Genomic DNA, 71,114 nt, shown 5'->3' on the forward strand with positions numbered 1-71,114 from the left:
TCCGTCAGAACCCTGACAGTTGCCCTGCCCTACTCTTGGGTCTGGAAGTCAGCCTTCTCTCAGTTCTTCTCCATTACTTACTTTTAGTCGGGGTGGAAGAAACCAGTTTCTCCTTGGTTCCCACAATTTGAAAGGGAGGGAAAGGTCTTCCTCATCACACTACAGAGTTAATCCACATTAACTGTTTAGACAGAGACAGAACTGCAGACGAGAAGATCAAAGATTTCTTCACTTCTCTCTCCTTTCTCTCTCTCTCTCTCTCTCTCTTTCTTGCCACCTTTCCTGCTGATTTCCTGCCCTCTAAGATCTCTGCAGAGGCAGCACCAGAAATGTGTTTGTAGCACTTGTTTGACCACAAAAAGTTCTAAAGCAGTTCACAAACCCCAAAAGTTTCCTGCCAGCCTCAACCCCCTGCTTTTTGTAGTTCTATAGCTGAATCTTGCAGCTGGCCCCCTATGGATCTTCTGAGCCACAAGGTGTGCAGCCTTGACAAAGGCTTTGTGCCTTTTGAACTCTGGGAACCATTACACTGGGAAGAAGACAGAGACAGTACGGATTCAAAGGATGTTTCAGGAATGCTTCCAGACATTCATTTAAATGTCAGAGGGCTCCATGCTCCAGATTGGGTCCAAAGGGATCTCATATTCTCATTGCTTTCTCTTGGCTTGATTTTCCTCACAAAGAATCACTAGAGAGCTAGTGATTCTCCTTTCTCAACTAGCCAGGAAACAGTTTAAGGAATTGCTCTTCTACTGGACCTGGAAAAATGAGACATGCTGACATCAACCTGGAAAAATAATAATAACTTTATTGTCATTGTACGTATATACACAGTATACCCATACAACGAAATACACTTAACAGCCAAAGACCAGGCCCAACATACATAACAATCCCCAAACACCCCCCACCCACCCACCACAAGTTCCCCACCCCTAAACCACCCAAACATCCACACAACAAACCACATAATGCTGTCCAACAGCTTTCTGATGGTGGCCCTTGGACAATCTTTCTGTCCATGGAGTCGCAATGGGTTGGACACGACTTCATGACTAACAACAACTACTTTCAAGAAGGTGCCATGATTAAGGATAGTAGCTACGGATGGCCTGATTCTTCATGAATTTGTCCAATTCTTCTTTAGTTATGGATACGCCAAGGATGGTCACCATATCTGATGGCATAAATTAACTCTGCCTTGAATTTTGAAAAAATCTCTTCCTTTGAATAGTGGTGAATCTGCTGATGTTTCACTTTGATGGAGTACTAATATTGTGAAAAAGGAGGAAGAATGGCTTTTTCCATATTTTGCATTCCACACACGTTGTTCCAAGCCTCTATCCCCTCTCTTCTATTTGCCTACTCCAATTTCATCAATTTGGTTGCTCTTGCGTGAACTTTTTCCTTTTCAGGTCTAGTGACAAGAACAATGCCTGATGGCAACCTTGCAAAGCATTTCCTCCTTTTGGACATTAATCTTGAGATTATGGGCAATTTAGCTTGGTTTTGTATGGATGCATATAAAATAATCTTTATGATCATCACTAAGAGCAGCTGAACTCAGTTCTTCATGGTTAGCCAAACATGGCTTGTTCTCAACTTTAAGTTTTGGACGGATTTTTGTCTTAGTCTTTTCAGTGGAGTTTATGCTTTGTTTTCTGTGGATCCAGTTAATCAAACCCACAGAAACTGCTGGGTTTGTCAGAGGCTGATTTGTAAGTGAAATCTGCAGTCCTTAAATTTTTTTTTCTTGATTTCCCTCTGAATTTTTTGGTTTCATTTTTAAGGGGATTCTTGTTTTATTGTAACTCATTCATCTTAGCCTTTTCTGTTCCAAATATTCCTTTTAGTTGAAAGTTCTTCTATGTACTCTTTTTATTTATTTATTTTAAACCTATAGGTTTAACCCCTACTGGCTGGGGAATTATGGACATTGAAATTCACATGTCTTAAATTTCCAAAGTTGAAAAGCATTAATCCAGAGTTACATTTACCGCATGGTTACATTTGCTTCCTGCTGGTTAATAAACCATAATAAAGATTGCTAATAAAGAATATTGCCAAGGCAAGAAAAGTAGAAGTGAGCAGAGATTACAAAGAGCAACAGAATCATGATCTCTGGAGTTTCTTTTCATGTATTTTATTAATTGTGCCAAGCTTGCTAATGTAACCACAAGAGCACTGGTTGTACACTGTTAAAAATGGCAAGGGCAGGGCCGAGAAGGATGTGGTGTGTTGATGGAGGTATGTTAACATGTGCACATGCATCATGTTGGAAGAAAAGTCACTGAACAGAGGAAATACCCTTTACAGCAATGTTTCCCAAAGAAGAAATCACCCAAAATTGGATAAAAGTGGTTTTTCTTTGGATAATAATGTATGACCCCATTACCAACAGGAACATTTGAACTGTCTTAAAGATTCCTATAGGTACTAACTAATAAGCTCTGTGAAATTACCAATGATAATTTGTTGAAATAACAAAGAAATGTTCAATGATATTGATTTTATAATACAATATAAAATATTTTATAATAGAATTCTTTTTTTTATTGGCCAAGTGTGATTGGACACACAAGGAATTTGTCTTCGTGCATAAACTCTCAGTGTACCTAAAAGAAAAGATACGTTCATCAAGAATCATAAGGTACAACACTTAATGATAGTCATAGGGTACAAATAAGCAATCAGGAAACAATATCAATAGAAATCGTAAGGATACAAGCAAGAAAATTACAGTCATACAGTCATAAGTGGAAGGAGATGGGTGGTGGGAACAACAGCCTGGTGAGATTTGAACTTGCAGTAATTGCAGGCAGCTGGCAGCTAAGTGCTATTTAACAGCGCTTTAGTCCGCTGCTCCACCAAAAACTGGCAGTAATTTTCAGTTTTCAGCAAAATCATCATAAAGCGTGGTTGCTACGAACAGCTATAAATGGACAGTGTTGCCAAGTGCCTGAAGTGTGGTCACATGACTTCTAGGGTAGGGGGCAACCATGGGAACTTTGGAACTGGGTCATCACTGCCTTTTGGCAGGTAGGTCATAACTTTGAATGGTCGCTAAGGAACCAGTCATAAGTCAAGGCCTACCTGTACTCACATAGCATGAGACTCTTGGCTGTTGCAACGTACAGTCCCTGTACCCAAGGCATTAAAGCAGGGATGATTGTTGTGCTCCCTGGGACATGGACTGAGTGCCATTCTCACCCCCTAAAAAGAACAGCTTGCACAATTAGAATGCAATCAGAGAAAGATACAGCTGCTCTGAACTGGGGGCAGTTGGTGCTCATTTCTTGCTCCATTTTAGAATTTGTAAACAGAGAGGAAAGGGGAAAAGCTCTTGGAAAGCCCAACCGGTCTAAAGCTGAGGTGAAGCTGGGCTGAGGCAGAGTGCAAAGGTACACATTCATAAACAACACACAATGCTCAAGTGATGTGCCTTTTATTGCTTCTTTTTGAAGTGTTTAACTTATCGGAGCTTCTCAAAGCCTGACATGTAATAAAAATTAGCAAGCTTTTAAAACATAAGTGGGCAAAATAAATGAGGGGCAGCCAAAGAGTGATCAGCCTTCCAAGTAAAAGGGACACATCAACCAGCAAAAAAAAATTCCCTTGAGGTCATTGCCCCTCCTGCATCCTTGGCCAGGACCACAGGACAGTCCAGAAAGCCACAGCATAGAAGACCTTAAGGGAGAGGAGGCCAAAAAAGTCGAGATGCAGCTTGTGAACCCTGCCCCTTTTTTGCATGCATTGCTGGCTAAACTTTGGGCTGGCCCTTCTCTGAACCTGCAGTTTGTTCTCCGACAGACCCTGCTTAGGCCTGTGAATCACCAAAAGGGTACTCATTGTCCCTCTTGTTCCATATTGCTCCCTACTTTTCATCTCCTTTTTCTAAGTAACAAAACTTCCCTCCCTGAGAGGTGCTTCACCCGAAGAAAGGCTGCCCCAGGCAGTTCTCTAGACTTCCCTACCATGTTTCCCCGAAAATAAGACCCTGTCTTATATTTTTTTGAACCCTGAAATAAGCGCTTGGCCTTATTGCCATGTGCTCAAAAGTCCAATTGGGTTTATTATCAGGGGATGTCTTATTTTGGGGAAAACAGGGTACTTTCTACTAGGAGGATGTATTTTGTCTACCATCTCACCTCTCTGATTGCCAGTCCAGCAGGGGTGAAATGCTCCCGGTTCGGACCGGATCGCCTGATCCGGTAACGATGGAGGCGAGTGGTTCAGAGAACCGTTAGCAAAAATCCCTGCCCCCCCCATGCCAAGCTGAGCCACGTGATCATCAGAGGCTTTTTTTTTAATTTTTAAAAGCATTTTTTCCCTTCGGCCGAAAAAATGCTTTTAAAATCCTCTGATGAACGTGCGGCTTAGCTGGGATCATCAAAGGCTTTTAAAAGCATTTTTTCTACAACCTATTCAGACTTTTTTCTTTTAAAGCCTCTGACGATCGAAGCTGAGTTGCCTGATTGGCAGAGACTTTTTTTTCTTTTAAAAGCCTCTGACGATCCAAGCTGAGTTGCCTGATCGGCAGAGGCTTTTAAAAGAAAAAAAGCCTCTGCCAATCAGGCAACTCAGCTGGGATCGTCAGAGCCTTTTGAAAGCATTTTTTACAACCTCTTCACCGGCCATGGCCACCCAGTCACATTCCCCGCCCCTCAAGCCATGCCCACAGAACTAGTAGTAACAAATTTTAGATTTCACCACTGCAGTCCAGGTATGTTTGTGAGCCCAGAGCAGATCAGCCAGGCGAGACATGGGTTGCTCTACATGGGTGCAAAATCTATAAATGCAGGCAATGGGAGCCAAGATACTTCCTGGTTGCCAACAGCCACAAGCGCCGAGCAAGCATGCAATGGGTTGAAGGTCCATCAGCACAAGGAGAAGCGGCGTGAGTTTATATTCATGCGGGTGACTCCAATGTGCTTGAGAGGGGTAGACAAGAGAAAGGCCATCTTGGGGGGAATGTTGCAGAGCAGGTCCGAGTCCTCCTCACAGCCCTCCAGTTCAAAGGTGGCATCATCCAGCATCTCTTTGTGGCGATGGCACGCCTGCTCCACTTTCAGCTGATGGATCTGGGCCCGCAGCCGCATCAGCTGCCGTGCCAACTGGTGGTCCAGGGCCTGCATCTTCCTCTGAAACAAGAGAGAATTGGCCTGACATCAAATTTATTTATTCATTAGATTTTTATCCTGCCTTTATTATTTTTATAAATAAGGCAGAAAATTTACATAATACCCATGAATGAAGGCAAATCTACCAAATCTACCGGATCCCCTGCATGGATTGCCCTTGGGACTATGTAGAGCCTGAGTGGCGTAGGAGGCTAATGCCTCCTACTAAGGCAGCATTTAACATCCAGCTGCCTGCAATTACTGTAAGTTCAATTCTCACCAGGCTCAAGGTTGACTCAGCCTTCCATCCTTTCTAAGGTGGGTAAAATGAGGACCCAGTTTGTGGGGGCAATAAGCTGACTTTGTATAAAATATACAAAAGTATGAAGGCTATTGCTTAACGCATTGTAAGCCGCCCTGAGTCTCCGGAGAAAGGCGGCATATAAAAATAAATAAATAAATAATAATAAATAATAAATAGGACAGACGGGAAAGAACCAACCACCAGACTGCAAGAACACAAGCAATGGTCAGATGAGGAGACTTGAACATTGGTAGCCTCTCGTTGTAATGAACGAGGGCATACATTTAATTTCACAGCTACTAAGATTGTTGGCCGAGTACGTACAAAGATGGCCAGGGAAATGAAATTAAAGTAAGTTCGAATCTTGCCAGACTCAAGGTTGACTCAGCCTTCCATCCTTTCTAAGGTAGGTAAATTGAGGACCCAGTTTGTGGGGGCAATAAGCTGACTTTGTATATAATATACAAAAGTATGAAGGCTATTGCTCAACACACTGTAAGCCGCCCTGAGTCTCTGGAGAAGGGCAGCATATAAATCAAATTAAAAAAAAAAAGAAGCCCGTGAAATAGAACCCATATCAGTTAACAGGAGTGCTGATTTACCACCAGTTTATCAGCTACTTAGGAGCTAAAGACTTTGCAGCACAAGGAAACAATAGCCAATTGCCAGCCATCAACATACCAATCAAGTAACAGGAAGGGATCACATAAATATGACTCACAGAAAAGCCGAAAGCAAATATTCCAGTAGAGAGATGGAAGAGAGAAATTCCCTGGAGATGGGCTCCAGCATGAGTCCAAAAGCTTGGAAGAGTAAACCTCTGGATCCATTGACCAACTGTCAGACCTGCCCCAATCTGATCCCTTAGGAAAGAAAGACCCTCGACTCCATTAGGTTGAAGTAAAAGGTTCTTTTATTGAAGGAAGTTGATTGCGGTAAAGTCAGACTAGCTCTAAGGTTTCCCTGCATGAAAAAGATACAGAAAAGATTCCTGTCTCCGTTCCCCCTGTGACCAGTCTGTGTTTTGTCAATTGGAGCTTGCCAAAATGTTATGAGAACACTGAGATGTTGTGGGCAATTCACATTCCTTTCCCAGGGTGCATGGCCTTGGTGCCTCTGGTACAAACTGGTTCTGGGCTTCTCTGGGCTTCATCACCTGTCATTTCATACACCCAATCATATTGCCCATTTGTCACCTCCTCACCCACTCCAGCCTTTGATGGCAAGACCTGGCAGGACCCAACACTGACCCAGATTCAATTTTACATAATAATTTTTCATTTTTTTTTCATTTTATTAGATTTCTATACCGCCCTACTCCCAAAGGACTCAGGCCAGTGCACAGCCAAACAATAAAAACACATACAATACAAAATTTAAAAAATAGAATAAAATCAAATTAAATAATTTTGGCCCCGACAAATTTAAAACCCCAAACTTTTAAAACCAATTTAAAATTGAATATATAAATACTAAAAGATATTTAAAATTTTAAAAATCTTTATAAAAGAGGGGGAAAATTAGGCCAGGCCGGTCTGGTGAAATAGTAAGGTCTTTAAGGCACGGCGGAAGGTGCGCAGATCCGGGATCCTCCGTATCTCTGGGGGGAGCTCGTTCCAGATAGTAGGTGCCCCCACAATTTGTCCTCCTCCTATTTTCCCTGCAACAACAACCCTGTGAGGTGGGCTGGATTGTGAGTGTGTGACTGGCCCAAAGTCATGCAACCAGCTTTCATGCCTAAGGCAGGATGAGAACTCATGGTCTCCTAGTTTCCAGGTCAACACCTTAACCAGTACTCAAAATTGGGTCAGAATGTGTCTTAATTGAAGACAGAAGTATCCAACACTTCACTGATGAAAGAATTCTAACTTGTCTGGATCCTAGCACAGGGTTCTAGAAGGAGGAGACAGGAAAGCCAGTGACATTACACACATTGTGATGTCCTCCCACATATGATCAAATTCTACAACTGATATGATCTCACTTGTCTCCCCTGCAGACATCCAAGGGTGTTTCTGGGACTGCAAAGGAGAGCAAATAACACTGGCTGCAACGTGGTGTCATTGCACACAAATGGTTCACGTCACATTACTATGCTTCTATTGGACCCCTGTAGATTCAACAAATTAAAACAACTTGCAGTTCATTAATAGACTTTACAATTTGATTTAAAACAAAACGATGGAACCAACCGAATGGCTGATTTAATTATGTTGTTGCCGCCACGGGAGGTAGGTTAAGGTTTTTTATGAATTTTTATTATATGATGGATTTTTAAAAATTTTGTAAGCCTCCTGGAGTCATTTATGCATTGAGTTGGGCAGTTATATAAATAGACAGATGAGACAGATGAGACACAGAGAGATAGGTAGATAGAACAGGTAGGTAGATGAGGTGGAGAGGGAGGGAGGGAGAGGGAGGGAGAGAGAAATATGTTTTACTTCTATCCATTTAGCAGCTTAAAGTCAACTAGGCATAAGGCAGATAGGCCAATGAACAGCCAAACAGAGCCAAGGGTTACCAAGATAGCCTCTAAGGACAGGTAACAACCTGGTTTCTTGCTCTGAAGGAGGTTAACAAAATATCTCCAGACAGAAGGGTGAACAACTGCTAAGCCCACAAAGAGGGTATGGCCAGAAATGCCAAGGTAGTGGCTTTCACAACTGAAGTTTCACAATGCACATAAAAAAGAGGGAGAGAGTTTTCATTGCATTATTGCAGCTCCTATCTTCCCTTTCCTGACCCAGCAGACACACCTGTTCACAGAAGAGCAAACACAAATGTAATAAACACCCACCAGTTCAGCTGCTGACTTTGCTTTGAACAGTAGAATACTCAAAACAAAATTCACCCTTTCATTTTCACTGCAGCAGTGTTCCCAACCTTGGTCACTTTAAGACTTGAACTCCTAGAATCCTGGAACACATGTGAAAGCTGGCAGTGTTGAGAAACATGACTGTAGGTTAAGAAAATTACAGAGAACTATACATTTAATCCCTAGTGCCGCCTAACAGAGTGAGCTCCCATGACTTATCCCAGCTTCTGCCAACCTAGCAGTTCAAAAGCACATCAAAAATACAAGTAGAAAAATAGGGACCACCTTTGGTGGGAAGGTAATAGCATTCTGTGCGCCTTTGGCCTTTAGTCATGCCGGCCACATGGCCACAGAGATGTCTTTGGACAGCGCTAGCTCTTCAGCTTTGAACGTAGATGAGCACCACCCCCTAGAGTCGGGAACAACTAGCAAATATGTGCAAGGGGAACCTTTACCTTTATACATTTAATCACCAGGGGTTGATGTATAATCTCCAAGGAGAGTTGACTTTTTAAGACAGGGTGACTCTGCTCCCAGAAAGTGATTCCTGAGCTAAACTCTAGGAAAGGTCCCCACTTTCCTGTTATCAGCTCACAACAGATATATTGTCTCTGCTGCCAGCTACCTTACATAGCTAGAAACACCCAGCCATTGGAAAGCTTTCTCTATTGCCTGACACCATGCTCTCCCCTCTGTAGTCTTGTATAGTAAATATAAAAAGTACCATTGGCTGAAAGGCTTTGTGCCTATGATTCCAAAGACTTGGAAACTGCAGAAAATGTTCTTCTTCGTTGTTCCTTTTATGGAGCAGATTCTGAACCAGATTCTGTCTACCTATGATTAGTAGAGATCTTGTTCGCCCAATTTCAGTCTATGTCAAATCCTGCTGATAGATGAAGTATCCCTTATTACAGCACAAATAGGGAAGATCCAACGAGTTAGCCAAATGTAACTGTAATTCATCTAAATTCTAGATGTTAACACTTTTTTTGGAATTTTAAACAATATTACATGGAATATAATTTTAGTGTCTACATTATAATTTAATATAGACTGCATCATGGATCTCATTCAGAGGTGTTAGTTAGATTGTTTTAGAAAAGTATTTTAACTTTATCTTAAACTTTATTTTGTTTTTTATCCATTTATCTAGCTATCTTTGTCCCGAATGATATAGGGCAGGGGTGTCAAATTCATGTCATCATGGTGGCGTCACGTGACATATTGGGACTTTTTCCCCCTTCGCTAAACCGATCATGGGTATGGCCAGCACATGACGCATCCGACCCATGGGCTGGGAGTTTGACAGCCCTGATGTAGAGTCTCCTGCTTGAACAGGGGGTTGGACTAGAAGATCTCCAAGGTCCCTTCCAAATTACTCTACTCTACTCTATGGTAGGTTTTACATTCTAAATCTATTTATCTTCACAGAGCACTCTGCTTCTATTGGTCTAGAACTGTAATAAACTGAAATGTATAAACTGTCTAAATAAACTGGCTAAAATTGCTGGGGAAATGTCCTGGATGGCCACGGACTCCCCATTGCTCAAATATCTTGCTCCCCTTCTTTTTCTTAAAATATGGGACTGCAGTCTGACTACATACAGTATTGAGAGACAACTGATGAGTTTCACATTACTGCAATTTACTTACCCACTGAACATTGCCACATTTTAGAAAATTTATTTGGGTCTTTATGTGCTTATTTTTCTTTATTCATTTGTTTACTTGACCAGCAGATGTACCCAAAATACATCATAGTAAGATGCAACAGTAGCAAAGATTCAAGAGGGGACAAACAAACAAACAAACAAACAAAAAGATTTGAGCAAGATTTAAAATATTTAACAGTTTTAAAAGACCTCAGCAATGTTGGGTAATATTTGCTGCCACGTCCTCAGAGTTGCTAGGCAAAATTTAGCAATTTAGTCAACAATTTAGCAATTAGTCAACAATGGCCATACGATCTTCCAGAAGAAAAGACGTTGGTGGTGCCAACTAATAATTTACAAGCAGCCAGAGATTCTAATGTAGTGCTAAGCACACACTGTCTTCAACCTGGCAAGCCATTCCTTTGCTAGGACTATGATGGCAAAAAGCTGGAAGTAAAACTAAAAGAAATGATGTATATCTATCACGGTCACCATAGAATGGCTCAATCTCAAACACAGCACTTTAGTATTAGGATCTGTCCTCTCTATTCCTGAAAGTTTTCAGTTGTAAATGTCCAACCACTTGCCCCAACTTGTCTGGAGGGCACCAGGTAAGGAAACCAGTGCCAAATTGGACTTAATAGGTTTCAAAGCATTTCCCTGCCAAACACTTCCCACTTCTGATAATCAGAGGAGACCAAGCATGCCAATGATGTCACCTGTGGCATGGCATCATCATCATCACAGTGCAATGTTGTTGTGGCTTCAACTAGATGTTGGTCCTTCTCAGACAAGACTCTTAACTTCTCACTTACAGCTGGAGCAGAAGCAGAGAAGCACAGCTTGTAAAAAGCTCCTGGCTGGGAGGTGGTCCTTGAAAGATACTGACCTAAACAGTTTTTCTCCTCTGCCTATGTTCTCCAGAAGCCCACTGCCCAAAAAACAGCAGAGATTAAGTTAAAGGGATGAATAGCAGATGCTCCTGGCTGGAGATTGAAAAACCAGGATTTTGCTGCCCTGTCTTCCAGCAGATTTTATTGACATTAATTATAATGTAGCTTCCTGGTAGAACTATTTGAGTTTCTGACTCTTTTAGACCAACTTCTCCTGAGACCCAAAGAACTACTTACCAGTTCCATCCGAAGCCATTCAAAGGCCATACCAATGGTGGGGAATCCACAAACAGACTTCAAGGGTCCCTGGGCCTGATTCTCTTCTTCTACTGCCTCTTCACCCTGCTTCTCCAGGTGGGTCTTCAGAGCTCCAGCCTGCAGCCCATTTCTCCAGGAGGGACTTTGCACATGGGCCTTCCACTCCAGATAAGATGGGCGCCGTGTCTGTAGCTTCAACTTTGTTGTCAAGGCCTTGACACTGTCTAGGTTCTCCTCTTCTAAGTTCAATTCATCTTCCCCCAGTTCCTTGAACCTCACCAGGGCCATGGCAGAGGTGCCAAGCACAGAGTGTGTCTCCACAGAGAACAAAATAACAAACTCACTCTCCTCGGTGCACACGCTGCATATACGTATGTGTATATAGACAAAAGCTGTTTATTCTTGAAACAATCAAGTCCTTGGAAATATAAAAAAGAGCAGGAACTTTAATTATCCAGAGGTGAATAGCAGAGGGGTTTTTTTTTAAAGTATACTATTATTGTCTCCAGCTGGGAGGAGACACTCTATTCTTTGAAAGGAAGTTTCAATAGGAACATAAGTCAGCAAGAGTGTAAAGTAATTTATCCTGCCCGGGCACTGCTTCCTTTTCTTATCATCAGCCAAGAAAAGTCATGGATCCTCCACCCAGGTCTGAAATGACTTGGAAAGATGAAAGGGCAAAGTGCAATTTTTTTAACGAGCTAGTTAAAGTGGTGGGATGCGGTGGCTCAGTGGCCTAGATGCTGAGCTTGTCAATCAAAAAGTCGGCAGTTCAGCGGTTTGAATCCCTAGTGCTGCGTAACGGGGTGAGCTCCTATTACTTGTCCCAGCTTCTGCCAACCTAACAGTTTGAAAGCACGTAAAAAAAATGCAAGTAGAAAAATAGGGGCCACCTTTGGTGGGAAGGTCAGATAGTTCTACCAGGAAGAACTTGGGGGGGGGCGAAAGCCCTACTAAGCAGGTATATACAAAAAGTATAAAGGCTATTGCTTAACACATTGTAAGTCGCCCTGAGTCTCTGGAGAAGGGCGGCATATAAATTGAACCAATAAATAAATAAATAAAATAAAGGTAACAGCATTCCGTGCACCTTTGGCGTTGAGTCATGCCGGCCACATGACCACGGAGACGTCTTCGGACAGCGCTGGCTCTTCGGCTTTGAAACGGAGATGAGCACCACCCCTTTGAGTTGGGAACGACTAGCACATATGTGTGAGGGGAACCTTTACCTTTGCCTAACCAGAAGCCAGGAGACCTTGATTGGGGCACTGGTCTACCACATCTTCTCTGCCCTCTGGGCCTGCCCTAGTTTTCCTGTGACCTTGCCTTCTCTTTTAAGTACAAATCCCTGGGACAACAAGGAAAGTAAAGCAGCAGCTCCTCCTGCTGACTCTAATAAACCAACCCATGTGATGCACTTCAGTAAAGTGTTGGATTCTCCAGTAAATCCCATGGACTGATGGCCATGGAAAGACAACTATATTGCAGACAGAGGTAGGGTGCATATTAGAAAGTCACTAAGGCGGACACAGCAATTTCCAGGATGGTAAGTGTCTGCAGATGGTGATCACAACAGTGCAATCAAACCAGGGGTGGGTTCTACTTACCTTTACTACCGGTTCGCATCGTGTCCGCACACTTCAGCTCATGCGCAGATTGCTTCTAAAGACGTCCGGGTCAGTGGGCGGAGCCTCCCGCTGGTTTTACTACCGGTTCTATAGAACCGGTCCGAACCAGGGTCAACCCACCACTGAACCAAACCCTGCTTTGTTTTCATATTAAATGAAATTTCCATCTTTACTTTTGTTGACCTTGCAGATCCCCCAGGTAAGAAAACAGAATGATCTGCCTTTTATCCATCTTTGAGAAAGGAAAACCCACACGCCACCTTTGCCATCCATGCCATTTACCAACCCTGACCATCCCTGACCTGCCAGTGAACCCCAGACAATAAAAGAAAGGATCTCATAAGCCTATGGGCTTATATTAACACCTGGGCTGAAACTGACGAAGTATGTCTTTCACTAGGAAATTGGTAAATTGAGAAAGAGGGTGGCACTTTTTTCTAGATACTGTCTTCACTTTAAGAGTACAATAGCAATAACAGTTAAACTTATATACTGCTTCACATTGCTTTTACAGCCCTCTCTAAGTGGTTTACAGAGTCAGCCTGTTGCCCCCAACAATCTGGGTCCTCATTTTACCCACCTCGGAAGGATGAAAGGCTGAGTCAACCTTGAGCCAGTCAGGATGCAAAGGCTACCTCTCAATTTGAGCTATTATTTTTCTTTTGATGACGGTGATGATGGAGAACCCAAACACCATTCTTAAATTTAGAAATCAGGAGGGATCAGAAAAACTGAAGAGGACCAATTGATCAAAGCTCCGTACTTTTTAAAGAAAAGGATGGAGCTTTCATCGCAAACTGCCATCTTGACCTTTTTGTCCCACAAACACACCCTAAGCACCGCTGTTCCACCGCTGTTGGAAACTTGCTAGTATTCTCATGATTTCTGTCTCAGCTTCCTGTAAAACCGGTCAGTTCCTTATCCAATGAGGATATTGCAAAGCAGCATTTCTCAATCTCAGTTGGGGATTCTGGGAGCTAGATAATTCTGGGAGCTGAAGTCCACATGTCTTAAATTTGCCATGCTTAAGAAATGCTGCTCTGGAGGTGGAGAAGCTTGCTTAAACTCCCCAGAAAGAAAGGCCATAGCTGGCAGATAGGAACCCCCCCAAATCAATTTTATGGGGGTTTCTTCATGTGTAATCCCATCATAGGTCTACCATAGAGAACTCTTCTTATTTTCTGCTGCCCCTGGGAGCACTCTTTGTTGCCAGAGTCTTGTTCCTGCACTTCATTTAAGGTGGAACCAACCACTGGATTGCCTAAACGTATTTAATCATACTGGCCCAGCCAGGCATCTTCCAGATGTCCTGGGGCTGGAAGTTCCTAAATTCCCAGCCAAGCTGTCTGGAGGGTATCAGTTTTGGTAAGGCTTTATTAGAGAAATGATATCTGATTCTGGTAGAACGTAGTGGTTCTTCTTACCTGGCTGGAGGCCAAGATAGCATTTTTTTCAAGGATCCATTGCTAAGCAGCTAAAAAGGATAAACATGTCCTTCAGACAGAATACCCAGAAGAGGCAATCCCATCTGGGCAAGTTTTAGATGTTTGTTTTGTCACTCTAACACCTGTGAGAGATTTGGAAAAAGAGATGCTATCTGCACTCTAACTGCCCACTCTGAGGATAAAACTGCATTAACAAAGCTCTCTCAAGCATTTCAAGCAGGCAAATCATTCCATTCCTGGCCTTACCAGATTTTCTTTGCAAGGTGAAAGTCCAAAGGCACAGCAATTGCTTAGACTGTTGTAAAACCAAAACAACATATGCCTCATGGCACCTTCAAGGTGACGCTCCTTTTGATAGCAGAAAACGTCTAGTCCATGTAAATCTGCTTCCTGTTGGCCATGATGGTTGTAGACTATGGGTTTAATTCTGTGACTCATTGGGACATTTTTGAGAGGATGATAGCACAATCTGCTGTGACCAGCAGAAACATTGAGTTTGGGGCTGACAATATTTTTACTCTAGTGCTAGATAGTCTGTGATTATCTACGAAATATACAGTATAATGAATAGAAAAATAACAAATAAAGTTTGTGACAAACAAACGTCAATGATAAATCAACAATTGCTTATTTAAACAGATAAACAGAATGACCTCATTTAGGCAAAAAAGCCAGTGGGATTGGGAGTGACTTCTGACTTCCCGCCAACTTTCCCATTGACTTTGCTTGTGGGGAGCTGGCAGGGAGCATTTGAAGTCAAATCACCTGGCCCTGGGGATTCCTGAACAGCCACAACTTTGTCAATAAAACTGGTCTGAACATTGTGTAAGTTTCAATTCCACCAGAGTAATAGATCTTGGATTTTTTTACACATTTTTTAAGTTAGTGGATTTTAGGTACCCTGATTTAAAAATGGTTGTGGAATAATGCATTGTTTGGGTTAACTTGAGGGTACAAACAGACAATAAAAGTGTTAATAGTGTATACATTCTAAATGTATGTAATCTAAATAATGCTGTAAATTTGGTTTCCATGGGCTCAAGAATTCTTTCCAGCACTCATGTGATGGGACCAAATCTTCACAGCTGGTGTTGCTTTATAGCTGCTGCCTTTTCACCTTTGACCCTCAAACAGCCCCCTTCCTGAAAGGCTGGCCCCCAGATTGGCAAGCAGGAACCTAACCCTGGGCATTGAATTGGGGTGAATGAACCCTGGGGGCAAAAGCAGAAAGTGTCTTTCCCTTTTTTGGAACAGCTCAAAAACAAACTCCCTACTATCTTTTGGAAGCATTTTATCTTGATGACCCCAAGTTCTGGGTTTGTGTAACATACTGAACTTTACACCACCCACCCAGATTCCCACAGCACAGCTGCTGGTTGAACATCCATTTCCCTCACGGCAAGGAAAAATGTGCTATTTATTAGTTTGAGAAGAAGCCCTATTTCTTGAGAAGACGTTTTTGGCTGTGTAAACCACAACCAAATGTGAATAACTCTCAAAAGCATGGGTATGCCAGGGTTATTGAAAAATCAATATAAGGAACAAGAAGCCACAATTAGAATGGAATAGGGAACAATAAAATGGGTTCAAAGATGGGAATGAGTAGCATCAGTTAGGTTTTATTTTTTTTATTTTATTTTTTTATTTTTATTTTTTTTTAATTTGATTTATATGCCGCCCTTCTCCGGAGACTCAGGGCGGCTTACAGTGCGTTAAGCAATAGCCTTCATACTTTTGTATATTTATACAAAGTCAGCTTATTGCCCCCACAAACTGGGTCCTCATTTAACCTACCTTAGAAAGGATGAAAGGCTGAGTCGACCTTGAGCCTTGGAGAGATTCGAACCAGCAGTAAATTGCAGGCAGCTGTGTTAATAACAGGGTGCTTTAAACCACTGTAGTACCAAGGCTCTTTATTTATTTAACAAACATGAAGAATATATCATGAGAAATTCTGGATTAGAAGAAATAGGCAACTAAAATGGTTGAGGAAAGCATCAACAAACTCAGTTATGCTGATGATACTACTTGGTGGTCTGAAAATGACAAGGCAAATCTCTTGTTGATCTGTTCCTTAAGGTTTAAAAAAAAATCTAAGATCATGTCAGCAAATGACACTAACTTTATGCAAGTAGTGAGAAGTTGAAGTAATAAATATATTGAGCCCAAATATCTTAATAAATAAATTGAGCCCACTGGGACTGGGACTGCAGCTATGAGATTACAACAGATCTAGACTGACTTTTAAAATGCAGAGACATCCCATTGACTCCAAAGATACATATTGTGAAAACAATGCGTTTGAGCTGGGATGTCAGAAAAAGCAATTGGACCAATGTTTCTCAGCCTTGACAACATTAAGATATGTGGACTTCAACTCCCAGAATTCCCCAGCCATCATGGCTGCCTGAGGAATTCTGAGAGTTGAAGTCCACACATCTTAACATTGCCAAGGCTGGGCAATTTGTCGAGCTGATGTCCATAAGTCTTAAAATTGCCAAGGCTGGGAATTCTGGTGGGAGTTGAAGTCCACACATCTTAACATTGCTATGGTTGAGAAACACTGCCATGGATGATAAGAAGAACAAATCATTCAATTGTAGATCGAACCAGTCAACTGCCCAGAAGTAAAACATATTAAATATGAGCCAAAGAAAAAGTCACTGGAGAAGACCCTGATGCTTAGAGAAATCAAAGCTGTTAGAAAAGGAAGAGACTTTTCTGCACATCTGCTTTTTAATCTCCACCTTCTTGGGAGTACTGGCAGATATTTATTTTTTCTTTTTAATTTACTTTTGCACTAGAGTGTAGCCCTGTAGTTCTTCATAGAAATATCTGAGAGTCAAGAGGAACTTGCTCATGAAGCACTCTTCTGCACATCCATCTTGTTATCATGCAATAAATCCTCCTCCCCCCAACACCACCCCCGGAGTTTCAATTCCTCCAATGTTCCAGTAATTTCATGCCTCTCTTTTTCTCATCATCTGTCCTAGCGAACAACAAAGCCACTGAATGTATGACTGTTGTTTATCACAGCGATGCTTTATCTGCTATCTTCACACATCTCTTCTAGTTCTTTAACAGTGGGAAAAAATCAACTGAAAAAAACAACAACAAATTAGAGCTGGGCTACCTTAAGCGACACATCCTCTTTCTCCCTTTCTCACTCTCTCTCCCTCCCTGCTCAGCCTCTCCCCTCTAAGCTGTACAGTTCCTGTTCTACCCTTTCACAATATAAGATCCAGCTTGAGCTCCCAGCAACATAACAAACAGCTGTTGCAAGGTTTCTCCACAACTTTCCTTTGCCAATATCGGTTGGCTGACTGGCTGGAGCATGAACGGAGAGACCAATTTCTGTCCCCTGCAGTCTTTGTCACTAGGTGGGGGATCCTGTTTCCAAGAATCCTTTGCAGCTCCCAGAGGAGATCCAGTTCCCAACTCAGCTCTCAGGTAAGGGAAGTGGGCACTCCCAGCTCTTTGGCTTTCTTCCAACACTAACTCGGTCCAGAGGAATACTTCCGTGCTCGAAAAGAGGATCCTTTTACTGAAAAGTTCCTGCCAACCAGTGAAAGATCTGGGCTGCTCTAAACTGTGCAACTACATTCAGCAAAGCTTAGTTGCACCAGATGGTTTGTTACCAGCTAAAGGGCAGTTGCTGGTCTGCCTGGACAGAAGTGGGGTTATTATAAATAGAACGGAGCTCAGTTTTGCAAATCTGGCAGACACTGTGGTCCACCCCAAAATTAACAGAATGCTTCATTTGAGTTTCTGATTTTTCATCCTGGCCTTATAACAGCAACTTTTAACCACAGAGAGCTGTGCTGTTTATAGCGGGGCCTGTCCCTTCCTTGCTATTCAGATCGAAAAGTCTCCTATCAGATGCCATCCAAGTGCTTGTTAAAAGGCACAAGAACAGGCTCAACTGTCTTTGTCCTGGTCAGTTGGCAACTGCCACTGATGTTGCCCAGAAACCAGAAAGAGTTAAGAAATCTCTTGCTGTCTCTGCTGTTTGAGTAGGACTGGAGGGGGGATGGAGGCAGGGAAGGGCCCCTGGGTTTGTGGGCTTGCACAATGGTGAATTCTGGGCAGAGAAAGCGTTATGCAATGTGATGCAAGTAAACCAGTTTATTCTAATAATGGTGCTGGCCTAGATGGCAGAAGATTGTAAGTTCTTTTCCCATCTTAGGCATGAAAGCCAACTGGGGGGCTTTGAGCCAACTTCCAGAATATGGTGAGTTCTATTCCTACCTTAGGCATGAAAGCCATCTGTGTCACTTGGGGCCAGTCACCAGTTCTAGTGTATGAGTTCTAGTTCTGCTTTAGGCAGGAAAGCCAGCTGGGTGAGACAGTCATTCTCCCTCAGCCCAACCCACCTCACAAGCCTTAGTTTTAAGCATTACCCTCTATTCATTCTTGACCTGGAAAATTTAGGCATCTCTTTACCAGGCAGATCTCTCTGACTATATTATTCCTTCATTTACAGACATAATATATTGGTAGTCCTCAACCTACAACCATTCGTTTTTTTAACACCTCTGTGATTTGTTTAACAACTGGGGCAATTTGTTTAATGACCACAACAACAAAAAAAATAAGATAAAATCAGGCATGGTTCACTTACCAGATTACTTAGCAACCGAAGTGTCAGGGTTCCAAGTAACACCCCCAACAAAATCAAACTCCGAGGCTTGAGTTTCCTCAAAGCTAATTTTTATTAGAGATGTCATATTGGCACATCTGGGAAAACCTGAATCTGAGACCTTCCCGGTATTCTTCACCCAAAAGAAAGTTCAAGTCCTTGTCCTTCATCCACATGTCCATCACATGAACCAATCAGGTACCCTCTGGAACAGAAGATACCTCCTCATTCTTCTCAGCACAGCTGCAGGGCACAACGGTCTTGACTTTCTAGAAAGAATGTTATTTTGACTACATATCATCTTCACTCCATACAATCCCCCCTCCCATTTTCCCACAGTAGAATTTGTGGCAGGCCTGAAGGCTCAAAGGTGAAAAGATGGCTTCCAGGTCTGACACGAAGTTCCTGTCCCAATTGTGGTCATAAGCCAACATAACCCTATCTTGAAGGACCAGAAAGCCTTTTCCCTATCCTTCCTGAAATGCCCTTTGTCAGCTTCTAGGTTTTCCTGAAATAGCTTCCTCCTTTTCCAGGACTCTCTGCTACCTCCCACCATGGAGTTTGCTGAGCTGATCAAGACCACCAAGGTGGATGATGTGGTTCTCTCATGTCCAGGATTCCAGACCATCCAAGGGACACTGGCCATCACCAGCCATCACTTACTGTTTTCATCCCAGGCAGAAGGGGATAGGGAACAGAGAAGAACTGAGTTGTGGCTTCTTATTCGCAATGTGGATGCCATTGAAAAAAGGTGAATAGCTTTGTCCTGCATTGCTGGACTTCTCATCATAGTTCCTCTCCAACCCCCAACCCCAGTTTGTGGACTTCACCTCCCAGAATTCCTCAGCCAGCATGGCTGACTGCAGAATTCTGGAGAAGTCCACACATGTTAAAGTTGCCACGGTAGAGAAATAACTGGTCTAGGCAAATGTAGTCTAATACAGCTTAAACTGCACTATCAAACTTCATTGATTCATCTTGGACAATTAGAAGAATCTTTTGTTTGCGGCTTTGCAGAAGAAACCTAACTAATATGCCATTGCAGTTTTAAACTCTCTCATTTGCAATCTAAACTACTTGGGTGGACTACTCAGACCCAAATGAAGGAGATTTGCCCACCCAAATAATACCATACACTCTCAAGGGTCCTTTTCAAGGGCTCCTTCACACTCAAGGATGATGAGTTCAGAAGCAAAGATCAGGCAAGGAGCCCAAATATCCTACATTGGCTGGCTTGGGCTGGGGATAGGGTGGTGGGAGCTAAACAATGTGCTTTTCTTACTCTAACTGCTAATGGGTTAGCTTTGTTCCCTGCTGAAGCTCCATCTTGCACCCTTTTGCTCTTGAGCTCTTCAAAAGGCAGCCAAATGTGGGTTTAAGAGGTGACAATTTTCTGCAAGACTTGGGAAGAAGCATCACCTGCTCACTGAGGGGGAGCTGCAGAAGAGACCAAAAGAAACCAGGAATCCTACACCTTCCTGGGGTGCAGGACCCTGAGAGAACATTGCCTAGGCAAAATTGGGGTGGCCCACATTCCCCAGAGTGGCAGAGTGAAGAGCGAGCTGGAAGAGGGAGGGCACTGAAGTTGGCATCAGGTGCTCTCCATCTCACTGCCAATTAACCTCTGCATTTTGGACATGATGCTAACCTTTCTCCTTTCCTTCCTGTGACTCTCAGCATTCAGAATTTAAGCTGGTATCAAAGCTCCTGGACTAACGGCTCCCCACCAGAGAACAGGTTTGCCTTAACCATTTTCACACAAGGCATGTAAGCAAGTGAGGTGATAGGCTGGTGCATCATCTACTTTCGGCTTCTGCAGCTGATTTGCACAACTGGGGAGGGGAACCCATCTTTCCAGGTCTTGCTTCAGGAATGAAAGGGAATGAATCCCAGATAGGTGAAGAATGACCTTTCAGCTATCCCAATATCCTTTTTTCTACCTGCTGGATAGCGAGGCCAGGACAATTTGATGGAGAGAGAACTGGCACCATAATCAGAGATCCAACTTCTTGCCAGATATAGCCCAGATTTTGCTATTATACCCTGTTTCCCCAAAAATAAGACATCCCCTGAAAATAAGCCCAATTGGGCTTTTGAGTGCATGTGCTAAAATAAGCCTTCCCCAAAAAATAAACCCTCCCCGAAAATATTTAAACACAGACCTGGAAATCAGGTAAGACGGCAAGAGGAGCCCCATCTTGCTCCACACGCCCCAAAATAATAAGACCTCCCTGAAAATAAGGCCAACCACTTATTTCGGGGTTCAAAAAAATGTAAGACAGGGTCTTATTTTTGGGGAAACACGGTACGAACTGAGAGCATATTTTAAAGCATGCACAGAGTGCTTATCTTCATGGCCTTGTGCCTCCTTTCCATAAGCAGTTGAGAGATTATGTTATAAATGCATGCTGATTGCCAAACAACCAAATTTTGATCACAGGACCATGGGCATGCTACAACAATTGTAATTTGTCAGTACCATTGTCACTTTGAACAGTCGCTAAACCAGTGTTTCTCAACCTTGGTAGCTTGAAGATGGGTTGAAGTCCACCCATCTTCAAGCTATCAAGGTTGAGAAACATTGCGCTAAACGAATAGCTATAAATTGAGGGCTATCTGTAGGTTTTAAATGGTAGCTAAATTTAGGAGGGTTTGAGGTGGGATCAAGAATATTAGGCTTCCCATAGCCTCCCTCTGACCTAAAAGCTTGGAAAATATGGAAAATAAATACCTCTTCATCCTTCCACGGATGTCACCAGAGGGGGAAGCTGTCCCTTGGAAAATCAGAAGGTCACCAAACATTGTCCATAGATGGATGCCAAAAATTCTGGACAGTTCTCAAAGCCATTCCCATCTGGCATTAAGGCCTGTATAGTAGTTTGCAAGAACCCACTCACGGTAGTTATTCCGGATTTATTTGATCTGGATGGCAAAGGATGCACAGCAATACAGGACCCAGATTGTGGGGGCAATAAGCTGACTTTGTATAAATATACAAAAGTATGAAGGCTATTGCTTAACGCATTGTAAGCCGCCCTGAGTCTCCGGAGAAGGGCGGCATATAAATTAAATCAAAAAAAAAAAAAAAAAAAATACAGATAGTTCTATTTTTTTTTTTAATTTGATTTATATGCCGCCCTTCTCCGGAGACTCAGGGCAGCTTACAATGCGTTAAGCAATAGCCTTCATACTTTTGTATATTTATACAAAGTCAGCTTATTGCCCCCACAAACTGGGTCCTCAATTTACCTACCTTAGAAAGGATGGAAGGCTGAGTCAACCTTGAGCCTGGTGAGATTCAAACTTACAGTAATTGCAGACAGCTGGTGTTAATCACAATGCTATCAGTCTGCTGAGCTACCAGGCCCGTTGCAAAATCTCCATTCTCACCCCACTCCTGGGACCAGCCAGAGGTGCTATTTGCCGGTTCTCCAAACTACTCAAAATTTCCGCTACCGGTTCTCCAGAATCTGTCAGAACCTGCTGGATTTCACCCCTGGAACAACCAAAAAGAGCAATTCAATTGGAAGGCTGAGTCAACCTTGAGCCTGGTGAGATTCGAACTTACAGTAATTGCAGACAGCTGGTGTTAATCACAATGCTATCAGTCTGCTGAGCCACCAGGCCCGTCTTGACTTACAACCATTCGGTTAAAGACTATTTGAAGTTACAATGACACTGAAAAAAGTGATTTATAGGGACATACTACCACATGTGGTGGTCATGCCAAAAGGCAAAATAATTTTGGAAAATTATTCAAAAACAGCTGGAAGAAATTACCGCCCAGAGAGTGCCATTAAGACCAGAAACATACTTATTAGGAATACTAATGAATCACCATGAAAAAGAAATACAATATTTGATAATCCATATTCTGACAGCTGCAAGAATCATGTTCGCGCAAATGTGGAAATCGGAAGAAACACCATTAGAGGATAAAATAATACAAAAAGTTATGGAATGTGCAGGCTTACCAAAGAAATACAGGAAAAGGAAGACACAGAGTACTATCTAGTTTGGCAACGATGGTACGAATGGCTAGAGAAAAGGAAAACGAAATAAGAAAAAATCAAAAAGACAGGAAGGGCATACCAACTAAGGAAACAAAAAGAAATAATCTTAAAATATCGTTATATAATGAAGGATGTAGATATATATATATAGAAATATAAAATACCAACGTAACTTTCTTTTAGGCTCAAGTTGTAAGATTTGATTTTAATGTATAGTTTGTCTATGTTGTCTATTGTATGTATGTGTTTTTATTTGTTTATCTTTAATAAAAAAAAAAAAGAAAAAAAAAGAAAAAAGAAAAAAGTGACTTATAGCCGTCATCGCCCTTACAACCATCGCAACCTCTCCATGGTCACATGAATCAAATTTAGGTGTTTGACAACTGGCGTGCATTTACAACAGTTGTAGCATCCTGGGTTCACGTGATCACCATTTGCAACCTTCCCAGCTGGCTTCTGACAAGCAGTGGTGAGAAGCCAGATTCCCTTAACGATTGCAGTGATTTGCTTAACAACCAGGGCAAAAAAAGTTGTAAAATTGGACATGACTCTAAACAAACACCTTGCTTAGCAACAGTACTTCTAGTGCCAATCGTGGTTGTAAGTGTAGGACCGTGATGGCCAACCTATGGCACGTGTGCCACAGGTGGCACGCTGAGCCATATCGGTGGGCACACGAGCATTGCCCTAGCTCAGCTATGGCTCGCATGCGTGAGCCAGCCAACTGATCTTTGGGCCTTCTGTGCCCACCGGAAGTCGGGAAATGGGCCGTTTCTTGCCTCAGGAGGGCCTCCAGGGGGGGAGAGGCCATTTTTGCCCTCCCCAGGCTCCAAGAAAGCCTCTGGAGCCTGGAGAGGGCAAAAAACGGGCCTATGGGCCCACTGTGCCATTGCATGCCAAAAGCAGGGGGAGTGCAGGGGGGGGGTCGCACATGTATGCATGTGGGGGGGCAGGGCACATTGAATTATGGGTGTGGGCACACATGTGCATGACCCCCCCCCGCACTCCCCCCGCTTTTGGCACGCAACGGGAAAAAGATTAGCCATCACTGGTCTAGGACTACCTGTAGGGTGGGGATAAGAGAGAACAAGGGAGGGCAAGTGAGCTGGCACTGATGCAAGTAATGTAACTAGCATCAGTTGCATCAGTGTATGACGCACTTGGTATTGTGGGAGGCGATCACAGCTTTGCTGTCCTCTGCTTCTCTCTTTCTGGGTTAATGAGTTGCTTACTTCCTGCTCGTCTGCAAGCCCGACTTTCGGATTGTGACCGGAGGGGGGGGGCTGTGAAGTTAAGGTCTCCATCGTTAGTGCCCCTCCTCCCTTGCCACAAACATGAGGTTCTTTCTGTTTGCAAACTACCGGAAGTTGCCTGTGGCCTCTTGTGAGGCAGCTCACGTGGTCTCTTTTCTCCCTGTTCCCACAGGCTGGCCAACGCGTCTGGCACCATCACTCTCAAATGCAAAGACCTGAAAATTCTGCAGTTGGAAATCCCTGGAATGGAGGAGTGCCTGAACATTGCCAACTCCATTGAGGTGAGGTCAGCTTATCCTGATTTTGGCAGAACCCAGCTGCTGCCATACCATTGGAAAAGGAACAGTCCCTAAACATGTGCAGAGTGCCTGTCCTGATTCATTGCAAGGGGAAGATTTAAGACCAAGGCCACATGGTTCCCACCTACATTATCCTCAGCCACAAAATCCCCAATCAGATTTTAGTCTTGAAGGTTGTGCAAATTCAGCTTGTGCTTCATCCAGAACGTATCATCACATATATTTTCTATAAAAAAAACCTGTATTGTCCTGCAGTTCTGGGAAGCAGTTATAACCAGATATCAAAACTATTCTGTACCCAGCAGCCCCCTCCTCTGGTTAAACTCATGCCCAAACTCAGCTCAGCTTAGTTGCTTCCAGATGTTGCAGCTTTGAGGATAAAGGAGTAAGAGGAGGAGTGAATGAGGAAGGAGGAGAAGAAATATTCCCAAGGCCTTGACTCTTGCAGTTCAACCCCCTTCTTTGCAATCATAACAGGGAAGTCCTCCCACCCCATCCTCTCCATTTCCTGTTGGTTCATTTTGCATAGGAAAGAAGAGGGAGGGTTGCAAAAGAAGTAAGAAGCTGATGGGTGGCACTGAAATCTTGTGGTGCTTGGCAGTTTGGCCAACCCAGCCTTAACTGTTGCATTGAGTTTTCGGCAGGGGCTTAGCTGGGACTGTTTCCCCCAGTTCCTTGTGGGTGATGAAACTCGCTTCAGGCCCACATGTGCAGGTGAGCCCCAGAAACCCCAGTTTCTTTCACACAGGTGAAAGGCGCTTGAGAAGCTGAGAAGAGATCTGCTAAGACTTGCAGATCGTGCTATGTTCATGCTGCCAATTAAGACAAATATTAGAACAACCCAGGGGTGAAATCCAAAATTTTTCCCTACCAGTTCTGTGGGCATGGCTTGGTGGGTGTGGTGTGGCTTGGTGGGCGTGGCAGGAAAAGGATACTGCAAAATCTCCATTCCCACCCAACTCCTAGGGGAAGGATTTTTTTTTTTAATTTGATTTATATGCCGCCCTTCTCCGGAGACTCAGGGCGGCTTACAATGCGTTAAGCAATAACCTACATACTTTTGTATATTTATACAAAGTCAGCTTATTGCCCCCACAAACTGGGTCCTCAATTTACCTACCTTAGAAAGGATGGAAGGCTGAGTCAACCTTGAGCCTAGTGAAATTCGAACTTACAGTAATTGCAGACAGCTGGTGTTAATCACAATGCTTTTAGTCTGCTGAGCTACCAGGCCCATTGCAAAATCTCCATTCCCACCCCACTCCTGGGGCCAGCCAGAGGTGCTATTTGCCGGTTCTCCAAACTACTCAAAATTTCCACTACCGGTTCTCCAGAACCTGTCAGAACCTGCTGGATTTCACCCCTGGAGCAATCAAAAAGAGCAATTCAATTTAAAAACAAGAAAAATAATATAAACGTATATTTAAAAACCCATCATAAAACATTTTAACTCACAGCCGAGGGAATCCCCATCGATCAGCGCAATCCGTGCAGCACTGCACCAGCTCCACCACACCCCCGGATCCTCTCCCTGTTGCCAAAGCCAGCTAAGTCAGGACTATGGAGGATGTGGAACATCTCTGGAGGATGATGTTCCACAGGGTGGCCAGAAAAAGCTTCCTTCCTGGGTCTCACCCAAGGGTGCTATTAAGCAGGTTCTGAAGAACTGGTAGCGGAAATTTTGAGCAGTTCGGAGAACTGGCAAATAGCACCTCTGGCTGGCCCCAGAGTGGGGTGGGAATGGAGATTTTTGCAACATCCTTTCCCCAGGAGTGGGGAGGGAATGGGGATTTTGCAGTATCCTTCCCCTGCCATGCCCATCAACCCATAGTAAAAAAAAATGTGAATTCCAGAACCCATAGTAAAAAAATGTGAATTCCACCACTGGTCTCACCAGATGACATTCCTTGGTGATGGGACCTGCAAGATGCCTCTCCTGCTGGACTTGAGGAGATGGGTCAATGTAATTGATGGGAAGCAGCCCCTCAAGGACCCTAGTCCCATGCTATACCCCATTGTAGGTAGGGTCTTCTGCCCATACTCACTCTACCACCCTAGAAGCATCTCACATCTGGCCAGGAATAACATTTTCAGCTCTTTAATACCAGTTAAATATTAGATGGCACAGAAAGGCTGATGAAACCCAAATGGGTTGCTTTTTCCCAGATAAACTTTAATGCAGAGAGTCCTTGACTTACAACCAGGGACGAAATGCTCCTTGTTCGGACCGGCTCGCCCGATCTGGTAGCGATGGCGGCGGGTGGTTTGGAGAACTGGTAGCAAAAATCTCTGCGCGCCCCCTCCCATCATGCCCAGCTGAGCTGCACAACCATCAAAGGCTTTTTTTTTTTTACTTTTAAAAGCATTTTTTCTACAACCTTGTCGGTAGAAAAAATGCTTTTAAAAGAAAAAAAAAAGCCTCTTACGATCAGGCAACTCAGCTGGGATCGTCAGAGCCTTTTAAAAGTATTTTTTTACAACCTCTTTAGCCAAAGAGGTTGTAGAAAAAATGCTTTTAAAAGTTTTTTTTTAAAAAAAAGTTGGCCACGCCCACCCAGTCACATTACCCCCCACCAAGCCACGCCTACAGAACTGGTAGTAACAAATTTTACATTTCACCACTGCTTACAACCACAATTGGTTGTTTCCAAGCATCCAAATTTTGATCATGTGACTATGAGGATTCTATGATGGTTGCAAGTGGGATGCCTGGTTGACTTTTCTTGGTGCCATTGTAAGTTTGAATGGTTGCTAAATGAATGAGTTGAAGACTTCCTGTAGACAAAATGAGTGCCTGGGTGTTAAGGATCAAGGGCAGCAATGCTGGCTGGAGTATTTGGGGAGTTGAAGTTCACACATCTTAAAATGTCTTAAGTTTATCTAAGAGACACTTCAAAATAGAGAAAGTCATGTGTGTCTGTTGTTAACCATGTTGGGCCCACCATGTTCCCACAGGCCCTTTCTTCTCTGGAATCGGTGATGATGATGTACCCCTTCTTCTACAGACCCCAAAACACAACACTGGGCACTGGGTGGCTGACGCACATTACCGAACAGTATTACAAGCAGATCGCAAGTGACGTGAGTAGAGAGGCCGGTGATCTTCTTGAGAAGTAAAGGTCCTTCTCTGAGCATAGCTGCACACAAGGGTAACTGGTCTGGCAGAACTGACAGCTAGACCAGGGTATTTTGTGGCCTGGTGTCAAGGACTTTCAATGTTATTGATAACAAATATCTATTCAAACTAATTTTATGTTATGTCTTAATTTGAAAGAACTTAACAAGTTGTTCTATTATCTCTGCTGTATCAGAAGTTGAAAATGATGCTGGCCCAAACAATAGTGTTAGCAAATATTGTAATTGTAAATATTGCCACTGAGTTACATCTAATATATGATATTAGTCTTGTAGCATGGAATATAGGTGGACCCAGTGGTGAAATACAATTTTTTTTACTACCGGTTCTGTGGGCGTGGCTTGGTGGGCGTGGCAGGGGAAGGATATTGCAAAATTTCCACTCCCACCCCACTCTGGGGCTAGCCAGAAGTGGTATTCTACTACTCAAAATTTCTGCTACCGGTTCTCCAGAACCTGTCAGAACCTGCTGGCTTTCACCCCTGGGTGGACCTCAACTTATGATTGATCACTTAGCAACTGTTTGAAGTTCCAATGGATCTATCTGGGGGGTTACGTATGATCTGGATTTGAAGTTCTGACAGTTGACACCCACCCACCCCGGTGTGGTCACATGACCATACTTCAGGCACTGAGCAACTGGGTCACCTTTACGGCCATTTATAGCGTCCCACAGTCACATGACCACGGTTCAGTGTTTACTTCCAGTTTTTGGCAAAACCACACCCATAGTGAACTATTGGTTTGTTTGATAATTACAGAATTCTCTTAATGATCACAGATTCAATTAATGACTGGCGCAAGAAAGGTCATAAAATTGGGTCAGTCATGTGACAAACAGGCCCACTTTATAACCATCCCGAGTCCCCCCTTCTTTGCACCAACCTGGCACCTTCACCTTCACCTCCACCCCACAATCAAGCCAACAGCTTCCTCCTTTCTGTGACACATAAAATGCAGTCAGATCAACAGATGTCCTCTGGCACAGGGGTCACCAACCTTTCAGACCTCAGGCACCACTAAATTCATAATTTTAAATCCCGCGGATCACTAATATGATCTGCCTAATGACCGACTGGGTGGGCATGGTTAGGTGGTCATGTGACTGGGTGGGCATGGCCAACTCGATGTCACTCACATCAAGGGGTGCCTTGCCGGCCTCTACTCGCCCCTCCCCTCCCAGCCACTCCTCGCCTCCCTGCCCAGGCTCCTTAGGGCTCCAACAGGAAGCAGTTGTTGGAGCTAAGCAGCCACCATGAGAAAGAGTTGGCAAAACAGCTGGCTCAGTTCAAATTGGATCTGACTGAGAAGAAAGCTCAGCAGAAGCATCTCACTGAGGATTAGGAGCATAGGCTTTCCAAGCAGAGGGAAGACCTGCGGGAGTGCAAGGCCAGGTACCGGCACCTGGAGGCTCAGCAGGCTGAGATGGTCAGCCAGTTCCAGGCCATAATGTTGTCCCACTGGAACAAGGCTCTCCGCTATTCGCCACCAGCTGCGCTTCCCTCCATCCAAAGCCCCGCACCAAGAGGCCAAAGCAGACCCCAAGTTGGAATTTCTGCCCCCCTCTGCCCCGCACAAAAGGACCCCAAAGGGGGAGACTCTCTGCAGCAACACAAACGTGCATTGCACGTATCTGTCCCAGGGGCCCTAGTTTGAGGACCCCTGATTTAGTGCAATATAAAAAATGCAAATAATTTATCTGCGAACCATCAAAATTTTCTCATGGATCACCAGTTGGTGACTGCTGCTCTGGCAAGATGGATGTTCAGCAAGAATATATTGGAGGCAAACAGCCTCACTGTCACCAGAACTTGACCTGGCTCTTCAAATACCTTCATTCTGTATTCCTCCCAGACAGGGGCCTGGAGGCTGAGTTCTATCAATGCAGACTTCGGAGTCTGTCCCAGTTATCCACCACTTGTGATCGTACCAGCAAGACTGGATGATGGAATACTTCAGAAGAGCGCCCGATTTCGTCAGGGGAGGCGATTCCCAGTTCTCAGCTACTATCACAAAAAAAATGGGACGGTGGGTCCACCTCCTTTCTCGTTCCACCCATTTCACTTGTGGCACCCAATTTCTGTGCCTAAACTAGCCCTGTGGTTAAATATGTGCTTTTTCCTTTGCCTTTCCTTGTTTGTTTCCTTCTGTCCAACTGCCAACCCTCTTTTACTTCTCTCTTCCCCACAAATTCTGTTTGCATTCTTAGCTGTTCACCCCCATAGCTGTTCACTCTAGTGCAATGTTTTCTTAACCTTGTCAGCTGGACGATGTGTGGACTTCAACTCCCAGAATCACCCAAACCTTCACCTTATCAAGGCTTCGAAACACTGTTTTAGCGAATACAAGTAGCCTTCCATTTCAGCACTAGCAACAGCAATCGTCTCCAACCTGAAGCTCTTGCAATGCCTAGCGTTCATATCCTCCAATACTGGGCACTAGATAGGAGAAGACAGAGATGCCCTCCAGTGGCCACCTTCCTCATTTGTACCAGGAGATGCTGGGAACGGAACCATGCAGCTTTGGCACACCCAACAGATACTCTAAACATGCCTGTGTCATCAATCTGTACAGAATTATTTAATAGAAATAGAATTATAAGGTTGCAAGGAACCTTGGAGGTCTTCTAGTCCAAGCAGGAGACCTGTTACCATTCGAGACAAATGGCTGTCCAGTCTCTTCTTCAAAACCTCCAATGATGGAGCACTCACAGCTTCCACAGGCAAACTGTTCCAGTGATTAATAGTTCTCACTGACAGGAAATTTCTCCTTAGTTCTAGGTTGGATCTCTCTTTGATGATCTTTCACCCATTACTTTGTGTCCTGCCCTCTGGTGCTTTGGAGACTAGGTCAACCCTCTCTCCTCTGTGACAGCTCTTCAAGTAGTGGAAGACTGCTGTCATATCATCCCTAGGCCTTTTCTTTGACAGGCAGGACATACCTAGCTCCCTTAACCATTCAAGGTACAGACCCATTTTCATTTTCACTAACCCCCTCAAAAGGAATTTGAGCATCACCGAGCAGAGAGCAGGCAAAAACAGACCAAGCGCTGCTTAGGAATTCAGAATTCAGAAAGAAATGACTTTATCACAGTCATTAATCAGCACAACAAGAATGTAGAAATGTATTTCATTTGTCCCAAAAGGGGAACTTTCAGAATTTCACTTTTTCAAACCAATATGTAGAAACATAGCCATTATTCAAAATTCATGGTTCTCTAACTTTTGCAACACAGGTCATCAATATTGTCATTTTAGAAAATATATCATTAAGAAAAGTCGGTTTTAAAAAACCCAAAAGCTGTATGAAATGCTCTAAAATAGAAAAAAATGGTTTGCAAAAACCGAGCATGAAACAAATTTATAAACAAAAATTCTTATGTTAAGGAAAACATATCCCAAAATATATTCCGTTTCAGGATGAGCTTTTCAAAAAAGGTGACATTGGGAGAACCTCAACTGGATCAATTTGCACCCCTCCCTAGGAGTCTCTCCCCTTTACTCTCCTCCATCCGTCTCCATCCTTTGCTCATACAGGCAATGCTTCGCAGCAGCCAGCCCCTCGTGGGGCCCAACCGGAAACGCTGCCATGAGGATGAGCTGCTCTTGACCACCGTCCTGGAGGGTGGGGAACGTGGCTTCATCCTGGACACCAGGTCACTGCAGGCTGCAAAGCAGGCCCGAGTGATGGGGGGTGGCCTGGAGCACCGAAGCTGCTACCACGGCTGGAAGAGGCTGCACCGAGCTCTAGAGAGGTAAGTTCTTCTATCTATTTGTGCTGTAACTGTTCCTGATGGTAAGATATTAAGAAGAAGCCCCAGACAAAGCCCATCTAAATAATATTCTGAAAGCACCATGGAAGCCTCTTTCCCTCCTTTAAAACAGACTTTTGTTGTGCTTTCAGTGTATCATAACCAAGAAAAAGCAAAACTGGGAGAGAAAAAAAACCACAGGGAGCTCTTAGCAAAGTTGGCCATGGATCAAAAGATATTCTGGGAATTCCTTGACCTTGGTGTGAGCCATGTCTCTGATGCTAAGCAGGATGAACTATGATGAAAATGATTCCTTCCCCAATTAAGTCAAGGATGATCTGTGAAAGACTGGTGGCGAGGTTAGATTTCTTGTAATCTTGGCTAAGAATTATTGAGTAATATGTTTCTCAATCAGCCCTGAAAACTTCTAGAACCAGTGAGAATTGTAGACCAACATATCTGGAGGGCATTATTTAGCACTGTCTCTGATTAATTATGGGATTCTTTTCCATTGTTAGAGAAGCTGTGGAAGAAACCAGCCTGATAACTCCCAATCACTGCTCTTTGCAGATTGCTTAAAGTGAAAGGACTATTCCATAAAACAAATACCATTTTATAAAGTTAAGCTCGGGAAAGAGATTAAAATTTTCTAATTCAGGAATGTCCAACCTTGGGGACTTTAAGATCTGTGGAGTTCAAATCCCAGCTGGGGAATCCTGAGAGTAGACATCCACAGGTCTTAAAATTCCCAAGTTTGGACAACCTTGCTCTAACTCAGTGGTGGGCAACTATGGCCCCTTTAAGACCTGTGGACTTCAACTCCCAGAATTCCTGAGCCAAGCCATGGCTGGCTCAGGAATTCTGGGAGTTGAAATCCACAGGTCTTAAAGGGGCCATAGTTGCCCACCACTGCTCTAACTCATACTTGGAACAACCTGACTATGTATTCTCCAGGTGAACAACTGGCCTGTAATTTCTTTTGCAATTCTCTCCCATCACAGATCCCCCCCTTTTAGTTAGCAAGAGGGAGAGTAAAATTCTTTAGTCCAGAGAATATTCATGTGCAGATTTTCAATGTCATCAAGTCCTTCAGCATGTTGGAGGCTTAGTAAGAGAGGAAATAACAACAGCAACAACAAACAGTTGGAGAAATGCAAATACCAGCGCTGTTTAAAAAAAAAAAAAGAATAATGGAGACAGAACCTGCTGAAAACAGCTCGCTTATGTACTGGCAGCCTCCTTCACCTTATCTCTTAACTCTGATCACTAGAATTTTTCTAATGGCCCATGTGAATGGAACATTTGTCCAGCACAGCAGTTGAAAATAAAATATAAAATCTTGGTCCAGCAAGGGAATAGAAAAAGGGGATAGAAAATCATATGCTCTCAGTCAAATTTTTACTTTCTGCAAGAAAGAGCGGTTTCTGAAGTTGAGGTTGGTAGGCATTTGTATTCAGTGGGTGCTTATATCTGGCTTTTCTTATCCAGAAAGATGGACACCTGTGAAGGTTTAAACCAGCCTCCCCCATTAACTGTAACTCACTTTCTCCAGCCAGACAAGCCTGGTCCATGGGAGAGGCCCCTGACTGTGAGCTGCAGGACTCTCTGACCAAAACAGTTCTCCTTTCTCCTCCCTCCCCACCTCTCAGGGGTCGCTCTCTCCAGGAAAGCTTCATCAAGCTAGTAGAAGCCTGCAATGACCCTTCTGCCCACATGGACCGTTGGCTGAGTAGACTGGAAGCCTCCAAATGGTTGTCCCATGTCAAGGAAGCCTTGAATGCTGCCTGCCTGGCAGCCCAGTGCCTGGAAAGGTAGTGTTGCATTTGGTCCTTCCCCCTGAAAGAGTCTGGAGAGGAGCCCCCAGGAGAAGCTGTTGGGCAAGTCCCCTCTGCACCCCAACCTTTTGGGATGGGCGACAGTTGTGTAACCAGAAACTCTGGGTCTTGCTCCAGAGAAGAGGCTTCTGTCCTGGTACACGGAGCTGAAGGGAAGGACGCCACCTTGTTGGTGACAGCTCTTGCCCAAGTTATCCTGGATCCAACCTGCAGGACATTGGCCGGCTTCCAGGGACTGCTGGAGCGGGAATGGATACAGGTACTAGCAGGAGACAGTTCAAAGGAGATTGACATGCTGGCTGGGGAATTCTGGGAAATGTGGTCCATACTTAAAAATTACCATGACACTGGAAAGCAAGAAAGTATATTTTGTACTTTTTAACTCAATAGTTCCTAGTAGTAATGCACACAGAATTTCAAAATTGGTACTGATTGTAATTCTTTCTAAGCACAGGCATAGGGTATTTATGTTACACATTACTCATCAGATTCTAGTCTACAAAACGGAAGTTAAGGATTCCTTAACCATGGCTTAGTGTGATGTGATAACACAGCCACTGAATATTATCATCAAGCCAGTGAGGGAGCCTCTGGCTCTCCAGATGGGGATACAGTATAACTTCCATTGTTCCAAGCCTTTAACTCTCTGCTGGGAATTGTACTTTAGAAACTCTTGCAGGAGCTCAGGCTACCCCTCATCCTACCCAGAAAAGCAGCTACTGTGACACAGATGGACCTTTGATCATAAGGAGGAACAGTTTAATTTTTGCTGATTTTTATGGGGTTCTTGGATTGACTTAATTGAGTTTTGATTCTTGTTGAAAGCATTGTCTCCTGCCCTTCCCTCTCCCTGGATTTTACTCATAGAAGCTGCTTCTAGCTGCCAACCTTTTTTGCTTTTCCAGGCTGGGCACCCCTTCCAGCTCCGCTGCGTCCACTCCGCCTATGCGCACGCCCGGCTCAAGCAGGAGGCACCCATGTTTCTCCTTTTCCTTGACTGCATCTGGCAGCTGGGGCGCCAGTTCCCCTTCTCACTGGAATTCAGTGAGCATCTCCTGCTGGCGCTCTTTGAGCATTGCTATGCCTCACCCTGCGGCACATTCTTGGGCAACAACGAGAAAGAAAGGTAAAGCAGGGGCAGGTTAAGGAGGGGCAGGCAGGGTTGAGGGTGCCATCTTGGGAGAGCAGGGTGAAGTAAGAAGATTCAAATACTCCCGATGAGGGCTGAGAATTTTATGCCAGCAAAGACTCTGCCTCCAGCCTTGAAAGACATGGAGGGATGGCCTTGCACTTCATTTGGCCTCTTCAAATATCTCAGGTGAAGAAATCTGAAATCTTAGAAACCACAAAAGGTACCCTAAGCAACCTCCCACTGCTAGAACTCTCCCTATACTTTTAAGAAACGAGATGCATGGGATCTTAACATTAGGACACAATGTTCTCCAGGAGAAAATCAACCTAGGAAAGTGGAACGGTTTCACGTGGAAGGAAACGTCACAGCAGCCTTTTTGCAGGGAAGGAGACCAAGATTTCAGAGCCTCTTGGCTCTTGTCACTTCTCCCACAGAAATGGCTAAACCAACCGGGATAAAACACTCGGTGGGGGGGGGGACACAGAACCAGGGCTCAGAGGAGCCTGCAGTGTGTGGTCAAGATGGCAGTCGCAGCAGTGGGATCAAAGTTCACCTATTTGTCTACATCGTACATGTACTGCAGTTGGAGCGTCAATCATATGTTTATGGTCACCATACTGACTTTTTTCACCAGAACTTGTGGACATCACCACCAAAGCTCCTTGGCTTGTTGCTCTAGTTCAAGACATAGCATTAAATAAAAACAAATCCAGTTTGGTCAGTTTTCCTTGTAGCTTGGAGCCCTATTCATAAAAAGCAGTAATTCTGGTTCATTGATCCGAGTCAACTATGGCTACTGAGGGGAAAAGTGCAGATAGTCCTCAACTTATGACGAAAACTGGAACCAGAATTTCTGTGGCTGAGCAGGGTGATTGTTAAGTGAGTCACACCCGATTTTATAACCTTTTCTGCCACAATTGTTAAGAGACAGATTAGACACTAGAGTTATTAAGTGAATCATGCGGTTGTTAAGCAAATCCAGCTTCCCCATTGATTTTGCTTCTCAGAAGCAGCTGGGAAGGTCACAAATGGTGATCACATGATCCCAGGAAACTGCAAGTATCATAAATACATGCCAGTTGCCAAGTGCTCAAATTTTGATCACACGACTGTGGGGATGATGCAATAGTCATAAAAGTGTGAAGGCTGGTTCTAACGCACTTTTTGGAGTGCTGTTCTAACTTTGAAGGGTTGATTTAAAAAAAACGGCTGTAAGTCATCATTCTTTCATGCTTTTACATCTCCAACAATCCCATTTGAATCAAGTTGTGCCCAAGAAGGGAAGGACACCTCAAAGCTACAAGAAAGCAACAAAGTCTAAAAATGTTAGATTGCATTTGCTTCTGTCAAGTCTTCCCCATATATCCAATTGTAATTTTTGTGGAGCGTTTGTCCCCCTGTATCAGGTTAATGTTGCATTCCTTCCCTAACATGGTGGGCTTCTGGTGGGATATGGTGATTGGGAAGGTGCTAGGGGCCTCTGGGAATTGAAGTGCACACATCTTCAAGTTGCCCACGCTGAGAAACAGGGCTTCAGGCCGACCCAATGAGGGACTAAAATGCTATTGGCTTCCTTGCAGGAGGTTGTGTGAAATGAGGGAGAAGACCCACTGCCTCTGGCCCCATATAAACCATGTGGAGAAGTACCTGAACCCCCTTTACATGTACAACCCCCTGGTCATCTGGCCCTCCGTGGAGCCACAGAGTTTGATGCTCTGGCAAGGTAGGGGGACTACCCACCACTCCTTTTACCCCGTGGTGAAATCCAATCTTTTTTACTACCGGTTCTGTGGGCGTGGCTTGGTGGACGTGGCTTGGTGGGCATGGCAGGAGGATACTGCAAAATTTCCATTTCCACCCCACTTCAGGGGAAGGATACTGTAAAATCCCCATTCCCTCCCCACTTCAGGGGAAGGATACTGCAAAATCCCCCTTCCCTCTCCACTCCTGGGGGAAGGGTACTGCAAAATCCCCATTCCCTCTCCACTCCTGGGGGAAGGATATTGCAAAATCCCCATTCCTTCCCCACTCCTCGGGGAAGGATACTGCAAAATCCCCATTCCCTCCCAACTCCTGGGGGAAAGGTACTGCAAAATCCCCATTCCCTCCCCACTCCTGGGGGAAGGGTATTGCAAAATCCCCATTTCCACCGCACTCTGGAGCCAGCCAGAGGTGATATTTGCCGGTTCTCCGAACTACTCAAAATTTCTACTACCGGTTCTCCAGAACCTGTCAGAACCTGCTGGATTTCACCCCTGCTTTTACCATATAAAGTACAAACTCACATTGTCCAGGGCAATGGACAAAGAACTCACATGCGAGAGACATTGTAATTTCAATTAAATTAAGCCTTCTAGATTTCAGAGTTTCATAGGCCAACATTGGCAAGATGGTTTGCTCAAGTCTGAAAGTTGAGTCAACTTATTTTCTTGGTGGTTTGAGACATTTTGCTGCTCATCCAAGCAACTTCCTGTCAAAACAAGCTATGCAGTCTTTGGCAACTCCTCCCCCACCAACCTCAGAGGTTTCTTCCCCAAAGTGCATGGTAATAAAGTGATGAAGACTTTCAGTCATCCAGGTAAAGTTGTCTGAGTTGAGTCATGGCAACTGGACTTTTTTTTGTTGGTTTGAATCACTGCCGGCTGCCTGCAATTTGGCAGTTCGAATCTCACCAGGCACAAGGTTGACGCAGCCTTCCATCCTTCCGAGGTCAGTAAAATGAGGACCCAGATTGTTGGGGGCAATGTGCTGACTCTGTAAAACTGCTTAGAGAGGTCTGTAAAGCACTGTGAAGCGGTATATAAGTCTAAGTGCTATTGCTATTCCACAATTTTAAGAGGAAAACCTGAGGTTGATGCGGGAACAATTCGTACATGGCTCTCTGCCTATTCAGATTCCCCTAACCAACTTGTTCAGGCTGAAGAAGCTGTTTGGATAAGCAGTGAAACATCTCAAACCAACAAGAAAATAAGCCTTTCTTTTATATGCATCTTCGAGTTTGCTCAGGTTGATGCAGCAATTCCACAGATTTTGAAGAAAGCAATTAGGAGGGCTGGAAGATGCCTGAACATGCATTGCAGAACTTTGTAGAGTCCATGCCTTATGATCAAAATAGGGACCAAAAAAATATGTTATCAAGCAAGACAACTTTCCTGTTGCTTCCCCATTAATTTGCTTGTCAAGAAGCTGACTGGGAAGGTCCCAGATGGGGATTATGTGACACCCCCCCCACCCAGGATACTGCAGCTGTCATAATATATGCCAGTTGCCAAGCGCCCAAATTATGATTATATGACTGCAGGGATACAAAACCAAATTATGATTATGTGGTCACAATATTCATAAGTGCAAAAAATGGACAGATCTTTTTTCAGCACCATCATTAACTTCAAATGCCTCTAAATCAGTGTTTCTCAACCTTGGCAACTTGAAAATGAATGGACTTCAACTCCCAGAATTCCCCAGCCACCTATGCTGGCAACTTGAAAATGAATGGACTTCAACTCCCAGAATTCCCCAGCCAGCTGGCTGGGGAATTCTGAGAGTTGAAGTCCATTCATCTTCAAGTTGCCAAGGTTGAGAAACACTACTCTAAATGAATGGATAGAAGTCAAGGACTACCTGTAATACGGAATAAAACCTAAGTTTCAAGAATTTCAGCTGTCTGAACACCATCAAATTTCCAAATCACACCTGATGGGCAGAAATTAAAACCTCACCCACCTACCCACTTTGCTGCTTGCTCATTTCCTTTACATGCTTTTAAGAGATATACAAGTTCACATGTAAGAAACATGCCTAACAATTTTTCCGAATTCTGGGTCTTCAGAAGACTCCTCTTTAAAGCTCTCTATATCCAGATTTCAGAGTGAGAATTTCAATCTTCTGCTAAATATATTTGTAAACCTGCATATTTGAAGGATATCTAAATACTCTGAGGACCTTCAATGTAAAAATAGGCAGTGTCATTAGCAGGCCCAGTTCTTCTGGGGTAATTATGAAAGATTTGGCTATCTCCCCCAGGTGCTGGGGCTGGAAGCTAAGCGAGTCTACTGGCTGATGTTTTTTATAAAGAATTGCTGCAAAGATATAAAAGATTACAGTTTGTCCTTGTGAAAGAGATGGATAACTGGCCATTATTCTCCACGCAGGTTTATTTCTCCGCTGGGTCCGTTCATCCCATCATCTTGATGAAGCATGGGCAGAAATTCAGCGAATAGCAACGAACAGCCAAACCTTCTCACAATAATTGCACAGAGCAACATGAAAGTACACTCTGTCACCCCCTTTTTAGATGAAGTAATCAAAGAAGTGGCTGGTCACCCCAAAAGAGGAGAATTGAAAACAGAGGGAGAGTTGCTGACATAGAGCCATCAAGGAGAGAAAACACTTTATCTGTGGCACTGAGAAGACTGTGAATATGTAGATCTATTTTCCAAGCCTATTTTTTTAAACTGTTACAAATAAAATACAGCTCTTTAAAAACATTTTAGATCAAGGAAATGAAGATATCGTATTTTTCAGAGTATAATACACACTCCCCCCCCCCCCGCCAAAAAAAAGAGGGTGAAAATTTGGGTGCTAATATAGCCCCACCCACTGGCCCCCACCCTTTGGCCTCTGCCTCCCAGCAATTTACCTCCTTGCAGCAAGCAACGAACAGCAAAATAGCCCATTTCCCCTTCAGCACAGCCTGATTAGCACAAGCAGTTGATTGTCAGTTGGATCAGCTGTTTCAGGATGCAGGGATTGCCATTGCCTATTGCCACAGGGGCCTCCGCTGCTTGCTGCAAGCAGGCAAATTGCTGGGAGGCAGATTTTTTTTTTTCTTGTGCTGAAAATGAAAATGAAACTAAAGCAGGCTTTTTGCTGCAAGGAGACAAACTGGGAGGTAGAGTCAAGAATTATTGTCAGTGTTTTATGAGTCTTATTTTCTTCTTTGTGTCCTTTTGTTGTAAAATTTCTGTCTAGAATCAACAATTAGCTGGAATTTAAAAAGCATTTCACTAACTTAATTAAAATGTTACCAGAAGGAAAACAAAGAGGGGGGAGGGCAAGCTTTACATCTAACAGATCGCATGCTGAATAACTTACTGATTCTGATTACAATACCAAACTATACAAAGAAAAAAAACTTAAAATAGTTCCAAACTGGTAAAATTTCAAATTATTTCCCATATCCATGCATTAGTGTATATCGTGTTTTCCTCCCCATAAAAGGTAGGTGTGTCTTATACTCCGGAGCGTCTTATACTCCAAAAAATAGGGTAAATCTCTTGGGTAATGAGAAAGTCATCTGGATGCTGATATGTAGCCTCCCAACTTGGAGCCAATAGCTATGTCTGGACAATAAAGTTGACATGGCTAAGCTTTTTAAATGTTAATATTAATCAAGCCTAAACTGTGCTGGATGGGGAATTCTGCGAGTTCAAGTCTACCTTACCTAAAGTTGCCAAGGTTGAAGAATGCTGCTCTAACCCAATAAACTGACCCAATACCAATATACTGTAAATCCTGGAACAGGTATAACCTGGGCTTTACTTAGCAAAACCACCAATACGGAAACCCCTAATGATAACAATGAATTTTGAAGCCAGCAAATCATACACATGATGGAAACAGTATTTAAAAAATAGTAATCTACTTGCCCCTAGCTAACACATTCATACATATTTCTTTTCATGTTCGTAAAGGAAGAATTTATTATCCCTGCCTCACATTATAAATAGGGCAACTGCAGCTGTTCCAGCAGTGTACAAGTAGAGAGATTCTCCCAGAGAACCAGCAGCTGCAGCAGGTCATCCTCTGCTTCAGTTTGATTCTTGCCCTTAAGCATCGCTCAGGACAAGCAAGATTTCCATCCTGCTGGAACCGCATCAGAGGACAAGGAAGTAGCCAGATCAAACTTCAAACTCAAATTCAAAGTATTGGGGGTCAAAGTAATGGATGCGGACGTAGCCATCTTCTCCGCCACTGCTGTAACTAGAATCAGAAAAAAAGGAGTGAAAATCCTGGCGCTCTTGGTCCCAGTCTTGGTGAAACTAAAGAGCCAGAAGTACCTAGGACTCTTACCTCTTCCCATCAGGGTGGAAAGCAACGCTGTTAATTGGCCCAAAATGGCCTTTGACTCTTCCAAACTCTTCCTCGACGCCCAGGTGGAAATATCTAGAACCATCAGTAAGATACAAAGAGATAGACACCATTAGAAAAGAACGCTGGGCAGCTCTTCATGCTAACTTGCTTGTGAGGGGACGCCTTACACCTTTTGAAACCAGAGTTGGGTTTCATGGGAACGCAGTAGAGGAGGGCGAATCGATGCCACATCCCTTGTGACCACAGGAGAAAACAACCTCACCTGGCCTCAAACTTTCCAATTCTGGTGGAGGTGGTTGTCACATCCATGGCTTCCTGTCCACCGCCTAAGACCACCTGCCAGAAGAAAAATAAAAGGACGAGATCCAATTTACATTCCTTTGATTAGGAGAGAATATGCCAACAGATCAGCTTAGTGCCATGGCTTAAAATTTGGTTGCTTCTCACTAAGGAAACTTCGCTTATTTGCTAAATACAGAGCCCTGTCATTTGATCTCTCTATGCTTTCCCATTTCCTGTACAGCAATCAAGCAGAGCCCAGAAGCTGCCAAGAAGCAAAGCATCCAAAATCAGACACATAGACACTAACATCTCACAGACCAGGAGTGAAATCCAGCAGGTTCTGGAGAACCGGTAGCGGAAATGTTGAGTAGTTTGGAGAACTGGCAAATGCCACCTCTGGCTGGCCCCAGAGTGGGGTGGGAATGGGGATTTTGCAATATCCTTCCCCCAGGAGTGGGGTGGGAATGGAGATTTTGCAGTATCCTTCCCCTGCCATGCCCACCAAGTCACACCACGCCCACAGAACCGGTAGTAAAAAAATTTGGATTTCACCAGTGTCACAGACAAACTTACCTTTGTGAAGGACCCATACAAACCACACAACAGCCATACAATTCTCACCCTAAGGAGATCACACAAAAGGAGAAAAAACCCCAACACGCTGCCCACCAACATACATGATCAAAGATGGGGGAAAGCGCTGCGGAGTTCACCGGCCGTTCTGTTCGGAATGTCTTTAGGTGGTCAAGATTTGTGGAATCGAAGAGCTGCAAGAGAAACAGATCTATCAGGTCTTTTGGGGGAGGCACTAAATTTCCCCAGTATCATCTGAAAATGCCAATTACAGCATCAGTCCCAAGCAGCAAAGCACAGCCACTTCCCAGTCCTGTGAACAACTGTTGTCCCAACAAAACACTGCTTGAAAGCTGAACAAGGCAACTAGAACAAGCCCCGGAAATCAAAAAGAGAGACAAAACCAAACTCTTCCTGAGTTCCAGTGAGAGTTGAAAAAGCTTCCTGTGGCTACTAATTTGTGTGCCGATGCTTACATTTACGATTTGTAGGAAAGACGCCAAAGAGTAAGAACATCAAAGAAAATGCCAGTATGGCAATGAATGTTTTAGAGAAAGTTTATTAAGAAATTGTCTCCAACCAAGAGGCCCATCCTTAATTTGCCGACTGAGCCCTAACAACTCCTCTGAAATTTGAGTCATGAAAGGGGAAGTTTTGGAGGGCAGATTTTATGGCCCTGCCACCTCTCTTTCCTTCTCCACCTCCGGAGTTGCTCAGTTTAGGCATCAGCAAAGGAAGGTTAGATATTAATTAAAATTACCACCAAAGAGGGAAATAATGATCTGACTGAGGTTTTAGAGCAAAAACATTATTATCTCAAAACTTTTGCAAAAAGAATAGGAAAAGCTTGCTTGTCTAAGCAGCCTCTCTTCCTGGGGTTAATTGAAAAATGCAGGTCAGTCATAGGACACTACTCTTAGCAGCAGCAGCAGAGGCTCACCTTGGCAGTGTTATCCTTGGAGGCAGTGACAAACATTGTCATATCTCTGGAAGTCTGGATGTCATTGATCTGCTTTGTATGTTCTTTGACATTCACGAGGACCTCTCCTGACTAGAAGAGAAGAAAGACATTGCTACTTTGCTCTAAGTTTGCTTGGTCTAGTTCAGTGATGCCTAACCTTTTTCTCGTTGTGTGCCAAAAGCACGCCCGCGTGCCAGCACCCATAATATAATGCGCGCCGCCCATGCGTGCACAACACCCCCACACTCCCCCTGTCCACACTCCCCCTGCATGCGCACACAACCTACTCCCACCCCGTTTTTGGCCTAGCAGGCCTCCCTCAGCCTCCTGTGCCCATAAATGGGCCATGGGGGGGATGGGCCACACCCCCCATGCCCCGTTTTGGGCCTAGCAGGCCTCCCTGTAGCCTCCTGGGCCTAAAAATGGGCTGAGGGGGAGCATGCTGCACCCCTGCGCATGCACACGCGTCTCCTGCATGGGCCCCGCCCCCCACGCATCCCGAAAATCAGCTGGCCGGCGGGAAGCACATGGTGCATGCACAGGGGAGCCGAGCTGGGCGACGGTGTGCGTGCCCAGAGGGCTCTGCATGCCAGCTGTGGCACGTGTGCCATAGGTTCGCCATCACGGGTCTAGTTACCTTCTTGATGGGATACAAATTCCCTTTATGAATCCATACCAACCTTTGCACTGAACTGGTTCAACTCCCCATTCTCATGCCCAACAATGATGAATTCTCCAAGGGGACCCCAAACCGCACTGGTAATTTTGGACTCACTGCAGGGGATCTTCATGTAAGGTTCATTGTCCTCTGAAGATAAAAGGAAAAAAAGATTCTTTAACACCAACTTTGAAGGAGGACAAATTCCCCACCCTAACCTTGATTCTAACCTACACCCGAAGGTCTCACCAAGCTGGCTGGAGTCTCGAAGGTCGAAGAAGCTCACAAAACATTGGTAGCCCATTTGCTTATCTGTGGAAAACATGATGATATTCCCTCCAAAGTCAAAACCACAGGTCCTCACAGCTGAGTTGGTCTTGACTAAAGCAAGTTGCTTTCCTAAAGAGGGGATGAAACTCAAGCAGTAAGTACAACTTGAGAGACCCACTGCTCCCTCAAACTCAGAAATATCTCATCCAAGGGTCTCTATAAAGCTTAAGGTCTACAGAAAGTCTCTACACACATATCCTAGTCAGCTACAGACATAAGAGATCCGTGCACACAACTTCCAAAATATTAACAGGGTTGCTTTTTAAGGACTGAGCATGTTGTGAAAACCCAGCTTGTTTGACTTCATTTATAGTTCATGATTATGAGATTCCTGGAAATGAATTTTAATTCTGTAATCAGATTGAAATGGGTTAGGTATATCCAGCCAGAATGAGATTCTCCATCCTTGCTACTAACATTGCTTGGAATTAGAAAAGTGGGAGTCCAAACACTGAGACCACATGCCTTTAAAGCAACTTTCCTCATCACCCGACAGTTCTTCACCCCAGGTACATTTAGATTCATCAACGGACTGCACAAAAGGATGCCTTCAAATATATCTCAGATTCTTAAATCTAATCCTATTCCTGAGTGGATTCAGAAAGATCTCCTGAACCTGAGGATATGGATCTCAATAGCTCATTATCGCTTTAACTGGAAGAGGAGATAGTGTTCCTAATATTTTCATGATGGGGAAAAAACAAAGAACTTTTTAGCCGATTGCTGGAAAAACCACCAGCAGCAAATAAGAGAAAGTGCAATAAAAATGCAAATAATTCTCAATTTATAATCATTTGTTTAGCAACCATTTGGAGTTTGGCACTGAAAAATGTGATTTATCACCAATCATAAATTGCACTCACAATGATTGCAGCATCCCCATAACAGTTGGGGGCTTGGCAATCAGGATGTTATTTATGACAGCTGCAGTATCCTGGGTTCATGTGATCACCATTTGCCACCTTCCCAGCTGGTTTCCAACAATCAAGGTCAATGGGGAAAATTGGATTAACAACAACTGCAATGATTTGCTTAACCATGGCCAAAAGGTAAAATTGTCACTTACCGTATTTTTCGGAGTATAAGACGCACTTTCCCCCCCCTAAAACGGGGTGAAAACTTAGGTCCATCTTATACACCAAATGTAGCCCCGCCCACCCACTGGCATCCACCCTTTGGCCTCTGCCTCTCAGCAGTTTACCTCCTTGCAAGCAAACAGCAAGAAAAAACAGCTCCTTTCAGCTTCAGCACAGCCTAATTAGCACAAGTTGATTGGATCGGCCTCCCAACTCTCAGCTGATTTGCTCTCAGCTGTTTTGCGCAGGGCTCTGCTGCTTGCTGCAAACAGGTAAATTGCTGGAGCAGATTTTTTTTTCCTTGTGCTAATCAAACTATGCTGAAAACGAAAATGGAAGTAAAGCAGGCTGTTTGCTGTAACAAGGCAAAATTGCTCAGAGGCAGAGGGAGGTTTCTTTTTCTTCTTTTCCTCACCAAAAAAGGTAGGTGCGTCTTATACTCTGATGCATCTTACATTCCGAAAAATACGATAACTGCCTTGCTGAGCAACAGAAACTCTAGCCCCAACTGTGGTTCTAAGTCAAGGACTACCTGTACTGTAAAAAGGCAAGTGCAGCAAGAAGAACCAAGCACTGCAACATTGCATTAGCACAAAAGCAAAGAGGGCTATTTTTCACTCAGTGAGATCAGCATGCTCCTTCCCCACCCCTCATGCTCAATAGCAATAGCACTTATATACCGCTTCATAGTGATTTACAGCCCTCTCTAAGCGGTTCAGTGTCAGCATATTGCCCCCAACAATCTGGGTAGAAGCTGATTCAGGTGAGACCCCACTACAACTTGTAAAAATCTTTACACATGAATCCTAATGTTGACATGAGTTTCCAGATGCAAATTCTGCGAAAGCAGTCAAACTCCATTCTCCTCTTTCCTAACATTACATTTTTCATCCTGCGTAATCAGGACATTCTTCCTACTACTCATACATTGACATTCACCTGTTTCACAGTCCCAGAGCCGACAACTGTTGTCTGCTGAGCCGGTCAAGACATGTCTTGTGTCCCCTGAAGAGAGCAGTCAAGGAGCCACACAAAATACATAATGAGAAGCAGCAGGAAACAGAAATGAACTACTGCATGGTTTTAAAATACAAACCCTGCAAATTAAATACACATACACTACTAAAACTTTGTAACCTTTAACTGGGAAAAACAGTGAAGTGTAGAGCAGAACTTTTTCAACCAAGGAAACTCAAATGGGTTAACTTACAGAATGCTTCCAAAAGCCGAAACCCACAATTCCTGTGAAATTGACCTTTGGCAAATTATGTTATGAAATAAACTTTATCATAATGCATTTTATTCGAGAATGCAAAATGAAATAAAACAACTCCTGTGATCAACTACTGTCATTTGACTGTGCTATACAATTCAACATGGGTTACTTCCAAGACATTAAAGAATCTGTAGGAAAATATCTCTGAAAATAATGACACAATGATTCATGGGTTGTGTGTGAGAGAGGGGGGGGGGAGAGGGGGAGAGACAGGCAGGAGGATCAGCTCCAATATATACATGAGCTATTTTCAAGCAACTTTGAAAAAATGTGATTTTGTACACTAAAACCAAAGGATACAATCAGCGTCCACACACCAGACTGCACCAGTGTGGCCAGTGTATGTGCCAAGTCTCTCACCATTGACAGAGTACCAAACATTAACAATCTGATAAACGAAAAATAAGGTAAATTTAATAAAACCACATTAACCATATTAAAACTGGTACGTAATAACAACTTCCTGGTTAAATATTTTGATTAGTCAATAATTTAGAGACAAGATAAATTGACTTGGAATTGATTATATAATACACTGAGTAAAATTAAGAAAGTAGTAAAGTAGTAGCCTGATTCGCCAATTGCGTCCCTTTCTAGACCAGGACTCATTACGCACAGTCACTCAAGCTCTCGTCATTTCCCGACTTGACTACTGCAATGCTCTGTACATGGGGCTCCCCTTGAAGTGCACCCGGAAGCTCCAACTGATCCAGAATGCGGCCGTGTGAGTAATTATGGGAGCAACATGGCGCTCACATGTAACACCTCTTCTACGCGAGCTGCACTGGCTTCCGGTGGCCTTCCGAGTGCGCTTCAAGGTGTTGGTTCTTACCTTTAAACTGCTCCATGGCTTAGGACCTGAGTACTTACGAGACTACCTGCTGCAACCAATAACCTCCCACCAACCAATACGCTCTCTCAGAGTAGGCCTACTCATAGTACCATCATTAAAACAATGTCGTCTAGTAGTTCCAAGGGAGAGAGCTTTCTCTGTGGGGGCACCTACTCTTTGGAACAAAATACCCCCTGGAATACGAATAATCCCAGATCTTCGCACTTTCCGACGTGCCCTGAAGACCTTTCTGTTTCAACAAGCAGGGCTAGCATAAACATCTAAATTCTATGCCAAGGTCTTAGCAGGTACAACAAGTTGACTCAATTTATTATTTACTGTTTATAAAAAAAAAATTATTATATGTATATGAAATCTTATTCTGTTCATCGCCCTGAGTCCTTCGGGAGAAGGGCGGTATAGAAATTCAATAAATATTAATAATAATAATAAAATTAATTAACGATGAATGAAGGACAATCATTAATAAAACTAAATCCATTGACAACAGGTTTCACAAACTCTTGATTATAAACTCCTGGATATTACAGGTTGTAAAGAATATTGTGAAAGCCATTCTGACTAGATTTTAATAGACTGTGGCGACCAATATTCACTGAAATAAAACAAAATAAAACCTTTAACTGTGGCTGACACACTCACCGCACAACCAGCTGTGTTCTTCCACCACAGAATTTTTTTTTATTTTCTTTCAAAGACAATCATATGCATCATATGCACCTTTCTTTAGGGTGAGAAAGATTTAAAAATCAGGGTGCCCAAGTTTCATGAAATGCAAAAGATACAGATCCATTGTTGGCATATAGGATGCAATTGATTTTTGAAGTAAAATGTGTCTATTTTTCTCTCCTATTATTAGGATAGTAGAAAGAGATTCTGTTAGGCTAAATGAAAAATACACACAAACTAAGGTAACCATTCAATGATAACATACCGGATCTTTTGCTACTGTAAAAAGCAAATCACCTTCCCGATTATACTTGATCTGAGTAATTGACCTCTCATGGCCTTGCAACAAAATAGGTTTCTGTAAAGAGAAATTTTTAAAAAAGATGTTAACACTGCTTACTTGCCAATGACAATGTTAAAAAATATCCTTGTCATTTATAATGCTGCAGCTGCTATTCAGCTGTGAAAAGATGGATAAAATAATGTGCTGAACAACAGAATTGAAATTCCAGGTGTTAGTTTTAAGGGGTGGAAGAGGAGACAATTACATTTCTTCTATAAGAAAATAATAAATAAAATGAAAAGATGGCCAAATTTAAAGATGTACTGAGTTTTTTGTTTAACAATCCTGTAATCCCTTGCAGTCACCTGACTCGGGGTGAAGTTGGTTGACTGAATGGAGCTGAGCGTTTGTTAGCTGCCTGTCCTTCCTGGTGCCTACATGGCATCTGCAGCAGGTATTTTCTCTTCGTGGCCAGAGAGAAAAATATCTGTTTAGGATTGAACTCAGAACTTCCTGATTGTGAGTCAAGAGTTCCACCTCCAGGCCACCTTGCCACTCTAAAAATGTACTGTAATATCTTAAATTTATTTCAAGCATGAAGATGTGTAGATAGGTGCCGGGGTAGGTGAAAAAAGATGAGATCATCCAGGTTTAAAAGAAAAGCTAAGTATCCCTTAAGACAGTGGTTCTCAACCTGTGGGTCGGGACCCCTTTGGGGGTCGAACAACTCTTTCACAGGGGTCGCCTAAGACCATCGGAAAACACATATTTTCAATGGTTTTAGGAATAATTTTATGGTTGGGGGTCACCACAACATGAGGAACTGTATTAAAGGGTCGCGGCATTAGGAAGGTTGAGAACCACTGCCTTAAGAGGTTTAACAACTGAGAAATCAAAATGACAATACATTTACTGTGAACTTAATAGGATTTACTTCCTAGTAAATAGGCCCAGAATTACAACGTGAGTATAATGACCTTCTATTTTCGTGCTCACTCAGAGGAATGAGTTGCCCAGAGATGTGCAGGATACTTCTAGTAGAACATTTAGGTTCATTATTTTTGTTCTTTCTTTGACCTACTATTAGTTAGGATACAAAACAAATCCAGGAAGAATCTTTTAGGCTGCCGTTATATTGCTTTCCCAAGCAGTGAATCTTGCTATTCTGTTTTCTGTTGTTATGGATTGATTTTATTGAGGCAGCTTTAATTTTATTTTATTGCCAAGATCCTCTGAATCGAAGCACTGGGACAATGCTTATAAAAATACCGATTTTCCTTCTTTTAGGGAATCTTTTCTCGTACTGAGGACCTTAATCCGTTTACGTTTATACTGGAAGAGGCGCCACTGAGTTCAACCGGAGTAACTTCCCCGTAAACCCTGCGAGATCTTTTCCTAATAACTTTTAATAACTTTTTCAGCCCTGGAAAACTACAGGGTTCACCTCCCATCCCAATGGAAATCGACCAACGTCTGAATTAATTATCTGACTTAACTATTTAATCTAGTTAACTATTATCTATAATATATATTATATAACTATATAATACAATATATATAACTATATATATATATATATATATATAAATATAAATATAAATATTATATAAATATATAAATAATTTATATAAATATAAATATATTTATATAATATATATATATATATATATTATATAACTATTATCTTGTTAACATTAAGGAATCCAAGAGACGCAGAGACTGACCATAGCTGCGGAAACAACGCCGACAAGCACGAACGGAAGGCACAAAGAACCATTTCCGGGGTGAGGCCGAATGCATCGCTTCCGGGTCAGGGCGAAAGGAAGTGGCCCTGCAAGGCTTAGAGAACAATAAAGCGTATTGGCTATACCTTCACTTCCGGTGCTGTTCAGAATGCCTCCGTTGGTGGGGCAAGTAAGAGTTTCCTATCAAGAATGTATAATTTTTATGAAAGATTAATAATTCTGATCTGCCCGAGGAAAGCTGGTCCCCTGCATAACGCTTCACTATACTTCAACGGCTTTTTTTATTTTAACCAAACAAGTTGGAATGAACCGAATCATTTGAGATCGGAAGCTTCCCCAAACTTAGGAGCTTTAAGACGTGTGGACTTCAACTCCCAGAATTCTCCAGCCAGCATAGTCGTACTGTACTCCAGCATAGCTGGCTGGAGAATTCTGGGAGTTGAAGTCCACACGTCTTAAAGCGGCCATGTTTGAAGACCTCTGATGTAGAGACCTAATTCGCCTTCACTCTGGGCCTCCGACAAAAGTTTGGCAATACACAATTGACTGATTCTCTTGGGCCGCAACTCCCCCTCCCTCCTCCCGCCCCACAAGCGAGGCTTGAATCTTAGAGAGCGGAATTTAGGGCTGAACCATAGAGATATATGCGTAGAGCAGAGGTCTTCAAACTTGGTCGCTTTAAAGACGTGTGGACTTCAACTCCCAGAATCCTCCAGCCAGCTATGCTGGAGTACAGTACGACTATGCTGGCTGGAGAATTCTGGGAATTGAAGTCCACAAGTCTTTAAAAGCGGCCAAGTTTGAGGGGAAACCCCGGTCTAGAGCGACACCGCTGGCGGCTGTTTTCCACGAAGAAGAAATGCTTTGCGGGACTCTTTAGTCGCCATGGCGTCGCTGGGTGAGGGAGCCGCTTCCGGTGCCTCAGAAATGGGGAGGGGAAGGAGAGGGATAAGAGGGGTGGGGGAAAAATAATTCTTTCTTTAAAAGGAGAAGTGTCGATGATTTCTCCACGCCGGAGGCATTTAGGGATAACAGTAAACGTCCTGCTTGGTTGGGGATGATGAGTGTTGTCATTCCGGAGCGTGAGGAGGCCACTAGGCCGAAGCGAGTTAGCGTCATGCCATCTGCGTCACCGTTCCATCCCCCCCCCAGGAGAAACCGTTGTAACTAGATCAGAGGTCTTCAAACAAGGCCGCTTTAAAGACGTGTGGACTTCAACTCCCAGAATTCTCCAGTAAGCATAGAGTTGAAGTCGCAAGTCTTAAAGCGGCCATGTTTCAAGACCTCTGAGGTAGATTGTCCTCCTTCCCCCTCCCCCCCTCAGAGAACTCAGAATTGCTTCCAAAGATTGGGAGGAGTGGCTTTATAAATTGGGGAGGGACGCTGACCCCCCTCCCCCCACTCCTCCATCCCTCCTGGTTGGCGAAAGAAGAAGCGGGAAGAGGGAGGGGAGGAAGCGCAGAGGAGTCCTCCGAGGCCCTCTTGGCATTAGGATCAGATTAACAGAGTTGGAAGGGACCCTGGAGGTCATCTAGTCCAAACCCCTCCCCCCCAGCTCAAGCAAGACAACCCTACACCATTTCTGACAAATGGCAGACAAATGACATCCGCTCAAGTTAAATTCTGGCCAGGCTAAAAGCTCCACACCTGCATGGAAAGCACAAATTGTTCTGTTGCAGAGCTTTGCAGTTCAGCGGTTGGGAATCGCATCTATTGGATTTGGATTTGGATTTGATTATTGACCTGGTTGAACGGGGTTAGGATTAAGCAGTGGTGAAATCCAATTTTTTTTTACTACCGGTTCTGTGGGCGTGGCATGGCGTGGTGGGCATGGCAGGGGAAGGATACTGCAAAATCCCCATTCCCTCCCCACTCCTGGGGAAGGATACTGCAAAATCCGCATTCCCACCCCACTCTGAGGCCAGCCAGAGGTGGTATTTGCCAGTTCTCCGAACTACTCAAAATTTCCACTACCAGAACCTGTCAGAACCCAGATTTCACCCCTGGGATTAGGGCAATTGAAAGGAGGATTAAGCAAGTGCTGCAAAACCTTTTCCATCTTTGTGGGGTGTGCCAGTCTGCAAAATTTAACAGTGCAGCTGCCCTGGATCTCTCCTTCAAGAATGTTTGTTTTTGTACCACTTGCTCCTTGATTTTAGGTATAAGCAAAGCTCACTAATATACAGGTAGCCCTTGACAGACAACCATAAAGGAGCCTGCCCTCTATAGTTGTAAGTAGTGACAGTTGTAAAATGGGTCAATCATGTGACCAATATGATTTTACAAACTTTTCAGGCAGTCATTAAAATCATAAATCCTCTAGCTAGGTTTGTGGTAACTTTGAAGGTCACTAAATAACCGTTGGTAAATTCAAGACTTGCCTGTAATAGGATTTAATGCTAAACAAGATGCAATTTACTTAACACAGCTTAAAAAAATAAAATATCAATATATTTGTATTGAAAGAGAAGGATGATTATTCATTGATTAGCTACTGTCTTTCTTACCAAAGAATACAGTTGTAATGGATGAATAACCCCTGCTGTGAGTACTTCATTAAACAATTTGTCTATGGGATGTCATCTTGTAGGTGAAGTTGCAGCTTTGATTTTGGTAGCAATTCTTTGGGGAACAACCAATCCATTTTTGAAAAGAGGAACTGTGGGTCTGGAGCAGGTAAAGAGAGAAAGCAGACTTCAGCAGATGCTGGCAGAAATAAAGTTCCTTTGCCTGAATTACAAGGTATTTGCCATTTTACATAGCATTCTTCACACTTTTTCTAATCTTAATTACTTTAAGATCTGTGGCTTTCAATTTCCAGAATTCCCCAGCTAGTTGAAGTCCACATGTCTTAAAGATGCCAAGTTTGGGAAACCCTCTTCTATAGTGCAAAACATTCCATCATGGAATTCAAAACAGTCCTATGCTGAGTGTCCCACTGTTTTGAGATCAGGCCACTTATAGAGCCCAGTCCTTGTTAGTCGGCACCCCTACCATTACCTGAAGCTCCTTTGCACCAGGAATCTGAATTACCTGTGCCTGGGGCCACAACATGGCACCTTTATACCTGCAGACATTTCTTTTCATGCTCATTAGACCATCCCTCCTGCCTTTTTTAAAAACAGTCTTTTAATTAAAACACTTCTCTTTAAAAAAAGGAAGATAAGATTCACTCTGAAACAGATTCAAAATGTTCCTATTGACCCAAGAAGTAAATGATCTCTGGCCAGGTTTGGGGGAAGGTACCTGGACTGCACCAGCCTGTTCACATCACAAGATAATTTTTTTCTAAATCTTACATGATAAGATACTACTATGGTATTAAATTTCATTCTATTTTTACTTGTTATACTCAGGCTTTGATTAACTGCTGCTTTAATTATAGCATTTAGTAGCTTTCCCAATGGAGAAGTAATTCCTTGTCTAAATTTCTTTTTCTTTATAATTCAGAATATTTGAAAAAAATAATGCTTCTTTTCTTCTCAAAAGACTGTTCAAAAAGCCACTAGTCAGCAATAATCTTTTAAAATTGTTTTGACCCAGGAACACATTTGAAAAAAAAGAATATATGATGCATTAGAATAGAATAGAACAGAACAGAACAGAACAGAACAGTTTATTGCCCAAGTGTGATTGGACACACAGGGAATTTGTCTTGGTGCATACGCTCGGTGTACATAAAAGAAAGAATTGCATTCTCCCCGGTGATCAGAAATTGGTTTAAATTAAGTAACCCTGAAGCTCTCTCCATCCTGACTGGATCTCCAAACTCAACATTAAACTCTGAAATTTCTGTTATTTCTATTTTCCTCTTAGGTTTTCTTACTGCTTTTTTTTATTGTTTTTATTGTTTTAACTTGTAAAAATGAAGTGTTTTAATACTGTGTGTGACCATCCATACGCTAAATAAATAAATCTCTCCATCCAACTATTTCTTTTTCCTTACAGTACATGTTACCATTTATTGTAAACCAGTGTGGCTCATTCATCTACTATCTCGCATTAGCGTCCACAGGTTGGTCCTTAATTAATTATTGCCAGTGTCAAGATTTGGGGGAAGGAGGGAACTCTGATCATTGTGGGGGATTATTCAGATACTTACTGCAGAAAGACATAATTTTAAAAATCTAATTCTGTGACCATATCACCAAAATGGAAGTAACTCAGTTCTTAATAGATTTCAGAGCAGGATTATCTTCATTAAAAAAAACCATTGAGAATTCTGATGCATATTCAAAAGGAGCTGGGTTTTAATCACATTATCAGATACTATCTAGATCTCTTTGAGCCCCACTGTGGGCACCTTTGTTGCCCTCAAGATATGTTGATTGCAGTTCTTGAATTCCAATCCAATATGTTTGAAAAAGACCAGTTAAAGAATAGATAGATAAGCGAAGCTTGCTGGACAGTTGCTGCAGAATCAAGTATTGGAAGTAACTGCCATCTTGTCAATATTGTCCTATGTGAAAATTCCTGAATGTGGAGATCTAACATTTCCTACCAGAATTACTCCCCAGCCATTCACCAGCCAAACACAACCTTCAGATGAAGTTTCCATTTGATTAGGGTTATCTCCTCGGTGGTTTTTATTTGTTTTGATCAGATGATTCTGCATTAAATGTTCCACTTTCCATTTCAGATCTGACCTTGGCTGTGCCTCTTTGCAATTCCTTGGCCCTGGTCTTCACAGTGGCAACAGGGAAAGTTCTTGGAGAAAACATAGGTGGCACAAGTAGGTGTCTAATGGCTTGATCAGATGCAAATTCTGCCCTCCTTATTGCTTTGTATTTAGTCAAAATAAGCAGGGTTGAATGGAATATTCCATGTTCTTCTATCCCAAGAACAAAGTTTGTAGCTTTGGTTGATTTCCTGCTTTTTCTCTTTGGTAGGGGCTGTTCTGGGAATGCTCTTGGTAGTCTTGGGCATTGCCATCTGCATAACTGCGTCTGGGCGCAAAAATCCATGAGAGATCTCCAAAGAAGAGGGGAAATTCTGTGGAAGACCATTCTTATCTGTACAACTGCTGATGCCACCTTCAAGAGTTGCAGCATGGGGTAAACAATCCCTGGCTCTTCATATCCTGCCAATCACTCCTTCGTGCACCTGGATTCCAAAGAGACCTGGGTCCTTAGATCTTGTCTTGATGTTCCTGTTAGCCAGAAACCTTTTATTGGTATAAAAATTTTATTGGTATAAAATTCAATTACAAAGCAAAAAATAGATTTGAAACCCGAAAATGAACAAAAACCTTCAATACATTACACTACATATACTCACTGCAGCACTTTTTGCATTTGCAAAAAGTTGGAAACAAAACAGTGTACCCTCAGACAAAACAGTAATTAGGAAAATCCTAGAATGCACTGAGATGGATAAAATGACTATAGAGTTGAAAGAGAGAGAGGATTTGGACTATTATGAAATATGGAATAAAATGTACAGTTGGCTCGAAAATAGAAATCAGAACAAGAAATGTTTAACTTAATACTGATGAAACTCAAATTGGAGTAACTGAATAACATTAAATAAAGAGATGTAAATATAAATGAATATAAATGTGTAGATAAGAACAATGAATATTATAATGTATTATAATTATAATTACGTTGGAGTAATGTGATTATTCTACTATTGAGAAGTAAATAGAAATGATAAAATAGAGAACTACAAAAGCAAAATATGTATGTCACTACAAAATGAGGGTATGTAATGTTCAATACGTTGTCTTGACGTGTTTTGTTTTTATATATGTGTGATTGTTTTTTGTGTTGTTTTTAAAGACAAACTGTTTAATAAAAAATATTTTAAAAAGAATTCAGATGCTTGGCAACTGACTCAGATCATGTAAATCACCTTTTGCAACCTTCTGACAAGCAAAGTCAATTGAGAAGCCAGATTCACTTACCGACTGTGTTACTAATTTAACTCCAGTGGTTCACTTAACAACTGTGGCAAGAAAGTCATAAAATGGGGCAAAACTCACTTAACAAGAAATTTTGGACTCAATTGTGGTTATAAGTCAAGGACTACCTGTATATGTAGCTCAGGATTGAACTATAAAGTCTTTTGACTGGATTTATTTATTTATTTATTTATTTATTAAATTTATATACCGCCCTATTCCTAAGGGACTCAGGGCGGTGAACAGCGAACGATAAAAATACATGTAATACAAACGTTAATAATAAAAAACCAATTAAAATATACTAAACATTCTGGTCCTAGATAATTCAAGACATCCCAGTTTAAAATAAAATCAAAAAGCAATATAAAGGGAAAGTTAGGCCAGGCCGGCCTGCTGAAACAGGAATGTTTTGAGGGCACGGCGGAAAGTGCGCAGATCCGGAATCTTCTGTATCTCTGGGGGGAGCTCGTTCCAGATGGTGGGTGCCCTCACAGAAAAGGCTCTCCCCCTGGGGGCCGCCAGTTGACATTGTTTGGCTGACGGCACCCTGAGAAGCCCCTCTCTATGGGAGCGTACTGGGCGGTGAGAGGCTATTGGTGGCAGAAGGCGGTCTCGTAAGTACCCCGGTCCTAAGCCATGGAGCGCTCTAAAGGTGGTAACTAAGACCTTGAAGCGCACCCGGAAGACCACAGGGAGCCAGTGCAGCTCGCGCAGGAGGGGAGCCACATGGGAGCGCCATGCTGCTCCCATAACTACCCGCGCGGCCGCATTCTGGACCAGCTGGAGCCTCCGGGTGCTCCTCAAGGGGAGCCCCATGTAGAGAGCATTACAGTAGTCCAGGCGTGAAGTGACGAGGGCATGAGTGACCGTTTTTAACGAGTCCCGATCCAGAAAGGGACGCAACTGGCGAATCAGGCGAACCTGATAAAAAGACCTCCCGGCCACAGCCGTCAAGTGTTCTTCTAAAGACAGCCGTGAGTCCAAGAGGACGCCTAAGTTGCGAACCCTCTCCGTGGGGGGCAATGACTCATCCCCAATAGTCAGTGATGGCACCAATTGACTATATCGGGACGTCGGAAACCACAGCCACTCGGTCTTGGATGGGTTGAGCCTGAGTCTGTTCCTCCCCATCCAGATCCGTACAGCCTCCAGGCACTGGGACATCACTTTAAGGGCATCATTGGGGTGGTCCGGGGTGGAGATGTATAGCTGAGTATCATCAGCATACTGATGATACTTCACCCCAAAACCATGGATGATCTCACCCAGCGGCTTCACATAAATGTTGAACAGAAGGGGTGAGAGAACCGACCCCTGCGGCACCCCACATACAAGGGGCCTCGGGGTCGACCTCTGCCCCCCTGTCAACACAGACTGCGACCGATCAGAGAGAAAGGAGGAGAACCACCGCAACACGGTGCCCCCCACCCCTAACTCTTCCAACCGGTGCAGCATGATACCATGGTCGATGGTATCAAAAGCTGCTGAGAGGTCTAATAGGACCAGGATAGAGGAGCAACCCCTGTCCCTCCAGAGATCATCTACCAATGCGACCAATGCCGTTTCCGTGCTGTATCCAGGCCTGAAGCCCGACTGGAACGGATCTAGATAAGCCGATTCATCCAAGTACTGAGGAAGCTGTCGCGCTACCACACTCTCAACAACCTTCGCAACGAAGCGAAGGTTGGAGACTGGACGGTAATTAGCCAACACTGCTGGGTCCAGGGAAGGCTTCTTGAGGAGAGGCCTCACCACCGCCTCCTTCAAGGCGGCAGGGAAGACACCCTCTCTCAAGGAAGCAATTGAACTGTCTATAACCAGAGAGCAGACCCTGCTCCCCTCTAGCACTGATGATGTTACCTAGTTGGGTAATGAAACACCTGTAAGAAAATAACCAAGCTCAGAGACTACCAAAGACTCCACAGATTGTGCTTCATTTAACATGTCTTGATTTTACATAAATGCAGATTCATTCACTGCTGTAAACTAAAATGAATCAGTTGTTGTATAAACCCATTATCCTTTCTTCTCTCCAGAACTTCAATTAAAGTATTTTTAATACAAGTTAATTACTTTCTTGGATGGCTGTCCCTTAATCTTTGATACAGAGGTTCGGCCGATCGGTACCGATGATGGTCGGTGGTTCAGAGAAGTGGTAGCGATGGCGGGCTTGAGGCTCCACCCACCCGCCCAGAAGTCAACAGGAAGTAACCTGGTATTTTGAGCCTCTGTGCAGGATTTGCACATATGCAGAGGGTCCAAGTGCATGTAAACCCCTGGTTGGCCCCGGCCCCACCTGCCCGGGTGCTTGCCTGCCTTCGCAAGCTGGCCATGGGGACCGCCGGGAAGGCCATATGGAAGGCAGGCAAGCAAGCATGTCGGGGTCGCCAGGCCGTGTTGAAGGGAGCTAACTTGCCTTCCAAGGTCCAGTTCCACATCCAGCCCTTGATGGGAGACATGCCACTTCCGGCCCAGCCTGGCCAGCGGGTGGGCAGCTGGCAGCTGGCCCTTGGGGGAGATGCAGCTGCTGCACTGGGTCCAAAAGAGGTGGTGGTGGCCCTCTTCCAGAGCGTCACTGCCACCCCAGAGCTTGCCTTCACCTCTGCAGCCCACTGGCCCCTCTTGCCCTTCTCTTTCTGGAAGAGAGACTTGGTGTCCCAGCTTATGATGAGGTAGGACACAGGGACAAAAGATTCCTCACGTTCGGAGATCTGAAGATCACAGAAAACTTGGCACAATGAAGAATGGCCTCCAGAGCAAATAATCCAGGTATGTGGCCCAGCAACGGGCTGAGGATTGTGGGGATGGTGTGACCTCAGTTGTCGGCAAACCCCACTGGGTAAACAACGTTACCACAGAATCCTAATCTTATCAGGAATGTAGAAACAGGATGTCTGGCAGAGACCCTATATCAAGATATGCAAGGAATGGAGGCCCAACACGTAGCATTGTTTGTCACAGGAAATAACATGAGGGAAACACGAGGGATCCATGTGGACTTCACGAACTTTCTTTAGTCAATCAGCATCTGTAAACGTTGATTGATGTTTTGCCATGATAGTTGTAAAATAACAATAAAAGGAAGCCTTCTGGATGGGGTGAGGGTGCCTTCCCCAAGGTACCTCACACTGAGGTGCCTTGATCAAGGTGCCTTCCACCCGAGGGGCCTTCCCGTGAACCATCATCCTGCCTACGCGTCTTTCTTCATCGAAACAACAGAGGATGGCATGTGGGGCTACCGAACCCCTGATTTATTTGCTCAATCGTCTTGATTCGTCTTCAAACGGTTGTTGAACTCATTACTAATACTATGGGTGCATCCCTTGAACTGCTTGCTCAAACTAACACTAAGATTCGCACTGCTGTCTATCAGAATCATCTCGCCCTTGACTATTTACTTGCCCAAGAAGGAGGTGTCTGTGGAAAGTTCAACCTCACCAACTGTTTCTTAAGAGATTGATGACAATGGTAAAGCCATAGAGGAGCTTACTGCCAGAATGAGGAAAGTTGCACACGTCCCTATCCAAACTTGGACCGGGGCGATAGATTTTAACTGGTTTGGCAATATCTTCTCTGATTGGAAACGGATTGGGTTCATGGTGCTTTTAGCCTTTGGGGGTCTCCTCCTCCCCTGCTTCATCCCTTTGATCCAATGAGTGGTTACATCAACTATCTCTGGGATTACAGTCATAGCAACCTCGGTGTCTGCCACTCCTCCTAATAAACCTGCAAATATCATGATCCTCAAAACGATCCCCGCTAAATATGCACCCCTCGTTCACGATAGGAAGCATCCTATCATTTAAGTAAAGGGAAGGAAGAAGGGAAATAATAATAGAGACATGATAAATAATAGTAGAATATAATATAGTGGAATAATAGAATAAGTATATAAGGAATAATAGAATAAGTTGTTATTCTGTAAACATTTGCTCAGTGGTGAATTCCAATTTTTTTTACTACCGGTTCTGTGGGCGTGGCGTGGCTTGGTGGGCGTGGCTTGGTGGGCGTGGCAGAGGAAGGATACTGCAAAATCTCCATTCTCACCCCACTCTGGGGCCAACCAGAAGTAATATTTGCTGGTTCTCCGAACTACTCAAAATTTCTGCTACCAGATCTCCAGAACCTGTCAGAACCTGCTGGATTTCACCCCTGCATTTGCTTCAGCTAAACATTTGTTTCCTATAACACATATTATTATGCCTCTGTAAAATATTTCCTGTAACATGTTTATGCTGCATTAGGCCTCTGTAATGTATTTGGTATCTGTCAAACATGTGCTCCTGCCACCAGTCTGAACCCCCATCAATCTTATTCTTGTTTTTGCTGTACCATCCGGAGCCTGGCACCTATCTTGGGTTGGAGCTGCATACATCATTGTCAGGGTTCACCCAGCGGACTCATATGGGCGTTCCTTGTTAACAGTTTACACCTCAGCTCTAACTTACACCTTTGATCTGTGTTGCCAGGTGCCCAGTTCCATTCCTTGTAGCACCAGGGGGCCTAGCAGCAAATGGGGAGAAGAGAACAAAGGACTACCCAAGGATGAGATAAGATTGATGGGGAGGCATCTAACTTTTGCAGGACTATGAGGAATATGCAAACCTAAATTAGGAGACCGGATTAGGGGACCAAGCTGATGTTCCTAAAAATATAAAAAGGATGCCATACCTTCTCTAAGGTGTGGCCTTCCTTACATGGCTCTTTTGTATTTGTTTGGAACGGTTCACCGAGCTCTTTTTTGATCAAATTAAACGCTGTAAATTCTTCTTTTGGCTCATTGTTGGCTTAAGCACATTGCCAAACCTTACAACGTCTTTTCAGAAAACGAAAGCCAGCCAGCCTGGGTAGGTGGCTGTGAAAAGCAATTTTCCAAGACGCTGGTTGCAAGCAGCCCCATTTGTAATGTGCCTTTCTACACCCGGAAAGGCCAATTGGCTGATCTTATTTTCATAAGATAACATGCCATGTTGCATGAAGCTTTTCAAGCTTAACGGGCAGACTACAAGCACATTCCATCCTTGGTTCGGGGGGGGGAGAAATTGTCCCCCTCAGAACGGGCTCGCAATTTGGGTGTCCTCCTAGACTCACAGCTAAGATTAGAGCAATCTGACAGCTGTGGCTAGGGGGACCTTTGCACAGGTTCGCCTGGTGCACCAATTGCGACCCTACTTGGATCGGGAGGCTCTCCTCGCGGTCACTCATGCCCTTGTCACCTCACGGTTAGATTATTGCAATGCGCTCTACATGGGGCTACAGTTGGTCCAGAATGCAGCCACGCGAGCTGTTGGGGGTGCACCTAGGTACACCCACATTACACCAATTCTCCACGAGCTGCACTGGCTCCCTCTTGGTCTCCGGTCACAATTCAAGGTGTTGGTTATTACCTTTAAAGCCCTACATGGCTCAAGGCCAGGTTATCTTCTACCACATAGTTCCCAGCGACCAGTAAGATCCCACAGAGTTGGTCTCTCCGGGTCCCGTCAGCTAAACAATGCCGTCTGGTGGGCCCGCGGGGGAGGGCCTTCTCTGTGGCTGTTCCGGCTCTCTGGAACCAGTTACCTCCTGAGGTCCGGACCATCCCCACACTATTGGCCTTCCGAAAAGCGGTGAAGACCTGGCTTTTCCGGCAGGCCTGGGGCCGTTGATCTCGCTCTTGTGATCTGGCGAGATCCGGCCATGAATGGCATAAATGAGTTTTTAATGCTTTCAATGTTTTTAATTTTTAAATGTTTTTTTATAATGATTTTTTAAAATGTATTGTGAGCCGCCCTGAGTCTTCGGAGAGGGGTGGCATACAAATTGAATTAATTAAATTAAATTAAATTATCCCTAGTAAAAGCAAACTATGGGGGGGGGAGGCGAAGGGTTTGCTCTTAAATCCCGGCCGTGAAGGGCTTGCAAAAGTCTCTCGACCGAGGTTGCAGCAAAGTGGCCCCCTTAAGTTTCAGCGCCTGGGAAGCAAGGCGGAGGCGAGACCCGGGGAGGGGGAGGGTCGTCCTGGGGAATCCCTTTCCTATTACCTGAGGTGGAGTGCAGGATCCAAAACCTTTTGCCAACGAGGACGAGCGGTGCCCGATGGATGGATGGCCAATGCTGTCAGTAGTGTTATAAATCAAAGGTGGGGGGGGATTTAAGGTGCTGCATTTCTGCATCCCCCCACATCCTCGGCTCCCCAACTCCTGTGCGTTGTGTCTTTTTCTTTTTTGCACTGTAGGGAAACAATAATAAAGATAGAAAATAAAATACTGATATACTAAGTTTAGTAAAAGCTTGTTATTCTATAATCATTAGGTTCCTGTAACATATATATTGTGCTTTTTGTATCACATATATTATTCCTTTCTATTTGTATCTCCTGTTACAAACATATTGTCATTAGGCCTCTGAAATGTATCTGGTATTTGTCAAACGTATGTCCCTGTCATTTGACCTGCTCATATCAATCTCTTTCTGTACCACCTAAAAACATGGTAGGTATCTGTTGGAACTCCAGCCATCAACAAAGGGGTAATTTACATCTCAATCCTAATTTATGTTTGATCTGGATAAGATCTTGTCTTCAGGAGCCAAGGGTTAAGTGGCCAATTAAGTAAACAAAGATAAGACTAATTGGAAGTTTAGATTCCTTTGCAGGGCAACAAAGGATACACAAACATAAATTAAGGGGCCAGAATGGGGATCTAACTGTTGCTTTAAAGGTATAAAAAGTGGTTACATCTTCTCTGAAGATGTGAACCCTCCCATATACATATCTCTTTGTATGTGTTTGGAATGGTTTTACCCAGCCTTTTGTCTTTGATCAAAGATTAAATGTTGATTCTTATTCAAGCCTCCGTTTAAGTCTTTCTTTTTGGTTCACTGAGAGCTTAAGCGTATAGCCGGACCTTACAGCACCAAACGCTCCCACCTTTTTATTTAATAATAATTTTATTATAATTTTAAAAATTGCTGCCCATTTTTTCCTCCCACTAGTTGCAAAGAAGCTGCTGCGCTGTAGAATAGAGCAGAGTGAAGGCAGGTGGTGCGTTCTCCAACAAATGCAGAGAGAGCGCGAAGGACGCCTGGCTTCTCCAGCACGCGCGCCCAGGCCAGCCCAAGTCGTCCCCTGTGGGTGGGCAGGCCAGGCAACCGCGGTCCCGGGTTGGGTGGCATTCCATTTAGGCACTTCCGCGAGCTGGGCATCCCTTCCCACGGACTTTCCGGGCCCGCTTAGAGAATCCCTGCGTCAGGCGAAAGAAGCCGCGCAAAATGCGCGCTCTCCTTCAAAGCGCCGCCCACCAAACTCCTTGCAACCGGGGGCAACTGCAGAGGTTCGATCCTTCCGGGGGCTGGAGCTGCGAGCCCGGGGCGACCTCCTCACCTCTGCCGCAGGAGGTGGCCAGTACGAGGGGAGGCCGCCCCATCAGGCTGGGTTGCAGCAGCGCGGAAAGCGGATAAGACAGTTGCCGTCGAGCCTGAGAAGTTTCTGGGTACTGGAATGTAGATGTGGGCACGTGCGGCAACTTTCCTTGGCGCATCTCCAAGGGTAACACGCGCAATTGTTATGCATGCAGCTGACATTTGCCCCGGGGATCCGGCCACTTACAGCGTTCGTTTTAGTTTTTCAACACAAAACACATTTGCTGTAAGCGTAGCCTGTCCCTATGACAGTCAATAAATGAGCACTACCTACTTATACGTGAATGTAGTCCATTGTAATTTATTCAACAAAATATAATGAAACAGATTGCAGCCAGTGCCGTTTCTGGACTTTATTTAAATATAGTAAGTGAAGAGCAGAAGAGATTCTGTGTGGCTGACCTTCCCGTTTTCCTATGAAAGCTGGGGGAAAACGATGCCCAAGAGCTACTTCATGCCACTCTGCAACGTGTAGACTTAGATTTTTCTTAAGAATTTTTCCAGAGCTTCCAGTGTTAGTACAAACACTTTCAGATATGCACTGCTCCCCTCCCTAAACTGATTTCCCCCAAAACAGGGGAAACGTAATGATTCATAGCAAAGGGGAGGTTCAGATGAAAGATGGCTTGAAAAGCTGCCTGGCTTGCCTGAATGCTTAGCATGACACCATCCTGTTCTCCAGCAGCATAAAAAGCCCTTCTCACTCTCCCTTGCAAGGAAATGGGCCTTTGAACATTAATTCTGTATGATTGCAGACAATCTGCAGTGGCTTTCTAGGGTCTACAAAAGAGATGGCTTGGCATGGACTATTTTGTGAACAGTATCTTTTATCATTTTATCATCCATCCATCTATCATTGGTCACCAGGACCAGAGATTTAGGCTTTAAAGCTTCTGGATTTATGCTGGAGCCCATCCTGGAGGACTAAATCTCTGGTCCTGGTCCAGATTGGGTCCTGCAACATTATCCTGGGACACGTATATTCGCTTTCATTTGAAAGATTGTAAATACAGGATTAGCTGTATTGTTATTACTGGCCTGATTGCTGTATTGTTTGGGCAGGCTGATCAGACTGGAGGATTTTTGGAGCTCAGCTGCAATTTGTCATTCTGCCACACCACTTCAAAATAATCCGAGCTTTGTGAGCATTGACATTCCCAGGGTCCCCCTTTACTCCCGAACTGGGGAAACAAAATTGCTTGGCAGAGTTTGAAAAGCAGCTGAAATACCATTCATGAAGGAGCTCCATGCAGCATATGTAATAAATGCTCTTCTGTGAAGGATCCGTTTTGGCTTTCAGCTACTTCAAAGGAGAATTGGGATGATGAAATGGTCCTTAACTTTTCTTTTATAGGATTGTTAAGAGGCAATGCATGTATTTTGGTAATAGCTTAAAAGACGAAATCTTGCCTGTTTTTATTTTATAATCCCTGCACTGATGGTTTCATCTTCATTTGAATAAAATGGAATTTTCTGAGATGCTACCATAGATGGAGTCATTTAGTAAAATTTGAGAGAAATAACATTTTTCTTTTTTAAAAATCCAATTCTTTATTGGCAAATGAACATCAGCTGTTATTTGTGAACAGAGAATAAGCTGTGGTTCTCATTGGAATTAAGACCCTGTAAAATAAAAAAAGACCAAATTAATTTTTAATATTTATTATTAAATTTATTTGCCACCCATCTCACAGTTGGAGGGGACTCTTGAGCAGCAATAAAATGAGCAAATGAGGTCTGTATTCATTTGTAGGTATAACATGTTTTAAAAGTAATTCCTTCAACCGATTCCATAAACATCAATTTATGTTGATGGTTGACCTTGTTCCTCACCATGGGGAGGGGCTTCAAAACTGCATTCTCAAAGGAAATGTAAGGTCCCAAAATATACTTGAGTCACCAGAATACCTCAAGATGAGGCTTGCAAAAAAAAAAAAAGCAGATTTTATTTATGGCCAAAAACAAAATACTGGGTGGGATTATATCCAGAACATACAGATACAATGCATGCGAGGAGATAGCCACACCTTGGGGAAGGTATGGCGTCCTTTTATACCCTCAGAGACATCATCTTAGTACCCAATTCTGGCCTCCTAGTTTAGGTTTGAGTATTCGTTGTTGCCCTGCAAAGGAACAGAAGCCTCCCAATTAGCTTTATCTTTTCCTTGAGCATTCCTTTGTTCTCCCAATTGCTCATTTGGCCCCCTGGTTCTGCAAGGAAGGAGCTTATACAGATCAAAGGTGTAAGTTAGAGCTGAAGTGTAAATTATCCCTCGGATGATGTCTGCAGTTCCAACTGAGATACCTACCATGCTCTTAGATGGCACAAGAAAAACAGGAAGAAGATTGATATGGGTTCAGATCAAATGGCAGGAACATATGTTTGACAATACCAGATACATTACAAAGGCCTAATAACAGAATATGTTTGTTACAGGAGATACAAATATAAAGGCATACAAATACAAAGGCATATATGTATTACAGGAACCTAATGGTTACAGAATCTAGTATACCAGTATATCATATTTAGTATTATTTATTATATCCTTATTATTGTTTCCCTTCAGAATCAAAGTAGGTTTAGGAATCACTCCATTTCCAAATGTGATCCAGGGTGGTCTTCCTGAATTGATTATAAAAGGCCGAAAGCGTGCTTTGCAACTGATTGGACAGGATTTGATAGGCATTGCCTTCACACGTACAAAGATTGAGCATGATCATCTTATGATGATATCTGAAAGTTATCAGATTGCCTTCTCCAATTATCTTGGAGAAGTTTTATATTCATTACCAAAAGATCCTAGAATTGTGGTTACTACTACTCTAAACCCATCTTTTTCTACTATTTTTGTCCGTACTCCTTTTATTGATGTTCTGACAAAAAGAGGGGTGGTGGTCTGGCACGCTGATTCTCAATGGCATTCAAAATTCACATCAATCCAAACTTCCGCCCAGTGGGCTGAACTTGCAGCTGTTATATTAGCTTTACAACTTCTCCCTACAATGAATTAATCTTGTGCTTGATACACAATATGTCTATTTAGTTATGCAATCTTTGCCATTTTCTTATTGTGCATTGTCATTAGATATAAATTTGCTAGCTTTGTTTTTGTCTCTTAAGCATCATTTGGAGAATCGACAACATCCCTTATATGTGCAGCATATACGCAGTCATACTCCTGTTTTTTTTATTAAAAAGAAAAATGGGAAATGGAGAATATTTATTATCTGTTGCCTTATTTACTTGGAATTATTTAACTCTTGTAGATTCTTTTTCAGATATTCCTGTTAATGTTCACTTTCATACAATAGAACCACTGACAAGACCGCTAGTAAAGTATCGTCTTGCTCCTAATCCCGAGTAACGACCCTCACCAATCACATGAGAGCAAGTGAAGGCCACAACATACCAAGCTCAACAACAATTGAGTCAAGCTGACCTACCTCAGACTCCTGAAAATCTACTTGCTGCTGTTTTTGCTATTATTACAGCTAATTCTGTCACAATTCTTTTTTGTCTTCTCTTGTCTTCTCTTAGTTCTGTTACTGTTTGAATAACACTCAACCTATATAACTTAATCCTAAACTTAATTCTGTTCGTTGGCGTTATCTTTGTACTAATCAATATACTAGAGGCTTATGTTTTTGCTGTTATGCTCGCCATACTTGGCTTAACAATTGGAATGATTACCCTAAGGCTCGACATAGTTTATCGAAAGTAGGGAATTATAGTTATTGTAATGACTATTATTGGCTCTGGGGAACCTTTAATTCTTCTTTGTATGGGCCTAATATTGTGCCTGAAATGTATCCTGATAATTTTCCTATTTTTAACGCTTCTGTGTGGTTCTTTTTTGACAAATATGCAACCAATGTACACCCTCAGAACTATCAGTGTGCTGCTCTTGGCTACTTTTCGCTACCTGTGTAGATTGGTGCTCTCTCTTCTTCTTCACGACAATGCTGTGCTTCATTAGGTCCTACATGTAATGATGAAGTTATCATTGATACACAACTGTCCTCTCTCAATACCTTTGGCTGTGCTGTGGCTGGAGCTATTACTGGGGTGATCACCTTAGGGGCTTACCCTGGAATAATAGCTCAAGAAAATAGACATTCTATCCTGGGTTTAACATGTCGCCTGGAGAAATCAATTAATGCCACTGCTGCTATTGTTCGTGATCTCCAACATGAAATTGAGGACCTGAATCAGGATGTGCTCCAGCAACGTTTTGTTATTGACTATTTGTTAGCACGACAAGGAGATTTTTGTAAACTTGTTGGCCATCATGGATGTGCTGTTCATTTTCACTCTTTGAACAGAACCATTGAAGATGAACTTGCTAAACTCCAATCATATTTTCAGAATAATGTTCATGCTATTTCCTTTTCTTTTGACTGGTTGACCTGGCTTAAGCAGTTGTTTTTTTATGCTGTGATTGTTATTGTCATGTTAGTTGCTTGCTGTTGTTTCATTCAGTGTATTCCCTCATTAATCACTATGTTTCGTCCTGCTCCTCTCTCTCTGCCTCCTCATCAAATGCGATATATACAAAAATCTTTGTTCCCTCAAAATTAAATAAAAAGAGAGGACATGTAGGAGCCTGTAGTCTGCTATGTGTAGGACTGTTTCCTTATCTTGGATGGCAAACCTCAGATAAGGAAGGTTACTCACATGTAGGCACCAGGAAATGGCATTAAGACCCTAACTTTATAAACAAGAGGAACAGGAGGAAAGGAAGTGGGATGTGTGTTAACCCTACATAACATTATAAGGGCTTAAGCAAAGCAGTAATGGTTAACCAAAGACTCTAGTTACCTGGAAGATTCTGTAGCCAATGAGATGCTGCCAAGTACACTGTAACTTGAAAGTCTCACTATGTAAAACAATAAAATCACCACATACATCCTCAACCTTTGTGTGTATGGTCTCTACACCCAAAGGGGAACTTCCTGGCAGTGATCACCATTTCTTTTGTGGCGTACCTGAGCTGCAATCCCCTAGAACCGTTAGTGGGAAAAACAGCCTTCCAGAGTCCTTTCTGGATAAACATCTCAGGACCCGTGTAGGGAAAGGTGGGGAAACCTTATTCAGAGCCTTGTCACCAAACTGGACTTGAATTACGACCTCCTTCCCCTCCCCCTCTCCACCCACCGGGAACCCTCCCGATTCCAATCCTTCTCAAATTCCTTGCTTGCCTTCCTGCTTTGGACCCTCCGTTCCAGATCTTCGGAAAGGGGGAATCCGACACGCAAGTGAGCGGAGCCCTTGCTCTAACCCTCTGCTTAGGAAACATCCGTTTCAGCACTCCGTTCGCCTCGTTGCTCGGAAGGGAGCTCTCCTCCTCGAGGTGCACCCATGGAGCGAGCGTTCTTCTGTCATGTTTCCTACGCGCTTGTGTGTCCCTGCATATACAGTGTTCCACATGCACACACCTTTTGCATAGTACTTTTGACCGGGCGTGTTAAAAGCAAAATCAGCACCAATTCCTGCAAAATGAGCAGAAATTGGCAGGTAAAAGGAAAAAAATAAGCCGCACCTCTACATAAAGCATAAAGCAGCTCTAACTAAGTTCACCTTGCACGGAGCGACGATTTCCTTAACTACGGTTGATGGAGTGAAGTGTAATTTTGCAAGTAACCCTGTCCAGGTCTGCAGGGCGCGTCCTTCCCCAAATGCAGCCTCTATGGATGCAGCGCTGATTGCTTTCCTCCCTCCCGGCCCTAGGCTCCAACGACCCCACTGGAAGGAGAAACGGGCTGCCTTTCTCGGGCTTTGCTCTGGGTTGGGCGACAGGGCCGTCGGGGTCTCGGAAGGAGCGGCCGCAGCCTTTTCCGGGACTCCGGCCGGCCGAGGCGCAGCGGGGAGGGGCGCGGCCCGGAGAGCGGGCGCGGCAGAGGCGCTGCATAGGGAGGGGTGAAGCCCCAAATCAGGCCGTCCGGAGCTTCCAATCGTTCGGAGATTGCGACCTGGCACTTCGCTGCAACCGCCGGTTTAGCAGGCCCGTAAGTCTCCAGCTAAACCACCGTGTAAACTGTTTAAGAAGAACCCCTTGCGCGCAACGGTGTAACTGGAGAAACTCCCACTGTTGGCCGGAGCTGGTGGAGCCCCAAAAGCAAAGCAAAGCAAAGTGACCCAGGCGTCTTCTCCATAAGTTGCTATAAGTTTCAAAGTCTTCTCAAAGTTGTAGTTCAAAAAGCAACACGATCCTGCACAACTTAAATTGTGGGATGAACCCCATAATTCTTCGGTTTTGGAAGTCTCTTGGGGGTGGTTGAACCGCGGATCACTTCAGCTTTGGAAAACTTCAGCTTTCTCATGTCCCTGATAGGAAATGAGGCGAAGCACTTGTGCATTTCAGCATTTATGTGCCTTTCCGTGATATCTAAAACTTTATTTTGCATTGAACATTTTCCTTGCACTTGGAGCTTCTAGGACCAAAGAGCTTTTGCAACTAGAGCAACAACAATGAGGGCAGTCAGTTCTGCATTTGCATTCAAGGTTAAGAGAGCCCATTGCAAACCTGTAATTCTCCCTCTGATGCCCAGAACTAGCCCTTGTACAGGGAGTCCTCCACTTATGACCATAATTGAGCCCAACATTTCTGTTGTTAAGTGAGACATTTGTTAAGTGAGTTTTGCCCCATTTTATGACCTACCTTGCCGCAGTTGTTAAGTGAATCACTGAGGTTTAAGTTAATAACATGGTTGTTAAGTGAATCTGGCTGCCCCGTTGACTTTTGCTTGTCAGAAGTTCCCAAAAAGAGATCACATGACCTTGGGACACAGCAATGGTCATAAGTATGAACCAGTTGCCAAGCATCTGAATTTTGATCACATGATCATGGGGATGCTGCAAAGATTATAAGTGTGAGAAATGACCATGTCGCTTTTTTTCAGTGCAGTTGTAACGTTGAACAGTCACTAAATGAACTGTTGTAAGTTGAGGACTACCTGTACTAAAGATGGAACCTGACCAAGGCAGAACTAAGTGGAAAGAGCAAGATTCGCTTGATGCAGGCCAAAACCACTTGGCTGGATTGTCGGTTAAAGCAGAAAACATTTTCCATGCTGTGCATGTGGTCCAGGGAAATGCATTTGCAAACAAAAAACCTGTGATTCACCTATTTTGTCTTTATTTCAACTGCTTTTCTCTTGCCTCTGGAGCCTCAAGTCAGCCACTCCTGAAGCCTCTCTGTTTTTCCTGGATCCACATGGCTGATCCTCTTCAGTCACATCTGGTTTAAGGACTGAACCCACATGACCCAGTGCAAATATTCTTTCCATTGGTGAAAGAAAGATGAGCCTGTAGTTGCTTTTTTCCTACAACAGCAAGTTTTGCCATATATCTTGTCCACATATCTATGGAGGTTCTCAGTCATCCAGATCATGGTTGTCCCAAAGGTGCTTTTTTTCTTCTAAAAGCAACTGGACTGTCTTGATCTTTCTTGAAGACATTTCACTTCTCATCCAATAAGATCTTTCTTCGGTTCTAAGTGGTTGACCCTAAAGACTATAAATATCTTCCATTCCCCACCAGTTAATAGAGTTGAAGAAGCTTCTTGGATGAAAAGTAAAACATCTTCAAGAAAAATCAAGAATCCAGTTGTCTTTAGAGGAAAAGAGCACCTTTGGGATACCTTGTCCACATTCTAAAATAATAGTTTTCTTATATTTGATTGGTTCTCCCATAAATGCAAACATTCTTCCTGTTTCTTTCACAATTACAGCGCATTGCATTGATATCTGTATTTGTTCAGATTGATTGAATGTGGTGTTACATGATCACATATCCAACCTGCAGAATTGTATTTTTCTGCAGGGTGAATTTCAGTACTGTGATCACAGAAATGAGTGGAATCTCGCTTGTACTTCCACTGAGGAGGCTGCCAGAGGCTCTACTAACCTGGATATCCTCCCAATGTAGAGGAGGAGGAAGAGGAGGAGTATGCTTTATCAATGAGTCAGTTGATCATATTAAAGAAGGAGCATCAGCCACCATCATTTTGATTTTTTGAAATCTCATTATTATTAGACTTAATATAACCACCTACCACAGTGGACTGAACCTGTTTTGCTGTTTGCAGTTTGAATCTTGCTGGCATTCTGGTAAATATTACGTATCCCCACAAAGTCTCATATCTAACGTGCAGAGAATGGTAATTGCTTCCAAAATATGAAAATAATATTAATAGAAAGTTCTGCTAGGCATTTTTAATTCATCATTTCCTGGATAAGAAATATCAGAAAAAAGGATTCTTCCAACTTTATTGATAAGTATTTCCTAGATTTTTAAAAAAATGTATTTTGTGAGAAAATACAGAGTTATAATTATTGTAATTTATATAACGGACACATATGTAATGTTTTGCAGCAACTGCCATCTTACTCTTGGTGATTGAAAATCTATGATACTGCTTAAAAATTGAGGTGACCAACTCAAAAGAGAAATATGACACTAATTTCCCTCTGTTGTAGAACTTGTCTCTACTTCAAGACACTTAGACGTATCCAGCAAAATCCCATCTGATTTTGAAGGAGCAACTCCTAGAAGTACTGAAGTTCTTCATTGAAGAAGAAATTGGACCACTGAAGATCTACTAGTCCTCATGCATTCCAACAGCTGTTTTACCTCTCTGTTCTCCTTTACTGGCCCTGCTGTGAAGAGGCTGTTGGGCTGGAAGCAAGGAGACGAGGAGGAAAAGTGGGCTGAAATGGCAGTGGATTCTTTGGTGAAGAAGCTGATGAAGAAAAGGGGTGCCTTGCAGGAACTGGAGAGAGCCCTCAGCTGTCCTGGGCAGCCCAGCAAGTGTGTGACCATCCCCCACTCTTTG

General features: G+C 43.4%; 5 protein-coding genes across 7 annotated transcripts in view; 3 read left to right on the plus strand and 2 right to left on the minus strand.

Annotated features, from left to right (window-relative positions):
- Positions 1-4,877: 4,877 nt before the first annotated feature.
- On the minus strand, positions 4,878-11,330 carry FAM167B (family with sequence similarity 167 member B). Its single transcript, XM_070949876.1, has 2 exons — positions 11,022-11,330; positions 4,878-5,141 (listed from the first exon to the last, which is right to left on the minus strand). The coding sequence occupies exons 1-2, from the start codon at positions 11,328-11,330 to the stop codon at positions 4,878-4,880; spliced, it is 573 nt and encodes a 190-aa protein (XP_070805977.1).
- Positions 11,331-17,400: 6,070 nt separating this feature from the next.
- On the plus strand, positions 17,401-38,641 carry LOC139320996 (myotubularin-related protein 9-like). 2 transcript variants are annotated; one of them, XM_070949585.1, is made up of 12 exons: positions 17,401-17,565; positions 19,288-19,505; positions 20,432-20,491; positions 24,193-24,301; positions 27,275-27,400; positions 29,309-29,482; positions 30,991-31,208; positions 32,855-33,016; positions 33,158-33,299; positions 33,946-34,166; positions 35,753-35,895; positions 38,324-38,641. In XM_070949585.1, exons 2-12 carry the CDS (start codon positions 19,309-19,311, stop codon positions 38,419-38,421), a joined length of 1,650 nt encoding a protein of 549 aa, XP_070805686.1. In that variant the 5' UTR covers positions 17,401-17,565; positions 19,288-19,308; the 3' UTR covers positions 38,422-38,641. The 2 variants fall into 2 exon arrangements, with proteins under 2 accessions (XP_070805686.1, XP_070805687.1); XM_070949586.1 differs by lacking the exon at positions 20,432-20,491.
- A 1,203-nt stretch (positions 38,642-39,844) lies between these two features.
- On the minus strand, positions 39,845-49,026 carry EIF3I (eukaryotic translation initiation factor 3 subunit I). The gene is given in 12 exon segments (XM_070949712.1): positions 39,845-40,154; positions 40,245-40,337; positions 40,528-40,601; positions 41,225-41,314; positions 42,061-42,171; positions 42,762-42,889; positions 42,989-43,138; positions 45,085-45,150; positions 45,722-45,809; positions 47,209-47,301; positions 48,951-48,974; positions 48,976-49,026. Coding segments are annotated over 12 exon segments (1,050 nt in total). The 3' UTR covers positions 39,845-40,072.
- Positions 49,027-49,751: 725 nt separating this feature from the next.
- On the plus strand, positions 49,752-54,785 carry TMEM234 (transmembrane protein 234). The gene is made up of 5 exons (XM_070949603.1): positions 49,752-49,869; positions 51,562-51,713; positions 52,920-52,986; positions 53,611-53,703; positions 53,861-54,785. Exons 1-5 carry the CDS (start codon positions 49,857-49,859, stop codon positions 53,935-53,937), a joined length of 402 nt encoding a protein of 133 aa, XP_070805704.1. The 5' UTR covers positions 49,752-49,856; the 3' UTR covers positions 53,938-54,785.
- A 16,104-nt stretch (positions 54,786-70,889) lies between these two features.
- Positions 70,890-71,114, plus strand: part of LOC139320828 (mothers against decapentaplegic homolog 9-like) — a 14,816-nt gene continuing 14,591 nt past the window's right edge. For both annotated transcript variants that reach the window (XM_070949280.1, XM_070949281.1), the window contains exon 1: positions 70,890-71,114. This exon is cut by the window's right edge and continues 187 nt beyond it. In XM_070949280.1, coding sequence (XP_070805381.1) covers positions 70,890-71,114 — 225 coding nt within the window.

This window comes from Pituophis catenifer, unplaced genomic scaffold (assembly GCF_029215685.1).
Source record: "Pituophis catenifer annectens isolate HBS135680 unplaced genomic scaffold, rPitCat1.0.hap2 SCAF_9, whole genome shotgun sequence".
NCBI lineage: Eukaryota > Metazoa > Chordata > Lepidosauria > Squamata > Colubridae > Pituophis > Pituophis catenifer.

Excerpts from the sequence above, each read along its gene's own strand:
- FAM167B (XM_070949876.1), bottom strand. The coding sequence starts at position 11,330 with ATGGCCCTGGTGAGGTTCAAGGAACTGGGGGAAGATGAATTGAACTTA. Across the intron at positions 5,142-11,021 it reads AATGGCTTCGGATGGAACTG|AGGAAGATGCAGGCCCTGGA; the intron begins GTAAGTAGTTCT and ends CTCTTGTTTCAG.
- LOC139320996 (XM_070949585.1), top strand. The coding sequence starts at position 19,309 with ATGGAGTTTGCTGAGCTGATCAAGACCACCAAGGTGGATGATGTGGTT. Across the intron at positions 33,300-33,945 it reads TGGAGCGGGAATGGATACAG|GCTGGGCACCCCTTCCAGCT; the intron begins GTACTAGCAGGA and ends TTGCTTTTCCAG. Across the intron at positions 35,896-38,323 it reads GAGTTTGATGCTCTGGCAAG|GTTTATTTCTCCGCTGGGTC; the intron begins GTAGGGGGACTA and ends TTCTCCACGCAG.
- TMEM234 (XM_070949603.1), top strand. Across the intron at positions 51,714-52,919 it reads TCCTTTGCCTGAATTACAAG|TACATGTTACCATTTATTGT; the intron begins GTATTTGCCATT and ends TTTTCCTTACAG. Across the intron at positions 53,704-53,860 it reads AGAAAACATAGGTGGCACAA|GGGCTGTTCTGGGAATGCTC; the intron begins GTAGGTGTCTAA and ends TCTCTTTGGTAG.